General features: G+C 31.8%; 3 protein-coding genes across 3 annotated transcripts; 2 read left to right on the top strand and 1 right to left on the bottom strand.

Annotated features, from left to right (window-relative positions):
- Window positions 1-25,813: 25,813 nt before the first annotated feature.
- Window positions 25,814-32,088, top strand: LOC114402990 (agamous-like MADS-box protein AGL30). The gene is made up of 10 exons (XM_028365700.1): window positions 25,814-25,998; window positions 28,904-28,963; window positions 29,068-29,086; window positions 29,221-29,285; window positions 29,389-29,404; window positions 29,484-29,545; window positions 30,323-30,419; window positions 30,891-30,941; window positions 31,034-31,158; window positions 31,686-32,088. The coding sequence occupies exons 1-10, from the start codon at window positions 25,814-25,816 to the stop codon at window positions 32,086-32,088; spliced, it is 1,083 nt and encodes a 360-aa protein (XP_028221501.1).
- A 10,004-nt stretch (window positions 32,089-42,092) lies between these two features.
- LOC114401796 (serine/threonine-protein phosphatase 7 long form homolog) lies at window positions 42,093-46,856 on the top strand. The gene is made up of 3 exons (XM_028364384.1): window positions 42,093-42,937; window positions 43,022-43,086; window positions 46,813-46,856. The coding sequence occupies exons 1-3, from the start codon at window positions 42,093-42,095 to the stop codon at window positions 46,854-46,856; spliced, it is 954 nt and encodes a 317-aa protein (XP_028220185.1).
- Window positions 46,857-50,631: 3,775 nt separating this feature from the next.
- On the bottom strand, window positions 50,632-52,849 carry LOC114403690 (expansin-A10-like). The gene is made up of 4 exons (XM_028366801.1): window positions 52,721-52,849; window positions 52,435-52,565; window positions 51,999-52,311; window positions 50,632-51,602 (listed from the first exon to the last, which is right to left on the bottom strand). The coding sequence occupies exons 2-4, from the start codon at window positions 52,559-52,561 to the stop codon at window positions 51,296-51,298; spliced, it is 747 nt and encodes a 248-aa protein (XP_028222602.1). The 5' UTR covers window positions 52,562-52,565; window positions 52,721-52,849; the 3' UTR covers window positions 50,632-51,295.
- Between the last annotated feature and the right edge of the window lie 530 nt (window positions 52,850-53,379).

The following is a 53,379-nucleotide window of genomic DNA, read 5'->3' as shown; positions in this document are numbered from 1 at the left end:
GTATTACTCCTAACAGAAATTCAAACTAGTTACTTATTGTAGACTCAACCTCCGTTGATCATCCTTTATACTGTGACATGCCATGTATAATAGTTTATTTTACCCATATTTTTTTAGAGAAACATAATATATGAAAAAAACAATGAAAGTAGTAAAAGCTTAATATTATTCATAAATTTTCTACAATCGTTGGATTAGTGAAATTTGACATAAGATAGAGTGGGTCTCACTTGTGTGTGTTCCTGGCATCATGCAAATCTTCCTGTTCAATCTTTTTGCCTAAATCAATTTGATCTCCAAATCATTGTATAAAAAAAAAACTTGTTTGATTTTTTTAAAATGTTGAGAAATCAGTCTATAACTTTTGCCGGAGACATCCTTAATGCTTAAAAAAATAGAAAAAAAATCAATGTTTTTTGTTTAAAGGAAAAAATTCAATGTTATTATTCAGTAAAAAATAACATTGTGTTTTAATAATTACTAATATCAACTTTTAGTGTCAATTTTTGTTATGCTCACTATTAAAATGAAATTCTAATTCTAAATAAATAAAAATGATACAAAATTAATACTTGAACACTACTGTCCTTTTGAAGTCCTGTAGAAAATGAAAACACTGCTTGGCTGGCTCCATTTTTTTTTTTTTTCCTTTGTTTCTCCAATCCCACAGTTTCCTTGTGTACCCTGTTTGCACATGCAGTGCTATGCCATGGTCTGCATTTCATGGCCCTACACACAACCATTATTGTCACTAACTGCTTCCTTCCTACTTAGGATCCCCTCTATTGCCCTATGGTTCCTTGTCCCTTAATTGTACCTTGAGTCTAGACCCAGGTCCCATGCCCCTAACGTGAAAACTCAAGAACCCATAGACCACGAAATTTTAAACACTTTTTTTTCTTTCCAAATTCGAATATCTCTGCCGAGAATAAAAACTAATTTCTTAAGATAATGCGATCATTTAAAGGATTAATTTCTTCTGATAGATTTTTTTTTCATACTTATGAATTAGGATTAAATTTCTTATCACATAATTAAGTATACCATGGAACAAAATTTTAAGCATTAATACTTAGTAAGTAGGCAACCAAAAGTAAGAAAATAAAAGTACCCTGATCGACATGTCCACATCTAGGAAAATTTATGCAATGCAAAAACCAGGAAAAAAGAGTTTGTTAGTTATTGTAACTGTGGCTTCCAAATCACTGCAATCTGCATTAGTGCTATTCTGAGAACCTGAGTGATGAAACATCACGACAGGACAGAGTTTTTCTTGAACCGAATAAAGCCTTGGGCAGGGAAGCTATATACAATTATTAATTATTATTATTTTGGAACACATCATCATAAAAAACTGAAATTACGTACGCCAAATCTTGAGTGCATATGGTAGTATTGTTTGTTCTAGTTACTTCTCAATTTCCATTTTAGTATAAGCCTAGTGACTAGCATTTCATATTTCATATGAAGAATAATATTAGATTAACTAATATTTCATTCATTGTTACATGTAATTTTTATTTTTTTTACAGAAGTTACATGTAAGGTTTTAAAAATGAAAAGAAAAACTTATATACAGATCTTTGTGTGTTTTTTACATGATCTGAAAATAAAATTGAAGTTTCACTTTAATAATCTATGTACTAAAGATCAAATTAGATTAAACTAGATTACTTAAGTAAAATTTTAATTCTCATTGAAGAATAAGATCAAAAGCATATAAGAAATTATATCTAAGTATAGTTTTTTTTTTAAATAGTCTGCTATCACAATTTCAGCCTACTTTCTGGATTCTATAAAACTAGGTTGTGATTGCAATTGCAGCCTATGAATTACATTTGTCTCCGCATCAACTATATTTGTGTGTAACTTAATAAAATTAACTTTATTGGATAATTAACCTTCTCTCAAATAAAATTATTCACACCCACAAAGAATTATAAGAATAAAACAAAGATTATATTGTAGGAAAAATTATAACGAACACAAGAATTTAGTGTGATTCGACATCTCTTACCCACATTCACAAAATTGTCTCAAAAGTATTTCACTATCACAAAAATGATTACAAGATTATAACTCACTCTAAATTGTGTATCATTCTACAAACCTGAGTACCCTACTCAATAGTTACACTAAGACACTTTTATCTCAACCAAGTGACTTTGTTTTATAATCTCTCTTCTCACACACTCTCTCTTCATGTGTATCTTCTCCACTAATTATCTTCTTTATTTATAGTGAAAATTACCACCAACTATAATAAACACGTTATCTTGGAAGTTGAAACAAAAACAACTTTGAATACATTCATTCAAATAGACTTCATTTAGTAAAATTCAACCTTCCAGTTTGCATTTAAACCACCTGAACCTTAATGATAAAAATTCAATTCCCATTATGCATTAAATGTACCTTATTTTTTTGACTTGGAACTCTACAATTCTTCCCCCAAGCTAAAAGAGAAATATCTTTCGATCAATTTGAAAGTGAACAAACTTTCCCTCCAACAGAAGAATCTCTCAATACTTCTATAACATTAAAAAACTTCACTTTCTTCTTCACTTTGCTATCATGGTTCCTCTTCAAGGCTTGTCCATCCAAATAGCAAAGGTTACCTTTATTTTTCTGTCCTGACAATACCAAGTGTCTCTCCTTGTACACCTTGCATCCCCACTTTGGACCAACATACTTGTATCCTTGTGATGTCATCTCCTTTATAGAAATTATATTGATAACAATAGAAGGTACAAATCTCACATTTGAGAAAGTTCGATTAACACCATCGTGAAGCTTCATCCTCACACTCCCTATGCCTTCAACCGTCATTTTTCCACCATTCCGTAACTTGAAATGACCGAATTCTCTATTGGTTTTCAAAGTGTCAAACATCTCTCAATCTCTACAAATGTGCTTTGAGGTAGGAGAATCCATCATCACCTATTGTGTTATAACAACCTCATCATTGGTTGCCAAAAACATGTCATCTTCATCTTCAACACTTTTTACTTCATTAGCTTGGGAGTTGACACCATCTTTGTTCATATATCTTAATTTTTTTAAGTCCTCATTCATTTGTTTGCACCTTGCTTGCACATGACCACTCTCACTACAATAGTAACATTGCATGTTACTCATATCTAGTTGTGGATGCAACTGTGATTTTGATCTCTCTTGACTCATCATGTCTCCTTGAATGATTTCTCCCTCGCTTAGACTCCACCACAACTAGTGCATGGTGTTCATCATCAACATTTTCAGTTCTCATCATTCTCTCATTTTCTCTAAGAGTAGTGATCACCTAATCCAAATTCAAAGTTGATCTTTCCACAAACAACATTTGAACCAAAGCTTTGAAGGACCTTGGTAATGAGGCAAACAACAATAGCGTCTGCTCCTCATCAGAGAGTTTATTATTTGCATTCAACAATTAGCTTACTAGTTGATTGAACTTGTTGATGTGGTCATAGAGATCTCCTCCCATCTCTATTTTGAGTTGATACAACTCCATTTTCAAGCAAAAGTGATTGGTTAACGATTTTGACACATTGATATTCTCAAGCTTCTCCCACAAGGCCTTCGATGTTGTCTCCTTCAACACGTTGTGTTTTATCTCAGGAGCAAGGCCTAATCGAATCATGCTCACAACTTTTCTTTGGATCTTAGTCCACTCGGTTTCAGTTCTAGAAGCCGACCTTTCATCTTCTAATGCCTGATTAAGACCTTGAATAATACTCTGTCAAATCATAAAATTTATTTTTCCATCAAGTAACGGTATCTCGAACCTTTGTGTGCTCCCAATCATAGCTCTGATACCACTATTGGGTAATCAACGCTCCCTCAAACAAAAATTACTCACACCCACAAAAGATTGTGAAAACACAAGAAAAATTACACCATAGGAAAAATAATAACGAACACAAGAATTTAGCGTGGTTCAACACCTCTTGGCTACATCCACGGAATCATCTCAAAAGTATTTCACTATCACAAAAATGATTACAAGATTGTAACCCACCCTAAATTGTGTATCACTCTACAAACCTGAGTACTCTACTCAATAGTTACAAGAAATGATAACACTCTCACACAAAGACATTTTTCTCTCAACAAAGTGACTTTGTTTCACAATCTTTCTTCTCACACACTCTCTCTTCATGTGTATCTTCTCCACTAATTTTCTTATCCACTAATTTTCTTCTCTATTTTTAGTGAAAATTGCTATCAACTATAATAAATAAGTTATATTGGAAGTTGAAACAAAAATAACTTTGAATACACTCATTCAAATAGTCTTCATCTAATAAAATATAATCTTTCACTTTACATTTAAACCACCTAAACCTTAGTGATAAAAAATTAATTTCCATTATATGTTAAATGCACCACCCTATAATTAACTTTGACTGTGATTGTAATTTAAAACCTTATGACATGTAAATGAAAGAAGTACAATTTCCAAGTTACGGATTTCTTGCATTTGTAAAAAAAAAAAAAAAAAGCAATTCCTTTTGTGATTTAATGGTTATAGCATAATTGGGGGCTAATGTGACTATGCAAAATTGCAACTGCATGTAGTTTGTTTCCCAAGCCAGGAAGCAAAACTGTTGACCAAGAAAGGTGGCACTTGGGGCATGTCTTCATGTGTGTGTGTGCGCACAAGTTTGTACAAACCCAAGTGAACGAAAGTGAAATTTCTTTAGACCAAGTGACACAAGGGTTTCAATTAGCACACACAAAACACTTCATGTTCATGTGCTCTAGTCTGGAACAGTGAACACAAATTGATAAAACATGCTTTTGGAATGACCCTAGCACAATGTGACATGGTCTCTATACTAGTGTCAAATAAAAAGCCATAGGGGCATGAAAATTTATGAAAGGGAAAAAAAATTGCAAGTGGTGGTATGAATGGCCCCACTTTATTAAATAGTACGGCAGATCCATAAGATTCTGTTGGGGCTGTTCCCTGGAAGTACTTGAAAAATCAAAGAAGGCAATATCCTCTGGTGACACACCCCATCATCCCCTCCTTCACTACACCAAAAGAACATGACACATCTTATTTCATTGTCAAAATTGAAAAATCAGATACACACGTATACAAAGACAGGGAGGGCAACCATCAAACAAACAATTGACATAAGTTGTGTCTTTTAACTAAGTATTTTAAGTTTTAAATATAGAATAAATTGTGTTGAAGGAAAATATTCGTATTTACGACTCCGAACAAAAATTAATCATCATTTTTAATAAAATTATTTCCGACCAATATTATGGTTATACAACAAAAATAGACACTGAGGGCATGAATGAGTCAAGAAAATAGAACACTCAAATCTTTCGCCTTTATATTTCTCATTGATCTGTCGGAAATCAAGCGTGTGGGAAGTCAGTTAGGCTGGTCTGGAGGCATAACAATGAGAAGCACAAACGGCATGTGTCCCATAACATGTGGCTTTTGGAAAATTTTCCCTTTTCATTTTTTGTTGATGATCAATATGTGTGTCTTTTGTTTGCACCAAGTCATTGACAGGAAATTAATTTGTAATGATTTTTCAAATTTTGCGCACACAGTTCGGCTTCCAAATTTTAATCATATAATTGCGGTTGTGGTTGTAGTTGCAGTTTCCCCACGATTCTTGACATTACGGACAAATGGCCACAATCGCAATCACAATACGACGGTGTGTTCAAAAAAGTTGACTTTGTAGTTCAAATCGTGATCACATACTATTCTTTTAAAACCATGCCAAAAATTACTTCTAATCCTTGAGCAATACCAAGAAAATAGAGTTTATTCATGCAATAGGAAAACTATTAAATTTCATGCTTGTGTACAATATAGAATACATAGACATAGTATATGTTAAGAAATCTCAACCCAATCTCTCGATTCTCAAATAAAAGAAGTGAACATTGTGCATGTTAGGAAACAAATTAATTACTCGGAGAAATATACTTTTAAAATTCTTTTAGTGCACGCTTGGTTTATAGTCACGAAATTGACTCTGAGTTTAAAATTAATTTTGAATATATTTTCACATATTTAATTTTTAAGTTAGAGAATAATTTAAAATTGATTATGAATTAAAGTAACTTTGAGTAATTTTTAGATTGAACCCAAAGTTTTTAAGCAAATTTTATCCTAAATTTATTTTATAAGAAAACATACAAACATAAATTATATCATTTCAAAATCAATTTTAATCAAAATCAATTTCATCATTTAAAATTAATTTTATGAACACTCATCTAAACACGCACTTAACAAATAAACAAGAGTAAATAATTAAAAAATTAAAATGAGTTAAATGAAAGATGTATTAAGTTTGAATTAGTCAAACTAGTTCAATATGTAGTCCAAGCCTAACAAGTCTAGGGCATAGGTCTGTAGAGGTATTGGTAGCAGCTGAAGAAACACGTCTCTTAATGCTGAAGGACGGGTACCTGCAGGTGCAGGGTGTAAATGCATCACTCCATCCCCTACAAGGAAAATCAATGGCAGTGAAATCTGACCAAGTCATCTTAGTTTGGACAGAAGAAATCATTTTCAACGAGCTCTGGTCTGCCGTGGACCAAATGCCATTAACCATAGAAGTATGCATATAGAAATAGTACTATAGTTGTTTCAAGAACAACTTATTTAATATGGTATTGCCAATCTAACTTCTTATAAGGCTGCAACAAGTTTTACTGCAATGGGGCAACCAACAACAACAGTCTTGGAAATGGAGAGTGAAAAAAATTAATAAAGTTGAATTTTCACAACTGACAAATATGAAAAGTTTTACTCCATGATACCACCTATTTACAGAACATATAAAACTACTACTATAACAATTTCCCTTGTCATGTAGCATTGAATGCATGCATGTTAATTATTGTTTATGATTTTAATTTATATTTCTTATACTAAATGTTGATCATAGTTCATACATTCTTTTTATCAACCAGATATAGACTCCTTGGTGATCATAGTTCATACATTCATGGCAATTGGGAATGGGCAATAGTCAAATTGAACAATGACAGCAAGAATTTTGATTCTACAGCTGAGATCTGATTTGAGTAGATATATTCCTTTTCTAGCTTTGATAATAATGCAAAAGGGTCTGTGGAATAATAACATGGGGGGTTACTGACTTCCGTGAAGAAGTGAATATTTATCCAAAGAAAGGAGGGATATAAAAAGGGTTATGATGCCACAAATAGGCAATAAAGATAAAAATAGGGGTTTTTAGACTGTCATGAGGCCTAACAGTCAGTAACACACAGTGATTCATAAAAGAAAAAAGATAGAGAGAGAGAGAGAAGGGACTGAGACGGAAGAAGAAAAGCCCCCACAAAAGGCCCAAAGAAGGATGACCTCATTGCAAATTCATTCAATTTATCTGAAGTGTAGATTGGTTTTTCTTTGTTTTTCTTTTTTTTTTCTTTCCCACGCACACTTTTTCCCATGATTTCCTTGATGTTAACAACTCATAACAAATGGTTGTTTTAAGAGCACAGTAAAAGGGTTTGATGCTTGATATGCTTTTCATAATTTGGACTATTATCTGTCTCTCTCTGTCTCTCCCCTTTGGATCTGACTGAATAGTACTCTGTAACTACCAAGAGGCACAGTCATGAGATGAATGAAAGCCAAGGACTTTGGGGTGGTGTGGTTGGGATTTTGGACCATTGTTTTTCTACAGCATTTAATGGGGGGTTTGTAAGAAACTGAGAAGTTAAGTAACTGCATAGTATGACAACAGAGGCACAGAGAGAGAAAAGGAAATTTTTAGAGAGAAAAATTGAAAATAAAAAGGACAGACAGTTGATTTTGTGAGATTTTCTTTTATTGATTGCGGATAAGACAGTGTTTTACTATCCCATAGGAATTGCCTCTCTCTCTCAATTTAATTCTCTTCATAGATTACATATTTGTATTTCTGTACAATAGTCGCTCAGGCTGTACTCAGACCAATTAGTTTCTTTCATGCTTGTACAATTTCTACGATGATAATTATAAAAGTAAATGAAGTTTGTATACGTAAGGATTTGAAATTGGATAATAGTGTAATATTATTTATTTATGTTAGTGATAATGTGTGTTATTAACAACTTATAATATCTAGTGACTAATTAAGGTTATGTTTGAGTGACCGTCGAGGGATTTTAAAATTAAATGTTACAAAAGAATCATAACCCTTACGAATGTGTTGGATTAGACATGTATTGGAACGCGATTTTTAAAAAAATGCATTAGAATGAGTGATACAACAATTTGGAAGACCACATAAACATGTCTTAAGCAGTTACAATTGGATAAAATTGTTTGTGGTTTAAGCACATGAAATAATCTCTTAGGTGAATCTTGACCCATAATCTCAACATGTCATTGATATCCTTTCGGATAATATTGGATAGTTTTCCCGTTCTACTACTTTGTTACAAATAAATAAATAATTAATAGTTTTCTTTAAATGAGAACACTCAAATCAGAAAAAAAAAAAACAAAGGTTTATAGAAATAAAATAAAATATTTGTATTCCCATGTGTGGAGTTTTTTCTCCCTCTCTTATTTCTTTTTCTGAGAAGAGAACAAGTGATTGTACTAGTCCACGTGCGTAGACCCTAATGTACTGTTCCAGAGAAGCAAGGCAGAACCAACGGTTCAAGGTCCTTCTGCCACCGTACCACAGGAGCATGTTAATTATTATTATTATTATTATTGCAATGCATGAAAGATCATGATATTGACAACAAGAATCCCTTTGAGCACCCTACGATTTTATTGTTTAGCCATAAGGGCAATGGTGCGATAAATTGATCAAATAGGGTCACTTTTATAAACATTTTATTAAATAGGATTTGTTTTAAAACTATTGACAAGAGGGGTCTATTTTTTAATGGATGTCATCATTGAAGTTGACGATACAGCTGAGTCACCATTGGCACTGGCGAGATAGTGCTTACGTGGAGGTGTTTCGCCATTGGCATTGACGCAACATGTGACGTGGAGGTGGGTCTAGCCAGCAGCATTGGCAAAGCAGGTGAGACTAGGGCAGCTAGGTCAGGTGTTGCAGAGTAGGGGCATAGTGATTCAGAGTGGTTTCGCTAACATGGCTGACGAGTTTGTTTTGAAAGTATCTCGCCATTGCTACTGGCGAGAAAGGTGCCTACGTGGCGCGCATGCATGCAGACCAAACATAGTAGCGTATAAGAAGCAGGCTTTTCTAGAAATCTTTTCAGAAAGAGTTTCGCAAGTGGGAGTGGCGGAATAAGCTTCTCCCCTATAAAACGGCCATACACGAATGAATGGAAACAACTGCATATTCTGGTGAATTTCCTGGTGCTTGGTGCTTGTTACACTTGTGCTGATGGCGAAAAGCGTGAGTTGGGTATTCTCCTCTTGCTTTCTCAAACTTGGTAAGTAGTTAATATTTGTTGTGTTAATTTTTTTTTCTGTTGCTTGATAATTAAATTATTTGTTTTAGTTTTAGGTATTATAAAGTTTGTATGCTATATTTGTTTTAGGTATTAATATTGTTTGTTTTAGATATTCTACGTTATTATTTGTGTTACACACACACACACACACACATATATATATATATATATATGGTACGTTAGTTTGTAGGTTAATATTTTTTTTTAGGTATTCTATGATATTATTAAAATATATGGTATGTTAGTTTATATTAATTTGGTATATATGTTGTTTAAAATTTTCTTTTGTTATTAAAATATATATTGTGTTATTTATTTAAATTTGTATTTGGTGTTGTTACATTACGCTTTGGTGGTGACATTTGTTTTAGTTTTAGGTATTATAAAGTTTGGATGTTATATTTATTTTAGGTATTCTAAGTTATTATTTAAATATATGGTACGTTAGTTTGTACGAATTTGGTATATATATTGTTTAAATTTTTCTTTTGTTATTAAAATATATATTGTGTTATTTATTTAAATATATATTTGGTGCTGTTACGTTATGCTTTGGTGGTGGTGGCAAAAAGCTTGTGAGCTGCGTGTTCTCCCGCCGATATTGTTCTTCTCAAACTTGGTACGTAGTTAATATTCTGTGTTCTCTTATTTGTTTTAGGCATTTTAAGTTATTATTCAAATATATGGTACGCTAGTTTGTAATAATTTGATATATATATATACATATATATATATATATATATATATATATATATTGTTAAAATTTTTGTTTGCATCATTCTAGAATGGATTTTGAATTCCTTCTACACCTAATAGTAAAAAAATAATTCAGGTCAACATCACAATCGTACTTATTTACCATTAAATACAATTGTCATAAAATGATAAATGTATTCACCTATTTTTTTATTTAATAAATTATATCTTCTGTTGGGTGAATAATTCTTACTGGTTGAATCATGTCGGTGACTTCATCGTCTATATTAGATATACCGTCAACACCATCATCTTCGTCTAAAGATTTTTCAACGTATGAGTTAGACACAAGATAATCATCATCTTCATCACCATGTAAATTGCTTATAATTCTTGGCGGTTCCGCCTCATTATTAGATAAATTATTTTCACATGATGTAAGAGAATTTACACAATGAAACATATAACCATCAACCACATCCTTTTCTATGTACAATTCAAGAATTGACATTTGATCTTGTTGTTGAAAACTTTCGATCATAGTTTCAACATCTTCGTCATCACAAATTTGCAACGCAACATACTTTCCTGAAACTAAAAATTTATAACTGATAGTAGAAATAATTTTATTATTTTTTAACTTTACCTTATCTCCAATTTTTTTTTTCAAAACATTGAAACTAATTTCACGTTTAATCTGAATCATTTTTTTACTGCCTTCAAAGATTATACCATCAATCTCTTCATATACCCTTCCATTGGAATACAAGATTGTTATAACTGAATTTATCATATACCTACAAAAACAATATTATAAATAATTAATCATAAAAATAATAAATTCAAATTAAAAAAATCTAATAACAAAAAACCTCTTTACTGAAACTTCAAATTAAAACTTTATTCTAACAAAAAATTAATTACTTCAAATAAATATCATGCCAAAAACTTAAAAAACTTGTACACTTTCAAAGTAGAAATTTTAAAGGCACATCAAACCATCAATGAAGCTGCTATTATAAGTAATTAATCTTAAAAATAATAACTTCAAAATAAATAAATCTAATTAAAAAAAATACTACACTCAAACTTCAGATTAAAAATTTATTCTAACAAAAAATTAATTATATGATGCAGAAATTTAAAAAACTTGAACGCTTTGAAAGTAAAAATTTTAAAGGTAGAACAGAAACCTGTGAAAGTAGACATTTTAAAGGCAGAGCAAATCATTATAGAAGTTGCTATTATAAATAATTAATCATTAACATTAATAACTTTGAAATAAACAAATCTAATTACAAAAAATACTCGAAACTCAAATTTTATTCCTGACTCAAAATAATTATTTCAAATAAATAAAAACAATGCCAGAGAAATTAATAAATAAAAATGATGTCAATCTAAACTCAAATTTTATCTCAGACTCAACATAATTACTTCAAATAAATAAAAAACGATGTCAGAGAAGAGAAATTACTGATTGAGAGAAACTTTAAAAACACTTAGAACACTCAAAAAATTTTAAAGGCACAAAGCATCAACATGAAGTTGCTATTTAAAGGGCACATCACACCTATTTTGCCAATACCATTGGCGATATATGCTCCTTGTTTCACTAACATTGGTTGCGAAACTAGTATAACCCTGAACCCTACTACCCTGCTGCTATCCTACGCCCTCTGCACCTTGCTTGCACCTTCTGCACCGAAATCGCCAGTCAAAGTGGCAAAAACTGTGCCAACTATCTTGCCAGTGACATTGGCAGAACAACCACGTGTCCGGTGTGGGCGTATTTTGTCATGCATGCTGGCGATATACATGCATGCATGGTTGGGTCTACGTAAAAAAGAGACCCCTCTTGAAAATAGTTTTAAAACTGACCTATTCTGAGAATTAGTTTGTAAAACTAACCCCATTAGGTCAATTTGCTCAATAGTGCTTCATGCCTTCCGTTTCCTTTTACTTTTGTTATCTTTCTCATTGCTAATATATATATATAATATCTTGGTACACATGACTCTGATAGGTGAGGACTCATTAAGCCATTCTCATTCATTCATATTGAGCTTTGTTCCATTTCGCAAAAGAAAAAAACATGAAGTACTTTAGAACTAGCTTTGGTACCAATTCTTTATTTTTTTCCTTCTAAACTGCATGTATGTTTTATTAGAGATAATTCTTTTTGAATCAAGTATTTTTTTTTAATCATAATATTTGCACGAAATTGTTTCTACAAAAAATAATGACTTAGAGATCTTGAGCGTAAACAATGGAAGATGCACCTTAGGAGATGTGGGGGCAATTGCCCCTACAAGATTTTATTTTCTTTTTTTAAACATATTTAAGAATTTTTTGCCCCTAAAATTATAAGATAAAAAAGATAATATGTTAATATTAATTTTATCATTTTATTATTTTAATTTTTACGATTCTCACAACTCTAGTACTAAGTATATAATAAGTCAGCGATAAAAGATACACCTTAACACAATCTCAAATAGACAGAGAAAAGAAAAATTATCACCACTTATTACTATTCCTTGAATCAATTAGGTCCTTACTATTTTTTTTAAAAAAATGATTTAATATGGTCTTTTACTTTTAAAAGATCCAATTAAATATTTTTATTTTATAAAATGAATTCAATTTAGTCTATCATTCTTTCATTTGCTTCTAAAATTTTAATAAGTAGAACTTAAATTGGTTTTAAATAAGGTCAAATTAAATTAATTTTAAAAAATAAAATACCTAATTCTACAATTTAAACGTAAAATACCTAATTGAATTATTTTTAAAAAAATGACGTAATTGAACGTGCAAATAGTAAGAGTACCAAATTAAACTAGAAAAATAAGTCAAAGAAAAAAAATAAACCATTTTTTTATAAACTATTTCCTTGCTCCAACTAAATAAAATGTGAATAAAATGAATATTCTTTTATAACACAATTTATTACTTATTCAAGGATCAATTAAGATTTAAATTCTAGATTACTTAATTAAAAGATACAAATTACAATCACTTAGATTAATTGTTATTGGTATTTGAACCAAATATGACTATTATTAACGATAATTTTTTTTTCTAAATATTTAAGACTACCGATTATTCAGACGCTCGGTGGTTGCTTTGGTACCAAATAGTGATGCAGCACCTAAGAAAGGTTACTAAATAAAGTTGTAGTAACTAGGAACATAACATAAACAACAACAATCCTTGTACGTCTAAAGTAGTAGCTAGTGATTCCAGCTTTGCATCAAATGGAACAGTTTGTTGCTTCTCAAAACATATTTTTCTCCAACAGTATTCAGCGTACAATTGATGTGACAGTTCGTATGTTATAATTGGCGAGAGAGGGTGCGGAAATGTGGGTTCTCCTCCCACTTGCTAGTGTCAAGTTTTCCATCAAATGGCTAATTGGTTTGCAAAACATGGAACACGACAACAACCATGTTAGCAATGTAGGACCATACTACTACAATGTTTCTCCATGTTTCCAGTCAAACATGGCATGGCACCATATATCCGTATCATATGAATTCCCATCACGGTCTTTGATGAGATGGCACAATTTCGCAAACTCATGATAAGACTTTGCCAATGTACATTTTTTACTATGCTACCGACTGCCATATAGGAAAATTATGTAACCGTCCGACATTATAATTTGACGTGTTATTTTATTTTTTATATTAAAATTTGAATTTAAGATCTTATATATATTGTCTCAAATCTTCTATTACTAGATCGACTCTGGTGATTATTTGATGTGTGGTATAGCACCCAACATTAACCATTCAATTTTTAATTGAGAACAAACTAATTCATAGTGATGATTACATTACTCAAAACAATCATGAAATGAAAGCTTTTATGCTGAAAGTTGTATGATAACATTGATTGGGTCATGTAATTGGTCATACATGTATGAATCCAACCCAAAAATATAAGTGAGATGCATGCTCTTTAGTCCTTCGAGTGTAGACCCAACCCATTATGGATTTCCTCCTGCTTCATTTTAAGTACATAGGCTATCCTAACAAACAAACAAAAAAGTACATATGCTATTATTGTCTTTTAGTTAAAAGTTCAATGTTACAAAGTTATAAGAATGTTACTACAAAAAATAGGATATTTCCGACGACACAAATCCGTTGGTAACCCCTGAAAATCTGTCGATAATTTAGTATTTTCGACAGACCAAAATCTGTCGGTAAAATGTTTGTAGAAAATTTTAATTGACGAAATTTTGTTATCCGTTAGTAAATATTTGTCAAAAAGAGTTCGTTGGTAATTTTTTATTAATATATCCATCAGTAATTTCTAACCGATAGATTTGTTAGTAATTTCTCACGGACATATCCATCAGAATATGTTGATGGATGTTGTTTGATTTTGTCTACGCGCTCAACGCGAATTGTTGGATCAAGTGGCCTCAGAATAATTAAGAAGGGGGGGTTGAATTAATTATTAATGTGTCTTGACTAATTAAAAATTATCCTTCTTAATATTACTAGATTCAATTAGGCTTTACTATTAAGTTATGAGGAAGTAAAGAACAAAAACAATAACTTAGACAAAAGTAAAGCGAAAATAAAAGTACACAGCGAAAAAGTAAAGAGTGTACGAAAGAAGAAGACAAACACAAGATTTATACTGGTTCGACCACAACCCGTGTCTACATCCAGTCCCCAAGCAACCACCGATTCTTGAGATTTCTAATAACCTTGTAAAATCCTTTACAAGCAAAGATCCACAAGGGATGTACCCTCCCTTGTTCTCTTTGAACAACCAAGTGGATGTACCCTCCACTTAAACTGATCTACAAGAGATGTACTCTCTCTTGTTCTCAGTATTACAGCCCAAGTAGATGCACCCTCTACTTGTACCACAAAGGATGTACCCTCCAATGTGTTAAGACAAAGAATTCTTAGGCGGTTAGTCCCTTGAATCCTTGTAAGGGGAAACAAAAGATATCTCAGGCGGATAGTCTTTTGAAATCTTTTGGCAAGAGGGAGAAGGAAGAAAAGATAACACACTTTTGTTTTCTGTAGAATTTCTACTTGCAGAAAAACAAAGTTTTGAAAACAAAGTTTAGAAAGCTTTTTGGCAAAGAAAAAACAATGGGCAATGGTTAGAGAAAGATTGTGAAAAAGGATTATTTGGAAGAATATCTTATATCTTTTGAACATGTGCCAAAGTCATGCTTTTATAGACTCTTTATGTCTGGTCAAAGAAACCATTAAAAGAATTATGACTTTTGAGAAAACCATGTTAAAAGTTATAACTCTTAACTTTTTCTTCAAAACTGTTCACTGGTAATCGATTACCAAAGGTGTAATCGATTACACAATGTGTTTTATGAAAAGTTGTGACTCTTCATAATTGAATTTGAATTCTAACGTTTAGATTCATTTGTAATCAATTACTACTATAGTATAATCGATTACACTGTTTGAAAATCATTTTGGAACGTTGCAAACCATTTGAAAATCAAATTGGTCACTGGTAATCGATTATTAATAACTAGTAATCGATTACCAAAGAGTAATCACTCTAGTAACTTAGAAAATTTGAGAAAATTCTTTTGTAAAACAAAACTATGCTATTTGTTTTTTGAAAAATTCTTTTTATACTTATCCTATATGAAGTCTTGACTTGTTGCTTCTTGATTTCTTCTCTTGAATCTTGAATGTTGAATCTTGGATTGGATTCTTGATGCATGATCTTGAAGTCTTGACTTGTTGCTTCTTGATTTCTTCTCTTGAATCTTGAATGTTGAATCTTGGATTGGATTCTTGATGCATGATCTTGAAGTCTTGACTTGTTGCTTCTTGATTTCTTCTCTTGAATCTTGAATGTTGAATCTTGGATTGGATTCTTGATGCATGATCTTGAAGTCTTGAATCAATCACTTGAGCTTTTGGCATCATCAAAATTGTTTGATTCATCATCATGAAGCTTGCTTCTACACAAATGTGCGTGTTAAGCCCAAAGAATCCTTTGTTTGTGCAATCTCATATTTGGGCTAAGCACGCAAGTGCGCGCGTGACCAACCCGTTAAGCCTCATGTTGCGTTAAGCCCAAAAATATTTCTGTTTTGTAATATCTATGTTGATGGATGTTGTCTAATTTTGTCTGTGCATGTGCGCGCTAAGCATACATATGTTATTTTGATAGTTGCGCTAAGTCTGGACGTTGCGCCAAGCCCAAAGAATCCTATGTTTGTGCAATCTCGTATTTGGGTTAAACACGCAAGTGCGGGCTAAGCACACGTGGCCAACTCGCTAAGCCTCATGCTACGTTAAGCCCAAAAATATCTATTTTTTTGTAATATTTTTGTTTGGGCTAAGCACACAGGTGTAGGTTAAGCGAGTTATGTATTCTTGCTAAGCATGCACTGGTGGCTAAGCAAAATTTGCAAGAATTTTACTTGCAATTCTCGCTAAGCTGAACAGGCACACTAAACCCAATGATATCTCTGTAGTTCTAATTACATTAATTGGGCTTAGCACGCAAGTCTAGGCTTAGTGTGCACTTCATATTGTTAAACAAAATTACGTTCATATATCCTTAAAAGTCATCAGCATAGGATATTAAAATAAAGGCTTGAAAATGCAATAGAGACCATACCGGGATATTAATTAGCGTGATAGGGTGGTGAACTGAAAATGCAGTAATGAACATACAATTTGTTTATTGAGTCATTAGCGTGATCAGATTTCCTGGTCCAGAAAGCTACTTGTATTATTTCCTATATATATTGGTGTTGTTCAAGAATGAACTAACTGTTATGATATTACCATGATCAGTTTCAACTACCACCTTGTCTCCTTACATATCATTTGGTAGTAATATAGACCAAAACCAGTTTTAACTTTTAAGCAAAAATATTGAGTGCTTACACCCTTATTAATTAGACTCAATGATTTTTGGTATACATGCATCTATAGAGGTTTTCTCATGCAAAAAGTTGGCAGGATCACATCAGCCACTGTCGAAAATTGGGACAAGAAGAACTTCCCTTGCTATCATGACAAGTACAAGATATTTGGAAGACTTTATCTTTGACCAATTAATAAATTCCAATTTATAGATGATTCCTCTCTTGGTTTCGTTTTCATTTTTTTTCTCAAATACATAATCCTTAGCATCAGGAACTGAAACTCAGAAGTGTTCAGTTCTTCAGCTACTACCTCACAATAAAAGAAATAATGCTCAAACAATGAGGTTAATGTTTCTTTCACATTAATTGGAAGTCAATGCTTTTGCAGTTTCAAAACCATGCAGTTAGCAAATTAAAGAAACTCAACAAAGTTTATTTTATATCTTTGGTCCCACAAAAACTTGGTATAAACAAACAACATTAAGTAACTAATTAAGTTTACCCAATTAATAGTTCTCTCTCTGGAAGATCCTCTTACACCTAAAACTCAAACAAATAGTTCCCATTAGTATCTTCAAGTCTCTAAAATGTTGTTTGTAATTTTAAAGCAGACTCTAACATCAAGGTGGAAAATTCCAACTTATTTGAACACCCCCAGACACAAGTGATTTGCTTTTCATCTTTGTACAATTAGTCAAATTTTTAATCTCACTATATTTCTATAGTCAAATTAACTTAATAGTCACCCCCTCCTTGTTTAATCAAGTTTAATAAAGGAAATCAATATAAAAGCAATTAATAAAGAAAATCCATAATATCGAAACTTTGTTCATAAACATGATAAACAGTTCATCAAAAGTGAAATTGAATCAACCAAATTATGATTCAACAATCAGACCATACAAAACAGAGATTAAAACTTAACATCACACCTTCAATTAGAACTAATCGTACTCGGAGAACAACAGAATGGGTAAGCTTTACGCAGATGCTCCAAACGACGTAGTCACGACTTGCGATTTCAAAGCAAAGGAAAATTGGAAGCAGGACGAAGGTGAAAAGTAATTGGGCTTTGTTTTCTCTCCTTTGACCTGTGCAAAACACACAAAGTGAGTGAAACAGAAAAATAAAATCGGAGTCCAAACCAGCCGGCGTGGCCACGGCGGTCAGGGCTCAACGGCGACGGCCCAACGATGTCGGTGGCAGGGGCCTCGTACGACGGAGGCGTAGCTGCGAGCGTGAGTGAGTGAGAGTCTAGCTAGGGTTGGGAATTTTTTGTTGGGGAGAAAATTTTAATTTTCGACGGCTGTTGGAAATATTTAAATTTATCGCTAAATTTTGTCGATAATTAGAAAATTTACGGAATTTAATTCGTCAATAAATTCAGTCGGTAATTCGAAAATTTCTTGACGAAATTTAATCATTCAATAAATTCTATTGGCAATTTAAATATTTCTGACAAAATATTTTTCACAGAAATTATTCAGTCCGAAATCATGATTTTTTTTAGTGTGTCATTTATATGGCAAAGGATTTATTTCATTTAAGAATACGTGCTCCAATTCTTCTATATAGCACAATCCATCCATCACCGCCGATATAACACGAGTAACGGAATCAGAAACAAACTTAGAACATGGGCAGAGAATAAATACATAAATAGAGATGCAAACTCAGTACAAACGACAAAAGCTTTGATGGCCATCACCCACCTTACTAAGGGAAAACCAATTTTCAGTCATGTACGTAATACAATTTTAATGCCTTGGCCTTTTTCTTTAGACAAGATTCAAATAGTCTTGCAAATTCGTAAAGTTTGAACTTCTCATTATTAAGATAAAAAAAAAATATTCTTTTTAAATTTTGATTAGTCAATATAATAAGTTATGAAAAATTATCCATGTTTTCTTCTTATGTATTCCTTAAAATATTACATATGAAAAATAATACGGAAACCTCTTAAATTCAGCTATGACCCTTCATTCATCTCCTTCAGAAAACTTTTCAAATTTAGCATCAAACTGTTCCTGAAAGGAAATCCCAGTTCCATAAGAAATTCGCAAATGGGCTTGGCCACGTAACAAGTTGCTTTGCAGCGTATTACTTTCTGCACCCGGTTTTTTTCTTCCTGTGCCCCATAGAAAAGTTAAAACATATGGAATGAACAAAAATGTCCTTAGGACTATCTTTTGGGTTCCGAAACAGCTCTTCCGTAAGCATATAGGTATTTCGAAGTACTATTTTTTGGGTTCCAAAAAAATAAACCCAAAACAATGTAAAACGAGTTGTCGAATAACGAATCTGAAGTATAAAGCAAGAAACTTGTCCTTACGGAACACACTATCCAAAATTATGAAATTAAGTAATCTGAAGAACACTTGTTTTTGAAAAACATAATCTGAAACTATGTTTGCATAATCTTGGAACAACCAATCTAGACATAATTCTAAATTAAGCTTTCCAAATTACTTAATCAGGAATGGCACAAACAAATTTCACTATTTTGGATTTGTGAATTAAAAAAAAAACCATATCTGAAAAAAAAATTGTGCAAGGTCTCATGGCACAAAAAATGATGGTTGCAGGGAGACAAGAATGTCTGCTGGAACATGAATTTTGCTTTATATGATTTTTCTTCTTCTTTGCTAGTTTTCAGCACTTAAAATTTTCTTCCTATTAAGCTTTAGCAAATTCTATGCAAGATACTTTCAAGAATATCTGAAGTGTGTTGTGGGATATATTAACTAAGAGGTGCTTGGAATTAATCACATGTATAAGCATCCAGCATACAAGAGATTTGAAATGTGTTTCTATTTCTCAAGAACATTATTTCCTACTATAAGAAACACTTGCTCTATGGCTAAGAAAATTTGTAACACTAATTTTTTCCTTTAAGTGTTGCAGGCTTGCATTGAGAATTCCCCATATGAAGGTCCTTTTAAAAAAAGTGTTCATGCATGGTGCTAGAGTTGCAATGTTGACACCGCCAGATAAACCAGAACTCAGAGCAATCTAGGAAATATGAGTTGTTGTCACCACAAAAAAGGAAAGGGGAATAGAAAAGGGAGGTGAGCGCCCAGCACAAAGGGGAGGGGGAAAGATGAGGTACATTAAGGTTTGAGACAAAAGGGTATTTTTGTCTGTTCAACTTGTTTTTAGTTTTCTATGGAGTGCGTGAAGCAAAAAATGGGTGCTTGAAGTAGTAGCCCTTTTGCAACATCTAACATCAATCGTTCAATTAACGAAGTTGTGTATTTAATGGGCTAGACCCTTTTTACTTAGGTTAAAGTCATAAAAAGTGGTATTAAACAGTACCAATATTAATCCCTTGCATAGCCTTATTTGTCCAAAGAATGAAGAATGAGCCATGGGAATTGCTATTCCCACCCTATTTTCCTAAATATACTCCCTCTTTAAGAAAATCCAAAATGTCAAATATATCCAACCTTATCTTCCCTCACCCCCTTATTTTCTTAAAACTAAAATTCTCCCGCTCATCCCCTCCCTCTCTCGCGCCTCCCTCTCTCACTCTTTAGTCTTTCCAACATGCCATTAATAGAACTAGATGCTTGCTTCATCTTTTCCTTTGTCAATGTCTCATTGTCTGAAAAAGTAATTTCCATCTCAAGATATACTTCTACCAAGTCCCCTGGATTTCTTGAGAGTGAATAGGCAATTTAGTCCCTGAGATTGTACCCATTTTGCATATTAGTCCCTAACTTAATATTAAATTCAAAATAGTTCCTATCTTTGCATAAGTGTTGCAAAATAGTCCTTCCGTTAAATTTTAAAGTAACGTCGTTAGTGAGGTCAATTTTAGTGCCACGTGGACTATCTAACGTGGCACTAAAGGATGACGTGACATGACACGTGGACGTGCCTCATAAAAGATGACACGTCATTTAATGATAACAAAACGAGTAAATAGGCAATTTAGTCCTTGACTTTGTACCCTTGTTGCATATTAGTCCCTAACTTAATGAAAAATTCAAAATAGTCCCTATCTTTTGCATAAGTGTTGCAAAATAGTCCCTAACTTAAAAGATGCCAGAAATCATACTTAAAGTGTCCATGCATTGCAAAGGTTGTGCCTTGCACGATTTCTAGCAACGCAGATTCCTCCTTGGATTCCTTGTCATCTTTTGATTCCTCTGGTTTTTTCTCTTCTTCTTTCTTTTCTTCTTCATTTGCTTTTTTCTCCTCCACTTTGTTTTCCTCTGGTTTTTTCTCTTCCTATTCAAAACACAAAAAAAAAAAAATCAGAACCCAAAATGATACATTGATGGTAATTGAAGAAAAAAAAAGAGGAAAAGAGAATGGTTATGCAGACCTCGCCCATTGGTGTTGACGGCTACAGAGATAAGGTTGTTGCTGTGGATTTTTGGTTCTTTTTATTTGTGCAAATGTGTGTGGGTTCTTTTTCGTATATATGCTTCAATTGGTTCAAAACCATCAAATTTGAAGAAGCCACTCATTCTATCATCATCAAATGACGTGACACTAAAGTTGATCTCACTAATAGCGTTACTTTAAAATTTAACAAAATGACTATTTTGTAATACTTATACAAAAGATAGGGACTATTTTGAATTTTTCATTAAGTTAGGGACTAATATGCAACAGGGGTACAAAGTCAAGGACTAAATTGTCTATTTAGTCATTTTGTTATCATCAAATGACGTGACATCTTTTAATAGACACGTCTACATGTCATGTCACGTCATCCTTTAGTGCCACGTTGGATAGTCCACGTGGCACTAAAATTGACCTCACTAACGGCGTTACTTTAAAATTTAACGGAATGACTATTTTGCAACACTTATGCAAAGATAAGGACTATTTTGAATTTAATATTAAGTTAGAGACTAATATGTAAAATGGATACAATCTCAAGGACTAAATTGCCTATTCACTCGATTTCTTGATATTGTCTCAGGAATATTCATGTCCTATAAAAAAAAGGAAGAAACAATAAATAAAGGTAAATAAAAATTAAGAAAAATGAAAATAAAAATAAGATAAAAACAAAAATAAATATTATTATGCATTGTAGATAATTGCAAATATTAATGGAATTTAACTCATTTGATAAAGTATGATGTGTGAGTTATTATAAATTTTTTATATTTATTTTTTAGGATAAAAGAAGATAATTGCAAATGAAACCAATATTACTGACTATAGTCCCTTACAGTAGCACCAAAAACTTGATGTACCGCAAGCGCATGATCTTGTTTAATAGTATAAAAGATTATCTCCTCAAGGGCTATAGCAATGCTAAATTATTTGCAATATTTTTTTTTTTTGACATAGTGAGAAATAATTATAATGTTATATGAACATTAATTAATTTAAATTGGGAAAGTGAGAAATAAAGTGAAATTATAGAATGGGAAAATTCAAAATTATAAATGGGTGAATTATTAAGGGGGAATGATTAGGTTTTAAAGATTATTTCTTTATTATGTTAGATTTATTTATGAGTGAATTTTCCTAATTTAGTGATTGGTTTCTTTTAGAATCATGATAATGTACTTGATTAGATTAATCCTTATTAATTTTTTGTAAGAATTAAATCTCATAAAAATTAAGATTTATGATAATTCAAAGAACCCCAAATGGTGAAAACTACTTTGGTGATTTGAATCTTTAGGTTCCATTTTATAATTTATAATGTTAAAATTCACCTTTCGATAACTTCCATAACATATAGGATAATGTGAATAAGAAGAAATCAAATTAGTAATTACAAATAATTTCTAAAATTTATTTAAAAAAATTCTCTCATTATCAAAAGGAAGCAAATACACATTAAACTCTAAATTGTTAGAAGAACTTTATATATATATATATATATATATATATATATATATATATATATATAGTTTCTATTGAACTTCTAGATTGTCTTTTTCTTTGTTCTCTTTGATCTCCAACTTTTATGACAACTCTCTCCAAAATGAGACTCTCTTTCCAATATCACAAAAAAATACATTCCATAAAGGTGTTTATTATTATTATTAGTCGTATTATCCTCTTAATATATCCTACTTTTTCTTTTATATCTTAAACTTCTCATTAATGCAATTTGGGCTCAAAGGATTGATGACAATTTAATATTTTTCTCGTCAAGTCTATTATTCAAATTTCTTAATCTTGAAATTTAGAGGATATACCTCATTCGTCTATACTCCTTCAATCCAAATTCATTACTACAACTCATATGCAAATAAATAAACAAAGAGTTAGTTAAGTAAACAAAAAAATATAAAATAAAGTCTTAGAAATCTACATCTACATAAATATGAAAATCCTAATAGTATTTGATCTTAATAATATATCAATAATAGAGCTGTCAAAACGGGTCAGCCCGGCCCATGTGGGTTGGCCTGCAACGGATTGAACTAAAAATGGGCTAGTCCAGCTTAGCCCACTTTTGTGTGGGCTAATAAAATGTCAGTCCGGCCCGGCCCGGCCCACCACGGGTTGGTGGGTTATGCAGGCTGACCCACTTTTTTGCCTTTTTTAAAAAAATAATATTCCAAACAACTTAAAATAAAATTCAATATAAAAATCAAACAAAATCAAATATAAACATTCAATATTAAAGTGATTGAAGTCTTCAAAATAAACATTCACCATTAAAATAATTGAAATTTAAATGTCATCAAAAATAAATTTCTAAACTATTGAAATTAAACATTAGAGTCATGGATTCTGAAATCCAGAATAACTTCCTCTTTTTTCTCAACATCACCATTACAAAAATGAAAAATAAACAATATTATTAATAAGTCAAATAAATAAAACAACACATATTATTGTTATGATTATTTTAAGAACAATTATTGTTATGCTTTTACCCATTACTTCATATTGATTATGTGAGTGAGAAATTATATAAATGTGAAATTTACTCACATTATTGTTATGATTATTTTAAGAACAATTATTATGATTATATGCTATAAAACTATACTCATATCTTTGATGATTTCAAAGTTAAGTTAATTATTTTATATTTTACTCTTTTTATTTATTTAAATATTAATAAATATGAAATATACAGGTTATAAGAAAATATATGATAAATTACTTTAATAAATCATATTATTTGATATATTCTATTTTATGATGATAACCCCATGAAAAGATTGATCATCAATATGTATAATTTTAAAAGATATTCATAATACTTACAAATTTCATTAATAATGAATTATTTATAATAAATTATAAAATAATAAAAAATTATTTTATAAATATTTTATAATGCAAAAGTTTAATGAATTTAAATTTAAATAATTATAAATTTATATTTACTATTTTCTTTTTAATTTATACACATAAGGAGCAAATCATAGAAATTTTCAATAGGCTTAAATATGTTTGAAGATAATACCTGCTTAATTAATAATAATAATAATAATAATAATAATAATAATAATAAAATAAAAATTTAATTTCTTAACAATTATAAATTTATAATAATAATAAAATAAAATAATATATTATTTAAATTTGGTGGATTGACGGGCTGGTCCATCAACCCACGGGTTGAACCCACCTAACCCATGGATTAAATGGACCGGGTTGAAAAATGATCTGTATCGATTTTTAAAAAAATTGAGCTCGGTCCACCTCTAGCCCAGAGTGGGCCGGGCTGACTCATGGGCCGGAACCCATTTTGACGACTCTAATCAATAACATGATCTTTCACATGCATTAAGAATAAAATTATTTTTATGAAAAAAGTGAAAATAAATGCAAATTTATGAGACTTGAATCCAAAAATGAAAATTTTCAAATTGAAATTAAATTGGGTAAAAATATAAGGATAAATTTTTAATTCAAGTCCCAATGATGTACTTATTTATCGTATAAAATTCATGATTTTCGTATGGTACGAATAAGATATAAACTTTGTAAAGTACTTTACATGATTCATAGAGATTAAGAGGAAAAAGTAACACAAGTCATGAAGTGAATGAAAATGATGACGGTTTGGGTTATTTTTGTTCTGCAATTGTTGGTGTAAAAAATGAAACTAAATCTGTAACGTTCTTCAACTTCCGATTCTCTCGCATGCCTCAGTGACCGATTTTTTTGATCACCCAAACATGATTCACGTAAGCTATATGTAAGCTTTCTCTCTCTCCCTCCCCCTTCCCTCCCTCTCTCTCCGAACTTCCGTTGCCATTGCCATTGACAACCAACCCATCCCTCCTCCATTCTACACACGCTTTACTTGTGAATCTTATTAATTAAATTATTATATTGGAGTTCATTGTTTGTGTGAGTTTCTATATCCTTCCCTGTATTTTTTGCTCCTGTTAACTTTTTTTAAAATTTTCCACCTTCTTCCTTTCAGCACAGAACACATTGATAAAAAGGTATACGAAGGATGAAACTGCATGTTATTGTTGACCATTTTGTTTCTTGTATTATTATTATTATTATTATTATTATTATTATTATTCAGGTTCCTTCATTGGTTTTGAGATGTGATAGGATGAAGATCCTTAATCGATTTCAATGTATACGGGACAAGTGCATGTGTGCATGTATCAAGATGAACCTATCTTGCAACATGTGAAATTTCTATCTAGGAACATGCAATGCAATTTCTTCTAGGAGAATCTATTTTGTATTTTGTTCACACTAGAAAATACCAATCGTAGAGTCCTAAAGTCAAAGAGAGCCTTAAGAAACAAAATCTTTTTGTAAATAGTTAGAGGGATAATTAATGTTAGTGTGATGTGATATTTAACTATGCATGTATATGTAATGTGTAGGATGGGCAGGGTAAAGCTAAAGATAAAGAGGTTGGAGAACACCAATGGCCGCCAAGCAACATATGCCAAAAGAAGAAATGGAATTATGAAAAAAGCTGCTGAGTTATCTATACTATGTGATATAGATATTATACTCCTCATGTTCGCACCAAATGGAAAGCCATCATTATGTAGGGGGAGGTGCAGGTAAAGTCTAGCATTCAAATTGGGTCATCATATCATATATAGTTACATTCATAGTTATGTAATATTAGGGCATCCAATTATATGAATTTTTTTTTTCACAACAAAATAAAATATTTCAGTAGTAAGTTTGGATTTTCTTTATCACACGATGTACTTAAAACAAACCAGAATAATAGTACACATTATAAAACATTTATTCCAACCAGTGCCTCAAAGTTGCATAACAAGAATACCACAAGTATGATGAACTATAAAGAAAGTTGCATCCTTTGACCCCTCAAAACAAACAATAGCCCAACAAAGTCATAAAATGTTAATCTAGTAGCCAAACAAGAAGCAACGGTATTTTATTAATGAGATTGTCGAAGCTACATCAGACAAAAGTATGGTTTGATGCATCATGTATAGAAAGAAAAACCAATTTCCTTCATTTTTTATTTGATCCATGTCCATGATATAAACTTGACATTGTCAATAACAAAGGTCAAGTCAGTGGTCTCATTACAAAAAAAAAATTGTGATTTTGATGTGTCCATATGGACCAAACTACTACCAACCACACCACCCACCAACCTTTCGCATCCTTGTTTCTGTAATAGGTTTTAAACTCCATCCAAAAGTTTTTATTTTTTTACAGTGCAGGTAAATGCCAAAGCATTTTAAAGAACTTTGCCCCATTTACCTCCCCATAATTGTGTAACATATCATAGACATGCTTTACCACATTTATGCTCTGAATTGTTGCGCCAAGCCCAATCATCTATTTTTTCTTTGTTGGTCCACAATTACCAATGTCATCCCACATATGAGTTACCAACTCATTCTCTCACAAAAGCAGTCCCTCCTCTAACATAGCTATCAACGTCACTTATTTCTCCTCCACACCCCCATCTTGGCAATGGTTGCTTGTTTTTGTTCAGACTTAGCATATAATCTCTCATATTTTATAGACAAAGTAAAGCAACCAGTCCCTCTAGCATGCAAAAAGCTCATTGAACCTCTGTTTCCCAAAACTCTTGTAATCGTTTTTGTGAGACCCCCTCCTTTATCTCACAAGTTTTAATTAAATCACACCACTATTGAGATCCTCCCAATGTCAAACCCCCTAGTAAGCAACCATTTAAATTCAAACATCATATTTACCTTCTAAGGCACTTCCCCATAAACTTTCTCAAATTTCAATCTCCAAATCCACTTTCCTAACATAGCTTTATAAAATAACTCAAGAATTTTTATACCCAATCCACCTTTTTCATAGGAGAACACACTTTATCCTAACACACCCAACTCACTCCCCCCCCCCCCCCCCCAAAGAAAACACCTTTGTAATTTGTTTAGAATAAACAACACATTTTTTGGAGCTCTAAAGAAAGATAAAAAGTTCAAAGGAATATATGTTAATACTGACTTGATAAGACATACTCCCCCACCAAAAGAAAGGTTCCTCCTCCTGCAAGGAGTCAATTTCTTGTACATCTTATCTATCACCGATTTTTACGTGCTAACCTTCCTTGCGTCCAAACCCACTAGTAATCCCAAATAAAGAAATGAAATATCCATCATTCTAGAATTCAAAATAGTGGTCAATCTAAGAACCTCTATTTCTTCCAAATGAATACCTATCAAGTTACTCTTCATGAAGTTAACTTTCAAGCCTAAATCAAGCTCAAAGCATTTGAGAATCGCATTCAAAGAAGCGACATTACTCACATTTGGATGAAGAAAGAGTGAAATTTTTACTACTTTATTTCCCACCTCTATAACTAAAATTAGGCATTTCCTCTCTGATTCCTTCACTAACCTACTTAGTCTTTATGTAACCAAGATAAATAAGAAATGAGCTAAGGGTCTCCCTGCACCAACCACTTTTGGATATGAAATTCATGTGTAGGACTTCCATTCACAAGGACAAATATAGTTGATTGGAGCTAACCTTTAACCCACATGATCCAAGTTTCATAGAAACTCATCCTATGTAGCATGTATATGAGGAATTCCCATCTATTTGAATCATAGGCCTTCTTAAAGTTTGCTTTAAACACACAACATTGTTGTCTTGACATCTAATGTGCTTAGTAATAGTTTGGCTATCTTAATTTGTGTACTAGGAGATTTGGGCCATAAGAAAAGTAACAACAAATACCTATTTGTGTAGATATTTCGGAATGGGTTTTTTTTAATTCTTTTACTGCTTTATGTGGTAAAATTGAGAGGAATTTTAAGAAAATTTATAACCAATCAATAAAAGTTAGTTTTTAAGTTGTGAAGGAGTTATGTGATTTAAATCATTTGATTTAATCTAGTTTTTTCAATTCTTCTCAAAATGTCCTAAGGTCGGATTAGGAATTTGAAGCTTTGAACCCTAGGTTAAAAACTAAAGAATTTGGGTTGACTTCATGGAAATCTGATATCCAATGGACCGAAACATTGAGAACACTTTCAAATACAATTATTGTTGGACATTGCTTTTAGCTTTTAATTGTTTTTTTTTTAACTTATCATATATAGTAAATTTAGTTTTTTTTTTCTTCATAATAACTACTTTAAAGGTCATCACAATGATAATTTATTATTGGTTGACAATATATAAATAGTTATTGAGAATGTTTGACAGTTAAACTCATAAATTTGATGAGAATGCATTGATAATATGAAGGCATTTTACATTTTTATTTAATAATAAATTGTTATATATAGTAAAATTGTTAATTTTTATAATAATTACTTTAAAAGTTATATATAAGATAACTTCTAATTTGTTAATAGTGTAAAGTGTTTAAGTTTGCTTAAAATTTTTCTTTTTTGTTGTCCTTATTTATGATCTATCATTGGAAAAATTATATATTGATATTTTATAACCTTATCAACTTCCTAATTATTTATGATCCCTCTTTGGTGGATTTAGTAACTTTGAGGAGGTTATTACCAAATTTGGTCAACTAACTCCCCAGGAAAGGACAAAAAGGTGCAATTAAACTCCTTTCACACACACATACACACATTCATATAATGTATTTTCTCACAGTAATATAATAATTTAACAAAGTGTTTTCCAATGAATTGCAACAGGAAATTAGAGACTCTTGAGGTAAGTATTTTCTTACAATGCAGTGTCCATAACCCATATCGTGATATACATGGTTCTTTTTCTCTTTTTGAAAGCATTTATTGTTAAAATTATCATGCTTCTTTTTAATGAGTTGAGTTCATTTGAGAATTTAGGCATTGAAGAAAACATTTAAGAAGTTAGATCATGATGTAAATGTACAAGAATTTTTTGGTACAAGGTATGTCATTCTTGCACTATTTCAATTATTATTCTTTTAAAGGATTTGGTTATTTATATAAGTTCAAACTCTGAAACATTTTTTTTTTCTTTGTTTGTTACAGTAGTCAAACTATTGAGGTACCCACACAATTAAATCATTGGTTACTTTGTTCATTTATAGGGTCGTTGTTATATATCACTAACTCACATTGGGCAGGATTTGAGTAATCAAGCCAAGCTATTACAAACTCAAATTTTTGGAACTCATAAGAGATTAAGGTGAATATTTTCTTTTTAATCTATGTTTTAATAAACGGTGGCTATCCTTAGGCTGCAACTACAAGTTATTCTTACAAATTAAATAATTAGCTTAAAAGTCATGCTAAGGATGATTTCTGGTTGGTTGATAAAGTAAAAACTTTTATATTTACCGCAGATGCCTATTGAACTCTTTATGTATAATTTATATATATAACTACAATGTAAGCCAATTACAAATCACATGTATGGTAAGTTGGTTGACTATTATTATAACCTTAAAAGGCATACCAAAGATGATTACTAATTTATTGACTACACTAGTAATGCATACCTATTAAACTCTTTATAAATAAATAATATGTGCACTAATAGTGTAAGAATTTTTACGTCATCCAAATTTCAAATACAAATTATCATACATAATAAGTTGCTTTACTTTAATAATAATTATTTGAGAAGTCATATACAAAAATGATTTTTAACTAGTTGATAAACGGAAAACTTTTATGCAAACACCGCATGCCCATTAAACTTTTTATGACTAAATGATACATGCCTGATAAGTTGGTTGACATTAATAATGACTACCTTAAAAGTGACATCAATGATTATTTTTATTAGTTGATTGTGTAAAAACTTTTATATTGACATTGTATTCCTATTACGCTCACTATGAATCAATATATGACAGTGTAAAATATTTTTACCCTGTCATCTAATTGCAAACTACCATGTAAGTTAGTTGACTTCAAACATTTTCTTATTAAACTCCTTATTTATTATTGGATTATATAGTCATTGGACAGAATTTGATAAAATAAGCAGTGTGGATCAACTAGGACGGATGGAAAATTCGCTCAGGGAGTCACTTGATCAAATTCGAACCCGTAAGGTATACATTGTATTATCCCATACTCGTTCTTCTTTTCCAAATATACTTTTATAAGTTCAGTTTATCATTATGGTTCTAAGGTAATAAATAATTTTCTTTATGGTTTATTGTTGATTAATACTAAGAAATCTATTTGTTATATTTAGTTGTTATCTTGTCTATCTAGATAAATTGGCTGAAAGGATCAAAGAATCAAGGAAAACATACAATTTCAATCCTTATGGGTGTCAATAAAAACATCCATAACAGTTTCAACAAACTAAGAACATAGGGCAAACCAAATAAAAGTGCATAAAAAGAAGCAACATAAATATGTTTTTCAATTCAAAACCCTCCAAAGTTTATAGAACTTAGTAATAAACGTTGTTTGTTGGACCAAAACATTATAGAAAGATATTTTATCCTCAATATTTTATTGTTTATAAGCTTTTCATTGTATTTCATGTCTAAAATCTTAGCTTGATGTGGTAGGAAAATGTAAAAAAGCAGCAACAACTTGTTTCACTGCAATGCAATAACCAGGTAAAAAAAATTAGGTGATAATTATTTTTTTCCAAAATCGGTTTCACTGTTATAGACAACGGAGATTGGCCTAAAGTATTTTTATCTTCCAGTTGAATGAGATGAATATTCCCTTCAGAATGACTGCACAACAACAACTCCAACCTCTATCATGGATTGTCAATGACAACGGCCAAAATATAGTTTTACCTGAAGACTCAAACATGTTTCTCCACAAGTGAGTTATTTTTCTAAGAGGAGTGCAAGAAACATACTCTCTATCACACATCATCTTATTGGTTTATGTTTATTGGAAATTACAAAATTAAGGGTGAGACTCGTTTAATGAGAAGTAAAGTTCACTAAAAACTTTAATTTCCAATAAATTCCAACCACTAGTAGAATACTAAAAGAATATGTTAGAGAGTGTGTTGTTAGTATTTTTCTTTTCTAAAGTAGACTTATATTTAATGATGAAGTATTTATTCTTAGACATTCATCTTAGTTTGCTAAACCTATTTGTGTTTGTTATTAATCATTATTGAAGAATATTTTATTGCAAGGATGTAAAGTGATTGATTATCTTATGGTATCAAACTCAATTATCTAATTAAAACAATGTTTTAATCCAAATTATCAACACCTTGTTTTCTTCTACATATGAATTTATATAAAGGATACACAATAAATGATGATGATGGTTTATAACTATTGAATTGATCTTTGGGGTTGCATTTTGTAACCTTTTATTTGCCTTATCGTCAGAGATGTAGAGGGATCTGTAAGTTCATCTTTTAGGAGTTATGACAATTATTTTGGCTCAAGTATCAAAACTGATATGTCAAGCTCAACACAAGAAAATGGGGTCCTTAGTGACATGAGCAATATTGCCCCTATGAGACTCCAATTGAATGGGCAGTTTCCATGTCTTCAATACAATTTTAATTTACTAAACAATTTGAAGTTTCAACCAAGTGTAGAGATTAACCCACATGAAAATCATGTAGATTATCATGTGAATGAAGGCTTTGAAGCACCTAGATCGAGTTATGATTCTAACAATCACCATGGTTGGGCTTCCACATCAGGGTCTTGTGGTATTATTATGTTTGAAGAGCAATTATATGCCCAGGCAAGCTTCACTAAAGTGAACATTGGCTTCACATAACAATAGCTTTTTTATTTGATTATTTTTCTAGCTTTCTTGTTGTGATAATTGCAACTTTTGATAGCCAACTAGAAACATTAGCAACTTACAAGAGAGAAAAGTGTAATACAAGAAAAAGGCTTTCTAATTTATATTTCTTGGCCCACAAGCTTCATAATTTTTGTGTACAAATTTCCTATTGTTGAGTGTATATGAGTTACCATTTTTTTAATATGACAACAACAATATTATACCATATCCTAAGAGTTATTCTAGACTTTTTTGCTGATGATACAACTTGACATCTATTTATTTTGTTTGTTCTATTATTTTAAAAAAATATTCAGGTTGAATAGTATGTGACATTATGTTGTTATACCCAAACAAGTTCTAAATATAGAATCTAGAAGCAATTTTCTCATATCTTTTGCATAGTCTATCAATTCAAATTCAACTTGGCTAAACCGGTCAAATAGTCAAAGTTGGTAAATTGACATCCAATAATTGATGCAATGTGCTTGAAATTGAAAATCCTTCCATGTTACATATGTATATGTGTGTTTGCCACTTTTTCTTGTGGCTTCTAGTTAATACTTTAAAAATACAACTATAGTCATTTTAGCTCATTCAAATTAGCAAATAAGTAGAATAAAAATTTAATGTTATTAAAAATACATCTTTAGAGTATTTATGACTTATTTTGTCTCTTTCTATATAATAAACAAGGCAAAGGATTACATCCTTAAAGAACCTGTTTTATGGAAAATCTTTTCTCTCTGTGAATTTGAAGATTTTTAGTTAAAATAATATTCAAATTGTATAATAAATTAATAATCATGTGGTTTTTTTTCTTTCTTTGGTTGAATCTTTGCTATCTATGGGTTTCTTAGGCCCCTGACTTGCTGCAAATAGATCTGATAGTAATGGTCCCTCACCTTTATTTTTCTCATAATTGTTTGAGGTTCATATCACTTCATATCTCTTGTGGTTTTCAATACTAATACATTATTCTTGAAACATGACATAATTGTTTTATACCTTATGAATCAAAATATATTTCTTAGTAGGTTGATTGAAGAATTAAGAGATTTGTAAGAATTTTCATTGGAATTAAACACAATATACTATGGAAAATTTCTTCTAGGCCCTACAAATAACTTATGCACCCCATATTCTTATTTCTGAATTTGATGGCACTAACTTAGAGTCCAAACTTTACTTACAAACTTCATTTTTTGAGTGCAGCAACCAAACTGATTCACTATGGTTTTGGCCATCCATCTACCATCAAGGTTGCTAGAGAACTTCAACCACATTTGAGAAACTTCACATCCTCGGAAAATTTTGCCTCAATGATGAGTTTTATGCAAATATAGGAAGTAACCAACAAATTTTTCTGTGGCCTCAGTCAGCAGCAAAGCCTACCTTGAAACCATTCATTTGCTGATTAGGATGAATCAATGAAAAGGCAAAGAAATGTTATATTAGATCTTCTTAATAATTACCAATAATAGGTTATTTTGGTTGTTTCTACTTCCACCTTATAATATCATGAGTGTGAAGGTTGCTAATGCATGAAAGCATGCCACATTTTTCTTCTTCTTTTACATGTATATAAAGACTAATGGAGACACAGGTGCTATCACACATATGTGTCCACATTTCTATTTTCCTATCACATTTTTTTTTGCATTAAAATTATTTTTTATTTCAATTTATCGTATTCTACATTAATGTGTGTTGCAGTAGTATAAATAAATAGAATTATATACAGAGAAAAAAAGTTACAAAATATTGCACTCATAAAAGTCAAAGGAAAATATTATTAATGTGCAATACTACAATAATTGTTAATCATAGATCTTCCTTAATTGACAAACCAAACAATGCATGCATTTTAGAATAATCTTTAGCTTCCCTACAATTTCTGTAAACAAAAGTCAATTTTATCATAATTTTTAGTTAACCTGTAAAAAAACATACTAATGAACCAATAATACTAAATTTGAATAATTATTTACCTTTGAGTGATTTTTCTTAAATGTTGTAGAACACATTGTTAACTCCTTGACAAGTGCACTAGTTCATCCAAGTAGTAATAAAAATGGTAAGATCGAGTGTCGAGTCCACAGGGATTTTGACTGTACTCAGAGTTCGTATATGTTTAATTTTAAGCAATTAATGAATTGAATTGGATGTTTGTTGAGTAACAATGCATAATTGTAAATACGACATAAATTAACTTACAAAGCAAAGCATGTGCAAGGGTGAGAAAACAAACACTCAGAGCAATGAAGCGATGGTTGGTATAAAATTACGGACATGTTGGGGGCTCAGCCTACCAAAACTACTCTTGATGCAACATTACGGATTTTTCTCTATTTAAATGTTAATCTGATTATTACCTACATCCCCTAGCCTACTCTAATCGTGATTCCCCACGTGAGAGAGCCTAAATCAGCTCATTTCACTCATAATCCCTTAAGAGTTACATTGAATAATTTGCATTATGAAAAAGGATGCATAAATCAGGCTAAACAATACCATTCTATCCCTAGAGATGAATTACCTAGATGTTCTTTTTAAGTTCTTAAAATATAAACATTTTCAATGTCTAAACCCTAAAACACTACATTAGCATGGATGATCAAACCACAAACATGATAATAAGCACAAAAAAGAAACAGTAATATCAAAATAACATTAAATAGATAGTTAGAATCATTACATCAAGAGTGTTTTGTTGTTGAGCTCCCTACAATGTTGGGTTTAGTCTCTCACTGTCATGAGAGGCTTACAAATACAAAAGGGGTAAGAGGAAATGGAAGAGAATGGAAAAGAATAGAAGAAAAATGGAATGAAATGTTGCTCCCAATGAGGCATTTCTCCTCCAATAGAATTTTTCCCTCTTTTCTCCATTGTCCAATGGCTACCTAGCTTCTTTTTGGATGTCCAATGGCTGAGTGCCAAAAATATCTCCTCTTTTTTCTTTTAATGCAACACCGTCATGTTTTATTGAAATTGACTTTGCGTTAAGCCAAATCCGTGTGTTGAGCGCACATGTCCAGCTGACTTAAGTGACCATGTGCTAAGCAGCAGGGCATGCCCTTGCACGTGATAACTAACTTCCAAGGTGACTTCTTGCGCGAAGCAAGATTTTTGCACCATGATTCATTCATTCACTATACTAAAGGAGTGGAAAGTAAAACCAAGAAAAATTTTTACTTATAAATATGCTTACACATCAAATGCTAAATCTGTTCTTTTCAATTGGACTCTCTTATTTATTTTTTACCATTAAGCAAGCATCATACATATTTTCATCTTTCAAGTCATCCAATGTTATGTTTTTTCAACATTTGCAGAATTTGGGTAATAGAAATGGAATTTAAACTCCTTTAAAGGGTATAGTTCTTTTTCTTAACTATTAATAGAAAATTTCATACACAGAAAAAGGTTATTACTTATTAGCCTCTATGACATGATTGAAAAATCAGAAAGAAAAAAATGATAAAGATACACACAAAGGGAAGTGTAGGTGTGATAGGTAATAAAATTTACAATTTTGATAGGAAGATAGAGATACAGAGAAAATAACAGTATCAAACAGGTGTTTATAACATATGGGTGGGTGGCTATAACAATGAGAGTGGCATATTTATTTTTTTATTCTCAAGGTTCCTCTTACAAATTACTGTTCTATGAAATATTTCTTCCCTCAAATAAAAACCCTTCTTTTTTGCTTTCAACAAACAAATTGAGAGTAATAGGTAGGTAATCTCTTTGTTCCTACCATCCATCGAAGCAATTGGGTGGTTTTGGGTGGGATGATGTTTTTGTTTTTATGCTTAGTGGGATGATGTACATCGATATTTTTTTATATATTGGCTTTTCAGAATTATATGTTACTATTCACACAAGCAGGAGTAGAGTTTCATTTTGGAATAAATGTTTTCACAGTGGGGGAGGGGGGTATCATCATTTGTAAGTACACAGGTAGTTACTTTTGTGTACAAGTCAGGATTCTTATTCTTATGTGCTTTAAAGCTTTAACGTGTGAGTAGTTACTCGGGGTGGTTAACAAATATTTATACATCTCATCATTGTAAATAATGGTTAACCATTTTCATCTATGGATGTTTTTTTATTGTTATGTATGTAGATTATGTACTTTTTGTACCTTGTATTTATAAAATGCTTATTTGTAAGATTAAAAAAATGTGTCCCAACACTTTTTCAATCTTTTTTGTCTTTTTTTCTATTGGAAATTCTTTCATAATTAAAGTTGGTTCACATTCAAGTAAACATACAAATTCAAATACATAGGAAATTATGGAGCACTTTCCAAGGGTTTGGAATTGGTTTATTTGACCTTGAGACTTACACACTCCACTTAGGAAAGTGAAGATTGGAGTTACAAGGAGCTTTGTGAATGTAACTCATTTATTGACATCCACCGCTCACTCACTCTTAAAGGAAGCCACACCCCTCTCTCCTATAAATAGGGAGGCCTTTGAAGAGTTGGAGCATCTCATCTCATCCCATCCCATCCAAAGAGAAACACAACAAGAGTGATAGTAAGAAAGAGAGTTTTGTTAGAGATAGAGGGAGCAACATGAAGGCTAAGCTTTGCAGCTTGAAGAAATTTGGTCTTTTTACATGTCCAACTCTAAGTGACATTATGTAGAGGTAGAAAGATTGTTTCTAAAGTTAGAAACTTCTTCAATGTTTAAAACTCTTTGTTTTAATCGATTACAAGGCTGATCATAATCGATTACACAAGTGTCTGTAGCTTGTAGAGAGATTCTAGTTTCGGTTTAATCAATTACCAGTTAACTGTAATCAATTACGTAATTCAATTGAGACCATGTCTGGTTTTTCATGAGTCTCTGCTTTAATCAATTATTAGATAATCGTAATCGATTACTTCATTCTTAAAATTGTTCCCAGAAGTGATCAAGAACACTTTAATCAATTACATCAATAATCTAATCGATTACATAGTTCTTGAAAGTTTTCCAGATGTTGGGAATAACATTTTAATCAATTGAAATGATAATATAATCGATTACTTCTTCGAAATAATTGATTACATTGGATATTTAATCGATTACAGATAGCTATAACTATTTTCTCTATAAATAACCACCTTGTGTTCTCACCTTTATGAAGAAGGAAAAAGAGAGAAGAAAAAGTGCTTAGAATAAGTGTGCGATTCACAACTTCTAGACTTTGTTTTTTCTGAAGCTTTCATGGTAAAAAGTAAATTGTGAATTACTTGTGAGATCAAGAAGAGACTCATTCACTCAAGCAAAGGTTCTTGTGTGTGATTGATCAAGTTGTGTCTCTCTCTAACTCAAGTTTTTTGTGTGTTTTACATGTTGTTAGCATATGCATGAATTTCTGAAGGTGTGCTAGAATAGGTTTTTCTAGTTTGGACTAAGGGTAGGTTTCTCTTAGGCTCTTATTGACAAAGGACCCTAGGGTTGGGTACCTTAGTCTCTTTTTCTTGGTAGGAACTGAGATTGATTATGATTGCTAGTAAGAATTCTATATGCATAGCAAAAATCTAATTCAGTTTGGATTAGATAACTGGAGTAGCTTAGATAGAGATAAAGGGTGAACCATTATAAAAATTGATATACATTTTCTCTTGATCTTATTTTTTTCTCTCATTGTATTCTTGATCAATTTGTTGAACATTAAAGAAAATATCTTTTTGAATAAAAACTTTAACAAAAGGATTGTGTTAAGGGTGATGGATTAAATATTGGTTTTAACAAAAGTTTGTGATATGATCCTTGGAAAAGAAAGTTTTTCAAAACTCTCTTTTTTTATTTGATTTAGAACCAATTCACCCCCCCCCCCTCCCCCTCCCTCTTGGTTTGTGAGTTTCATCATCTTTTTTCAAGTTCTAGTTTCCACCACACTTGGTAAGAGTTGAGAAAAATTATAAATCATCTTTGTTGAGTGAGGTTGAGAGATATTCTCTTGTATTGAAAGAGTCATTGTAATCATACTTTTAATAGTAGAGATATTTACTTTGATCCCATGGTTTTTACCTTTCACATTGAAAGAGTTTTCCACATTAAAAATTCTTAATGTCATTCTTCTACTTTCTATTCTTGCTTTATTTTTGTTCTCGCTAAATGTCTATTTTGAGTCTATAGAGAAGAAAATAGTGCAGGTGATTTCCAACATTTTCATAGGTTTATTTATTGTATTTTTATTCTTTCTTTCCTTTTTTCATTACTTTTATTTTGTTTGATATACGGTGTGTCATCTTCTTTCTTTTATTCCATAGTGACTAATTATGTTTTAATGTTTAAGTGTTCCTCGGTTTTTCTTTTTACTTTTTTGTTCGTCTGCAATGTTCATTTTTTTTCCTCTTCTCTTATTCTTATGTTTAGGATATAGACGGTATATATTTGACTGTCTCAAGTTATAAGATTATTGTTTTCTATCTATTTTCATATCTTAACTTGCACCAAAATACAGTGTTCTTATTTTTATAAATTATATTGCTTCAAATTTTATTTTCTCATCCAAATTCTATTAGGTTTGTTTCAAGGAATTTTGATGATATTTTAAAAATCAATTTCCATGGAACAAGGCTTTTATCAACCAAATTTTGGTGATTAATTGTTTGTTGTTGTCTCTTTTTCTTTAATTCAGTTACTTTTCAAAAAAATTAATTGTTTTCTCTTCTTTTTTTTAAAGTTGGTATTTTTCAAAAGAATAAATTGTATCTTTTTTTTTATTCAGTTATTTTTCAAAGAAAAAAAACTGTTATCGCATTGTTCTATGTTTTTCATTCAGTTCTTTTTTAAAAAAAATAACTGCTGTCTATTTTGTTTTTATTCAATTGCTTTCAAAAAAAAACTTGAGTGATTTCTACTAAGTAAAAATAAAGAATAATGTAACATTGATGTTGTATACTAGAATAATGAATTCATTGTTATATGATAGGGTCATTTCACTCACCTTTTCCTTTTTTCTCTATTTCAGGTTAATCAATGGAAGAGAAGGAATAATGCACCTTTTCTTTTTCCTTTCAATGCTTAATGGTGAATTATCAAATAGCTGCTTTGTATCTTTTAATTTATCTTCTTTTCTTAAGACTTAAATAACAGTTGTATTTATTTTATCTGAATTGTTATTTTACTTCTCGAATATATCTTAAAACATATAAATTGTATACATGTTAGTTTTTTGGGTGTCTAATTAAATTAATTACCTATTATATGTCTCATTCTATTACTATATTCCAGCTTGGCTATTGTTATTGAGTTTTAAAGGTTATTTTGAAGTGGAAAGAAAATGATCGACAAATATTAAAAATTCCTACAAAAAAGCATTAGATTTGTTATCATGTCCAGCTACAACAAAAAATTATTAACATATGTTAGTTTATTTTTTTTAACGTGTTTTTTTTAGAGAAACAACGTGTTAGTTTATTTTTTGAGAAAGAACAAAAGAGGGCTTTCGTGCAAATCTAATTATATATAGTGGAGCCATACATTGACAAACACGTGCGGCTTCGAAATAAAATACATATTTTTTTCCGATACATTTCTATTTTGTCTCAAATATGACCGATTTAAAACAGTGTGGATTAGTAGTGTTATTTTTAGAGAAACAATGTATTTAGTTATTAGTATACACAATTAAATTCCATTCTACATGTATGGTGAAATATTAAAATAGTATATATTTTAACAGATATTTTAAAATTAGTTTATTGGGTTATCTTCTAAATAGATTATTTAATTAATGAATAAAAAAAAGACTATTTACGTTAAATATCCTATTTTGCTCATTATCAAAAAAAAAATCCTATTTTATTATCTATTAGATTAAGATCAGTTGGGTCTAAAAATTTAATAAATAATAACATTTTATTTAAAATCACAATAAAAATACATTTTTAAAATGCACAGTAAAAATACATAATACATTCTTTTAATATTTATTTTTTATTTTTTACAAGAAATTTTTAAAATGAATATCAATTTAATAACAATATTTTTTTTTCTTTGATGATAGACTCCTCAAAGATCTTAAAAGGAAATGCATAGATAATTTACACTTTACAATTTCAATTGTAACATCTCATCACCCTAAAAATTAAGTAATGTGTATAGATAACATGTATTAAAAAAGTATACTAAAAATGTGATAACGCAATAAAAGTATAGACACACAAGCTTACAAACTTAGTTGACATCTTACCGAAGAAAAAATATTAAATTAAAATTAACATGCAACTCGATATACAATAAATAAATTATTACTATTAAATTATATAAAATAAAATACAGAGACACGTAGAGGCGACAACATATGTATGGCTCACTTCACATTGATTGCTTTTTTGTTGAGAACTCAAATTTGTATTTGCTTTGTAGATAAGTGGCAAATTTCCCACTTTAGGGTGCTTTTAGAAAGTATTTCCCAGAATAGGGCTGTTCCTAAATAATTTCCCCAGGGGTGCAGTTTTTCTACGTAGCAGCCATGCATGGCGCCATTGGTGATGGCGCCTTCGACAGGGACGAGCCACGTGGCTGTGTCGCCACTGCGACTGGCGACAAAGGACTGCATATCGCAGCTCCTATTGGCGCGTCCAAGGGTGCATGGAAGCGCTGGTTTGACCAGCGACTTCAGCACCTGCAAGCTGCAGGCGTAGCCTGCAACAGCACCTGCTACTCAGATCGTAGCTGGAAGGCGCCACTGGAGGTAGCGATTTGAGTGAGAGGGAGGCGCCAGCGAGACTTGCGTTTTCAGCTTCAGTGGTTTAAAAACCCAACTGCAGAGGGAGCTCACGCATCTTGTAAAATTTGTGTATTTGTGTGTTGAAGGTGATTGCTTGTGTTGAGAAAGGTAGCTGGTGGTGCTGTTTAGTTTGTGTTCTTCCATTTTCCAAAAGCTTGTAAGTTATATATTCAATATATTTTATATGTTTTATTTAGGTAGATGTTTATATGCCAGATTATATTTTGATAAATAAATAGTTTTAGGTAGTATAAGATAAGAGAATAATTTTGTATAATTTAGTTTTAATTGTTAATGTTATATGGTAGATTAGATTTAGGTTTATATGACAAATTAGGAATAGTTTTACATACTCTAAGTTATTAATTTTATATGGTAGATTAGGAATAGTTTAAATTTTGATATGATAGATTAAGTTTAGTTGAAATTTTTTGTAAAATAGATTAGAAATAATTTGAAGTAGCATAACTTATTAATTTTAGATTAGCTTTAGTTTAAATGTTGTATATGGTAGATTACATTTAATTTAAATATTTAATATCATAGATTAAGAAAAATTGTATGTACTGAAAATTATTAATTTTAAATTAGGTTAGAATGAAATATTTTATATTACCTTAGTTTTAGTAATTATTAGACAAAAAATGTTATGTTTAAAGTATAATAGTTTTTCGTATTTAAAATTATTGATTTTGTATATAAAATTATATTACTCGTAATTATTTAAAGTCATTAATTTTGTATATGGTAAATTATTCATAGATTAAGAATAATTTTATGTAGTGTAAATTATTAATTTTAGGTTAGAATTTAATTTTTTGTATTACTTTTGTTTTAGTTTTTATTTTTTAGTTTTTTATATTACGTTAGTTTATAGTCGAAAATTTAATTATTAATTTTGTATATATATTATTTTAATTTTTAGTCGAAAATATAAATATTATTTTATATATTGAAATTTATATTTGTATGTAATTTAATTTATTTATAGAATATATATGAATTAGGTTATTTGTATAATATATTTTGTTATTGAAATTAGAAAAATATAATTTATTATTTATGTAAAATTGTCTTTGGATGTGATTTAATTTATTTTGTATAATACATTTAAATTTCCGTGATTGTATGATACATTTAAATTTCTCTTATTTTAATTAAGTTTTTCGTAAATATACTTAATTTGTGTATGTATAATTAACGTATAAATTTTATTGTCAATGAATTGTTTTATATTTTATTTTGTAGAATCAATGGCATCTTCGTCGACATGCTCATCGAGCATACAAACTAGGTCTGGTCCAGTTGAGGGTGACGTCTTGTGGATGCAACCCAAGCATGTTTCGGAACATGTTTGGAATGGGGAACCAGATAGAAAATTACATATCAGACGAGCAGTGTCGACATATCAAGGTGAAGAACAAATACCAGAGGAAATTGTTCCTCTACTTCGGCAATGTGGGTTTTATTGGATCATGAAGATGGGATACCTAAAGATAAATGCGGCCTTAATTAGTGCGTTCATTGAAAGATGGAGGCCCGAAACCCACACGTTTCACCTGAGATGCGGAGAGGCTACCATTACTCTCCAAGACGTGTCTATTTTATTAGGTCTGCGTACTGACGGGGCACCATTAATTGGTTCGACAAATCTTGATTGGGCCGATTTGTGTGAAGAATTATTAGGAGTCAGACCACAGGAAGGCGAAATTGACGGCAGTGTGGTCAAATTAAGTTGGCTGGCTCACCATTTTTCTCACATAAATATTGATGAGGGTAACGTTGAACAATTACAAAGGTTTACCCGTGCGTGGATTCTTCGATTCATAGGAGGTGTCCTCTTTGTTAACAAAAGTAGTAGCAGAGTTTCCTTAAGGTACCTACAATTTTTACGTGACTTTGAACAGTGCAGCACGTATGCGTGGGGACCTGCCGTGCTTGCGTATTTATATAGAGAGATGTGCAGCGCCACCGATTACAAAGTTAAATCAATCGGAGGTATGTGCATCTTAATCCAGATGTGGGCATGGGAACGATGCACCACTTTAGCTCCAAAAAGGACACCTCCCGTCATAGAAAATAAACCACTTGGACACAGGTTTGTCGTTAAAAAAATTACATTTGAATTTAAAATATTTAATGATGGAACATGTTGACAATGATGATTTCATTTTTATTGTAGGTGGCTGCGACGTGGAAATCAGCATATCGGCAATGATGATCTTAGAGTTTTCCGTCGCAAATTGGATCTAATGAAACGACATGAGGTAAGAAGATCGTAATGTAATGGTTAAATTATATTTTAATATGTTATGTTAGACTGAAAATTGACAAGTGTGTTGTTATATGCAGTTTCTCTGGGAGCCATACACAGCAAATGTGATGGCAGCGTTGCCTCCAATTTGTGTGGTTGGAAGTGTAGCCTGGTTCGCGGTGGTGCCACTGATTTGTTTTCATGTTGTTGAGTGGCACCAACCGGATAGGGTTTTACGACAATATGGATTGCAACAACCTATTCCCGGGTGTCCTTCGCAACCGCAGAATCTCCATGGCATAACGCTCAAAGGCAAACAAGATGAGAATTGGTTCCAGCTGTTGGCCCCAATCATTAGTCAGTGGAACAATGCAGCTCAGTTTAGGGTCGACGTTTATCCTCGACAGGAGGGCCTACTGGGTTTTAACTCGGACTACATGGTGTGGTATAGGCGTAAAACAAAGATGTTTGTCGACCCAAACAATGCAAACACAGCTGCATTGGTATTTATCTTTTTTCAATGTTTAACTTCTAATTATTTTCTTAAGCGTGAGCATTAATTTGTTGACGCTAATAATTGCAGGGTGAAGTTGTCGAGACTTTGCAATATATGGTGTCACCACAAGGGAGGAACACATGGACAGTTGATGATCTCGTGCCTTACGTGGATAAGTTGGCGATTATATCAGAAGAGCAAGAGAGAGTCACTGAGCCAGTGTCGCATGGTCCAGCATCTGAGCGTGAATTCCCAGCACCAGAGTTTAACATTCTTCAGTCAAGTGTTGAAACTCGGGGCTTAGGCAGACGAAGGGAGCCTGTTGAAGCAGAGCAATATTCCCAACAAATGATGGAGCGTGGTCATGGAATGTATTACACGCCAACAACATTTTCCGAATATCCTTCACAGATGTATCAGTATCCTTTTGAAGGTCATCACACTGATACTTCTGCGAGCGAACATTCGTTCGGTGGTGTTGCGGAAACACGAGCTCATTTTTCATGGCCCACTATGACTCCTTCGCAACAACACGATGCCCCCATGGCAACACCTAACGCCCCATTTGCTCCGCAATGGAATGTACCCGGAGCAATACCTGATATGGGTGACTTATTAGGTGTTGATTTGCGTCAGGAATTTTCTGCTGAGGCTGAGCAAGCAGAAACGGGGAGACAACACGGCAGAAGAAATCCTGATCGTCAAGCGCGAAGATGGGATCGACCATGTGGCACATCATCACGACATCGCGAACACCATAATGACTGATTTTTATGTCTCTGTGTAAATTTGTTGTTGTTTGTAAGACATTTGATTTTGGCAATTAATGTATCGCATGTCATTTATTATGCCTTACTAATGTATAGAGTTTATGTGGCGCATCAAAGTATAATAATAAACAAAGTATAAAAATAAAAGTAAAGTACACAAACGAAAAAATAAGTTATTTATGTGGCGCATCAAAGTATAATAATAAACAAAGTATAAAATACAAGTCACTCGACTAACATACATAAATCAACGATTTGAACAACTCCCACGCTCAGATTGCATTGGACAACGACGCCTGTTATGCCCTTCGGCTCCACACCTACTGCATTTTGTTCGGTGCTCAGATGGTTCGACCCAATCCATCTCATTTCTTATCCTTGTTGATTTTGGCCGACCTTTCGCACGAACTGTAGTTGGGTCAGGGATAAGTGTCCATGCGTCATCAGAAGGAGGAATAGCCGCTTCATTCCCAAGAGGCCACCATTGTGCGGAGTAAGCTTTTAAGATGTGCTCATTTGTATAAACAACATCTATATATTGGTAGTAGTTCATGCTCACGTAACCACAAGCTGCAATAATGTGTGAACATGGATAGTGAAGTGCAGAATACCTTCCGCATTGACAATGACGACCATTCAAGTTTACTGCCCACTTTTGTCCGCCACGTTGCGTTATAGGGTTGAAGCTTTCCTCTACTTCAAACCTTGTGGAGTGGATATCATACACGCGAACGATGTGCGTACAAGCTTGTTCTTGATTTTTTCTCAGTTCTTTAACAAGCTTTGAACAATATACTTGGCCTTCATTTAACTGTCTTTGCGCTTGGCGGCCACGCTCAACAAAGTACTTTCGACACCTACTGTACGTTGATTTGACCAATGCTGTTATGGGAATGTTGCGACAATCCTTCAAAACCTTATTGATACATTCTGAAAGGTTGGTTGTCATGTGGCCATATCGACGTCCTTCTCTATCATAAGCCATCGTCCATTTTTCCTTTGAAATTCGATCAATCCATGTGGCTATGGCTGGACTCAGTTCACGAAATTTTTCTAAATTTTGATCAAAAATGTGCTTGCAAGGAGTGTAGGCTGCATAAAAACAGTTGATGAATAACAATTTTAAGTATAAATGAAAGTAAAATAAATGTGACCAACAAATATGAAATCTTACCCAATTTTTTCAACATTTCTTTTTGTTTGGCATTATTGAATTTTCGATTGAAGTTGCTTGCTATGTGTCGCACGCAGTAGACATGATAACCGTGGGGAGGTTGCCAGCCAAGTGCTTCGTTAGCGACAGCGGACTTTATACTGGCGTGTCGATCAGATATCAGACAAATACCATTTTGATCTGTGACGTGTTCACGCAAGTGTGCCAAAAACCATGACCACGCTGTCAACGTCTCACCTTCAACCACCGCGAATGCTAGAGGAAGGACACCACCATTTCCATCTTGTGATGTGGCCATTAAGAGGGTCCCACAGTATTTGCCGTACAAATGTGTGCCGTCAACTTGTATGATTGGCTTACAGTACTTGAAAGCTTCTTTACATTGCCCAAAAGTCCAAAAAACTCTATGAAACTGACGGAATTCGCGACTAACCGTATTCCCAACGATAAAATCGTCATGTAGTACTTGAAAATATGATCCAGGAGAATGATTTTGCATGTGTCTTAGCCACGACGAAAGTTTCGCATATGACTCATCCCAATCGCCATATTCAATTGCAATGGCTTTCTGTTTCGCCAACCAAGCTTTTTTGTACGACACCTTGTATGCAAATTCACTGTTAATCCTCTCTTGAATCAAAGAAATTTTTATTGATGGGTCTTCTCTGATCATGCCTGTCAATAACATAACAAAATTTAAATGACAATTAACAATAAATGAACATAATATGAACATAAAATGCGTACCTAATACACAAGTGGCAATTAAATCTGAATCAAGTTTCTCGTGATCTTGTGTCATGCTCATATTCAGACATGTGTGTGGTCCACCCCATTGTGTGACTTTCCACGTATCTGTTTTTTTAGATAATATTGCCCTCATATAGAAAGGGCAAGGACACTCTGCATTTTTATTCAAGCAACAAACCACATACTTGTTTGATTTGCTTTCAACAACTTTGAAACTTTGATGCACCTTCATAACATATTGTTTGACTGCATTTTTGACCGCATCTTTACTATCAAATTCCATGCCAACATATAATTCTTGGCCAACATTAAAGGTCGATGGCATCTCCAAACCGCAAATGTCCTCCTCATCAGGATAACTCCAGTTGATATTGTTATAATGTAAAGCATCATTCCAAAATGGATTTTCAATTCGTTGTGCACCTAACAGTTCAAAATAAAAAATCAAATCATACTTATTTAACATTAAATACAATTGTCATCAAATAATAAATGTATTGTCAAATTTTTTTACACAGCAAATTGTACCTTCTGCTGGGTGAACAATTCTTACTGGTTGAGGAATGTTGGTGACTTCATCGTCTGTTTCAGATATACCGTCAACACTGTCATCTTCGTCTACAGACTCTTCAACGTATGAGTTAGACACAAGATAATCATCATCATCATGATCATCATCGTCTTCGTCAATATGTAAATTGCTCATATTTGTTGCCGGTTGTGTCTCATCATTAGATAAATAATTTCCACATGATGTAAGCGAATTTGCAGAATGAAACATTGAACCACCAGCGACATCCTTTTCTATGTACAATTCCAGAACTGACATTTGGTCTTGTTGTTTAAAACTTTCCAACATCGTTTCAACGTCTTCGTCATCACAAATTTGCAAAGCAATATATTTTCCTGACACTAAAAATCTACAGCTGATAGCAGAAATAATTTCATTATTTTGTAACTTTACCTTATCTCCAATTTTTTTCTTCAAAGCATTGAAACTAATTCCACGTTTAATCTGAATTGCTTTTTTACTTCCTTCAAATATTACACCATCATTATCTTCATATACCCTTCCATTGAAATACAACACTGTTATAACCGAATTCATCCTGTACCTACAAAAAAAATATTTTAACACATCAAATAAATTACAAGATAGTCATTTTTAACACAAAAAACACCAGATTTATCTTTTAAAGTGTAATCCCAAAAGATCTCTTTATTGGAACTTTACATTCAATTTCTCATTTAAAATTTTTTAATTAACTTCAAATTAATTTCATGAGACACACTTAAAAAAAATGAACAATTTCAAGATAGTCATTTTTAACACAAAATTAAATAATTCATCAACGAAGTTAGTATTATAAATAATTAATCTTAACATTAATAGCTTTAAAATGGAAACAGCTAATTACAAAATTACTAAAAATATAATAAAATATTTAACACTTTCAAGTTGAACGCTTATAAATTTTTAACACACCAAAAACCAACTTAATCTAATTAAAAAAATACTACAACTTCATCTTAAAAAAAATTCTTACTCAAAATATTTACTTCAAATAAATATAATCTACAAATTTTTTTTATTCAAAGTTCAAACATTCATCAATTTTTAACACACTAACAAATTTTGAATCTAGAACACATTTATATGACATATCCGATGGGACGATGCAAGAATGAACATTGAACCAAAAGATTAAATTGTGTCAATATGTCAAGTTCTTCTCTCCAAGATACGCTATAGAATCCAATCCTACCCACCAATAACTTTATTTTATACACAATATAAACTTTATTTTGTGTCAATGTGTCAAATAATTCATGTACACATTTAATCAGCATCTATGATTATTTTGGAAAAAAAAGTTATAACCAAATAAATTTATTGACAAAGATGTAAATAAATTTATTTCACGAAAATTGTTCACGGAAGGAAAAGATAGAAGCAATTAAACGCGAGTTCTGTACAAATTATCAACACCAACCTAATCTAATTAAAAAATTATTACAAATTTCATATTCAAAATATTTTTATTTTCACTCAAAATATTATCTTCAAATTAATATTGTTACACAATTTTTCTTTTATTTTTGACATTTAAACACACATTTAAACAAGCCTATCAAATATAAAAGTTAATTTAATTTTAAAATAAATAAATACTATATACGAAAAATAACTTAAAAATAATTTCATACCACACAGTTTTTATCACAGCTAAGTCCACCAAAACAAAACAGAAACAAGCTCAAAGGCACGGACAATAGCTTTAAAATGAAACCTCTGAAGCACTTGCAAGAAAAGGAAAATGAAGCAGTTGCAACAAAAACGAAATGAAGCAGTTGCAAGAACAAAAGCATAGGTATTTGAAGACCCTAAATCGCCAAGGGAGCTGGCGTTTTCACCCTAAATCGCCAAAGGAGTTGGCGTTTTCAGCAAAAGCTGCACCTGCAAAAAGCAAAGCTGCAAAGCTGCACCTGCAAAAAGCAAACGCCTAGGGAAGCGCTGGTTTAACCAGCGACTCCACCCTGCATGGCCAAAGCGCCATTGCAGATGGCGACATCGCTGCTGTCGCCAGTCGCAGTGGCGACACAGCCACGTGGCTCGTCCCTGTCGAAGGCGTCATCACCAATGGCGCCATGCATGGCTGCTACGTAGAAAAACTGCACCCCTGGAGAAATTATTTAGGAACAGCCCTATTCTGGGAAATACTTTCTAAAAGCATCCTAAAGTGGGAAATTTGCCTAGATAAGTAGTGTTTAGTTTGATTATTACTTGGTCATAATGTGACGGCCAATGGACGTGACTCATTTTTTTACAAAGCATAAAGGAATTAATTTCCTTCGAATGGTGTTGGTCCTACGGATTGTGAATGGATTCGTCTCTGGCCTCTGGGCACGTCGGAACCGCATGAGTATTGTCATTTGTCACACTATGAAATTTAATACAATGTTTATTGTGTGGGCTTTGGTTGCAACATTGCTTTCTTACAAAACCCAAGTTCCCTTTTAACAAGTTAATTGCATAATCTAAAACTTATTGCACATGATGAGTGATTTAGTATACACATACTCTCCATTCTTTTACTCTTTCCAGCATTTTACAAAAAAAAGAAGAAAAAGGATTAATTTCAAAGTTATCTGAGCTCAATAAATTTCACATGTGGGAGAATCCATTTCAAAGTTAAATCTTAAAGGACTATAATTGATTTATTTTTTAGCTTATTCATTGTAATACAGTCTGGACAAGTATAAGTGTTTTAAATACTCCCCTTCTATTTATAAGGCATACTACTAGTTAAAACTTTTTTTTTTCTTATTATAAGAATTCATTTCATCTCTTTTATATATTAGTTTTTCATTTTGTTGCTAAAATACTTTAATTGTGTCTTTCTCTCTCCTATAAAGATTGAAAAAAATAAATAAGTTCTCGGATAAATTTAAAACAAATATTATAATAGTTAACATATTTAATGTTAATAATTAAATTAAATAATTTTTTAATAAGCATAAATTAGTCAATTATATCATATAAACAAAAATTATTATTTTTAAATTAGAATAAAGATTTTCTTTGTAATTTATATAATAAATTAATATTTGTGCTACACGGAACAAATATTTATTTTATACAACTAAAATTTATAATAAATAAATATCTTATTATTTATATAAATTATATGTTTAAATATATTTTTAATGTCTCATATTAAAGATTTGTTTTTTTAGCTTTCCAAATTAAAATTTATATTTTTTAATCCTTCAGATTCTCGAAATACTTGTTTTATTCCATCCTAACCTATTTTTAACATTTTAGATCCAGTTTTTTGTGACGGTATTTTAGTAAAAAAAAAAAGAGACTAACAATATATTTTACAAATTTGAGACTAAAAAATACATATTTTAATTTAAAATAAAAGACTACAACAGACAACCTCAAACCTCAAATTTAAGGAAGCAAATATATATTTAATTATATTATAATTAAAATTGTAATAAATAAATTTTTTTAATATATAAATTATATTTCAAAATCATGATAAAGAATGGAAATAATTTAATTGGTGGGTAGAAAGGAGGGAGGTTAAATTAGAACTTTAAATTCTTAAATTTAAAATGATTTATCATTTCGATTGGGGACGCGTTCATATTTGGTTATTATGCCACAGATATCTCTCAATCTGCTTTTCCTTTGTCCAAACTGAGCCCAATGTTTTTTTCTTTTTTCAACTTAACCTTTAGCCCAAGGTTGAGCCTACAAAGGGTTTAATATTTCTTTTCTCAACGTTTTTTTTTTTCATTTTATTCTTCAAACAAGACAATAGAGTAATGAGGAACATAAAATAAATATAACAATTAGCAATTAAGAAATAAAAAGGAAATATTACTAGTAACTACAGTAACTTTCCTTTCAAGAAAATTTACATTTTCAGTCTCCAACACAACCGAAGACACACAGCCCAGGCTGATTACAAAAGGATCAGTAATAAAAAGCAAACAACACTTAATAAAACTGCCAATAACAACACCAAAATGAAAAACACACTATCCCAATACTAATTGGCGGGTGGTAACAACAAAGTCCACCTCTTCCAATTTAGTACCTCACCCATAAAAAAGAACTCCACCTTCACTAGCTTCTTCTCTTCAGCCACCGAAGGTTCAAAAAAACACTTCTGAAAAAGTTATATAAAAAAACACCCCTGTAATCAAGAAGGGCCTAAAAAAATAGGTCCCCACTTGTTGACACAAAAGAAATTAAAATTAAAATGAAGGAGCAATTTAAAACATACCCCTTCTTAAATCTTAATTCCCTGGCCTTCTAAAATTACCAAAAAACTGACCCCTTCCCCTAGCAGCATACTATCTAATACCCTAGTATACTAACCAGTCATCATAAACTCATAATAATAATACTCTTAGAACATACTAATACCATATATCTATTATGCTATATAGTAGTAGTATTTGAATGTGTGACTTAGAACTTTGGACAACAAGATCTAGCGGAATTGAGCACCAGTGTAGGTTTGGCCAAAGGACCAGCCAGATGGGGCAACATTGTTGGACACAATAGTTCTGCCATCACTTGTGGTGACCTTAAAGGAGAGGCTTTGACCATCGAGGTAGTTATTGCTCTGCCAGTTCTGACCCCAGTTTCTTGACATTGGCATCCAACCAGTTCTTGAACCCTTGATTGAAACAGAATGCACATCACCAGCACCACCAACGTTTGTGATGAGAACTAGGTTGAAGTAGGAGTGTCCATTGATTGTGAACCTGATCCCTCCCTTCCTCCTACAAGCCACCCTATACGCAAATCCACCAATAACACAGAAGTTTAGTTGTAGTTAACCAACAAAAGTAAAAATATCATACATTAGTCTTGCAAGACATAGGTTCTTGAACAAGTTTCAAAATTCATTTAGTCCCTAGAAATTAAAGGGTAATATATGCTTTAAATTCCTCAATGTTGTCAAATCCCTACGTTTTAGAATTTCAATGTAAGAACTAGAACCAAACTTAACCAAAACTTGAAGAATCTAAACCACATTTTACCCAAAATTTTACAAGTTAACAAGCCATTAATAAAATATAAGAACTAAGAAAACATTAGAAACAAACCTTTCCAAATATTTACGGAATTAAAGGAATGAAAAACAACTATATAGTTGAAATGAGTGAAATCAATCAAGTAACCTATACCTTCTGTAGGAGACAGGGACAATTCCAGCTTTGTACTGAGCAATGCGTAGGAAGACAGGTTGAGCTAGGTCAAAGTGTTGGAGAGGAGGGTTACACCAGCCACCATTGTTGTTGGGCAAGGCATTGTTTGGAGGACAGAAATTGGTGGCAGTGACCACAATAGAACCTGGAAGGCACCACCTGTGGTCATTGGCACACCTAATCTCATAGCAAGAGCCACAGCTCAAGCCATTGTTGAACAGTGCAGTGCTTAGAGCAGCAGTGTTTGTTCCATACCCTTGGCTGTAGAGATTCCCATACCCACATGCCCCACCTGCACAAACACACAAATTAGTCGAATGGGTTGCTCCAAAATGCTTCAAAATAAGTTTTTCAAGAATAAAAATTGAATCTTTATGTTAAAAATTAGGGCTTTGAATTGTTTTATAGAGCATACCCATTGTCCCAGATGCATCACTCCCTCCATAGAAGGTGGCATGAGCATTAGTCCACCCTCCACCATAGGCATGAGCAGAGGAGAACATTGTGAGAAAACCCATCAAGAGCAACCCAATGAGAGCCATTTTCCTGAAAACAAAACAAAACAAAAAATCAGACATTATTTTCTTGCACATGTTAACAACATTAGTGGAGCTGTAGAAGAACTAAAAACTCTTCCTCAGCCTTCAAATGTTGAAACAATTAACTAACTCCAGGTAGATATGAATGGAAAAGGAAATTACTTTGATAATGAGGAGTCAAAGGAAATGAGCAAAAGAGAGAGAGGAGGGGTGTGAAGTGAAGCAGAGTTGTGAAGAAAAATGTTAGGGAGTGCTACCTGATTTATAGACCCTGAGGGGTAGGGGAAATAGCACAAAAGTTCAATTAACTGTTTTTGAATTGTTTGGACAAAAAACCGCAAAGGGTATAAGTGGTTTTTTGGTAATGAAATTGTTAAAAAAAAAACATTTCAAGTTGCCAAGAGGCCCACTTTTGAATTTTGATTTTTTTTATATAAATTTTGAATTTTGATGTTTGCAGAGGCTGCTTTGTGGCTGGTAAATCTCCAAAATCCATGTGGGCCATAGCGGTTTTGGCTCTGATGGTTAACAAGCTTCCACGGTCACATGCTATGCAAGCATCAACCATTTTGCCTCAAATACCTTCTCCTTTTCTTTTTCCCAATTCACTTCTCTTTTGCTCCAACTTCTGAATGCTTTACTTTCAAGATAGTAATAAATTTTAGGGGCGTGGAAAATTACTTTTTGATTTCTCATATTTTCATTGAATAAAATGATAAAAACATTTTTTTATGAATATAATAGAAAAATAACATAATTAAATAAAATTTTTTATATATTAAAATTATTCAATGAAAAATTATTTCTACAAAGCTTTCAAA

Source organism: Glycine soja, chromosome 20 (assembly GCF_004193775.1).
Source record: "Glycine soja cultivar W05 chromosome 20, ASM419377v2, whole genome shotgun sequence".
Classification (NCBI taxonomy): domain Eukaryota; kingdom Viridiplantae; phylum Streptophyta; class Magnoliopsida; order Fabales; family Fabaceae; genus Glycine; species Glycine soja.
This window is presented reverse-complemented; position numbering and strand designations above follow the sequence as displayed.

Excerpts from the sequence above, each read along its gene's own strand:
- LOC114402990 (XM_028365700.1), top strand. The coding sequence starts at position 25,814 with ATGGGCAGGGTAAAGCTAAAGATAAAGAGGTTGGAGAACACCAATGGC. Across the intron at positions 29,546-30,322 it reads GGAACTCATAAGAGATTAAG|TCATTGGACAGAATTTGATA; the intron begins GTGAATATTTTC and ends TGGATTATATAG. Across the intron at positions 30,942-31,033 it reads CACTGCAATGCAATAACCAG|TTGAATGAGATGAATATTCC; the intron begins GTAAAAAAAATT and ends TTTATCTTCCAG.
- LOC114403690 (XM_028366801.1), bottom strand. The coding sequence starts at position 52,561 with ATGGCTCTCATTGGGTTGCTCTTGATGGGTTTTCTCACAATGTTCTCC. Across the intron at positions 52,312-52,434 it reads TGATGCATCTGGGACAATGG|GTGGGGCATGTGGGTATGGG; the intron begins GTATGCTCTATA and ends GTGTTTGTGCAG. Across the intron at positions 51,603-51,998 it reads GTCCCTGTCTCCTACAGAAG|GGTGGCTTGTAGGAGGAAGG; the intron begins GTATAGGTTACT and ends ATTTGCGTATAG.
- LOC114401796 (XM_028364384.1), top strand. The coding sequence starts at position 42,093 with ATGGCATCTTCGTCGACATGCTCATCGAGCATACAAACTAGGTCTGGT. Across the intron at positions 42,938-43,021 it reads AATAAACCACTTGGACACAG|GTGGCTGCGACGTGGAAATC; the intron begins GTTTGTCGTTAA and ends TTTTTATTGTAG. Across the intron at positions 43,087-46,812 it reads AGTTTTCCGTCGCAAATTGG|TTCTGCTGGGTGAACAATTC; the intron begins ATCTAATGAAAC and ends GCAAATTGTACC.